The sequence below is a fragment of the Sprattus sprattus genome, assembly GCF_963457725.1.
Source record: "Sprattus sprattus genome assembly, chromosome: 16".
Lineage (NCBI taxonomy): Eukaryota > Metazoa > Chordata > Actinopteri > Clupeiformes > Clupeidae > Sprattus > Sprattus sprattus.
Genome location: NC_137914.1, coordinates 27,182,201 through 27,243,148, shown reverse-complemented (window position 1 = coordinate 27,243,148; position 60,948 = coordinate 27,182,201). Strand labels below are relative to the sequence as shown.

The 60,948-nt window shown below is 40.8% G+C and overlaps 2 protein-coding genes across 2 annotated transcripts; one reads left to right on the top strand and one right to left on the bottom strand.

Annotated features, from left to right (window-relative positions):
• The first annotated feature begins 1,996 nt into the window (after positions 1 to 1,996).
• sart3 (spliceosome associated factor 3, U4/U6 recycling protein) lies at positions 1,997 to 44,877 on the top strand. Its single transcript, XM_080853438.1, has 19 exons — positions 1,997 to 2,207; positions 10,785 to 10,911; positions 14,425 to 14,529; positions 14,700 to 14,884; positions 15,155 to 15,260; positions 17,660 to 17,784; positions 18,259 to 18,414; positions 21,628 to 21,766; positions 23,921 to 24,028; positions 26,470 to 26,544; positions 31,160 to 31,218; positions 32,157 to 32,266; positions 33,346 to 33,458; positions 34,687 to 34,763; positions 36,434 to 36,578; positions 37,944 to 38,377; positions 42,190 to 42,342; positions 43,520 to 43,701; positions 44,146 to 44,877. The coding sequence occupies exons 1-19, from the start codon at positions 2,004 to 2,006 to the stop codon at positions 44,309 to 44,311; spliced, it is 2,769 nt and encodes a 922-aa protein (XP_080709564.1). The 5' UTR covers positions 1,997 to 2,003; the 3' UTR covers positions 44,312 to 44,877.
• Positions 44,878 to 47,244: 2,367 nt separating this feature from the next.
• ficd (FIC domain protein adenylyltransferase) lies at positions 47,245 to 50,489 on the bottom strand. The gene is made up of 3 exons (XM_080853406.1): positions 50,349 to 50,489; positions 49,757 to 50,120; positions 47,245 to 48,783 (listed from the first exon to the last, which is right to left on the bottom strand). The coding sequence occupies exons 2-3, from the start codon at positions 50,022 to 50,024 to the stop codon at positions 47,696 to 47,698; spliced, it is 1,356 nt and encodes a 451-aa protein (XP_080709532.1). The 5' UTR covers positions 50,025 to 50,120; positions 50,349 to 50,489; the 3' UTR covers positions 47,245 to 47,695.
• Between the last annotated feature and the right edge of the window lie 10,459 nt (positions 50,490 to 60,948).

Here is a 60,948-nt window from a genome sequence, read left to right as displayed (position 1 = left end):
CATTTTAAAAGAAATATCATTTCAAACCTATTGCCAACAGCTAAGTTAACATTGGCTATTTCTGACACTAAAGACAGGTGCACCCATTGCGTTTTTGTACCTCTTCTTATTTAAAATGTTGTTCTAGGGAGAAACTTCATAAGTAACTTATCGACTGAAAAGGAACCCAATATGGACCCAATAAGTCCTACAGGGCATGTTACCAGCCTATATGACTGCAAATGGGTGTAATGTTCTGTTTGGGTACCATGCGACCAACATGTAACCATATGGGAACGTTCTCTTAACATCCCAGATGTCCTTTTTGTAATGTTGCAATGTGACCATAAAATGACCACCTTTGCAAGGAACATACCCTTTATGTGCTAGCAGCTAGCGGCTAACAGCTTTGCTAGCTGGTTAGCTTGCATAGCTTTTGTTAGCTTATCAGTGTGACTTTGTGTTATTTGCCGCTACACAAACTTGGACATCACTTGACAACAACTGTGTTTCAGGTATTATTACAACGGTTTACCACTATAGTTGACGTGTTTAACGTGATAAGGTCCTCTTTACATTATTAAATTTACCTCAGGCATAACTACAATAGCTACATCCCTGAACTCCGCGAGCAGCGATTTCAGAGTTTAACAAAGGTGGAGTTGACACGTCGTATGGATATGACGTATACATTTTATAGTCTAGTATAGGGTGACCAGACGTCCCGGTTTTACCGGGACCGTCCCGATTTTGAGTTGCGAGTCCCGCGTCCCGACAAAAACCTGTCGGGACGCTAAAATGTCCCGGTTTACACAAACCACTATGAAATTGTCCCGTTTGTCAGCGATTACATATCCGATGTGGTCTTATTATAGCCTGATCATTAACTAAACCCATGTAGAAATACTAAAAAAAGCGTCCAGCGTATGATTTGAACAATGTGTGCGTGTGTCAGTCAATCATAGTAGTCTGCATAACCTGTGCAACCAGCGTTACAATGTATTTGTTTCTGCCTAGTAACGTCTCTTCAACGACAGCCAGGATTATAGCCATGGAGTTTAGCTCAAAGTAAACGGTGCAAGGAGTGAAATTGTAAGTACAGGTAGTGACAGGGAAAAAAATTGCCGCGCTCTATGCGCGCAAACATGACTCTCCTCTTGGGGATAAGCCCCCCATATCTGTCATACCTAGAAACGCTCCTGTTGTTGGCAAAATGTATGTTCCCAGCACATGTTCAGGATAAAAAGCGTGTGCGTGCACGAGCATTATGGGCACACGCAAAGTGTCCCGGTTTTAGGTCCGGCAAATCTGGTCACCCTAGTCTAGTAAGTTGTATACCCACACTAGCCTTAACTTTAGCTCAGTAGGCTAGCACATACTGGTTTGCAGTGAGTGATGTCACCAGCACCACTGAATCTTTTAATTCTTTAAACCTAACCAACAGCCTTACATTTGTTGAAAACAGTGTGTTTGTTATTTGTATATTTGTATTTGCTGTATCTCAAACAGAATTACAAGGGAAAACATGTATACTCTATTCAAATTGTAGAATTCATTACGTCATATACCCCCATTCTCACGAGCGCCCCCTTGGAGAAATTGCTCAGCTCTAGAAAGTCTCTGGTGATACCAGTGTTTTGAGACATATTCACCACCTAGGCAGTAGAGGCGCTAGTGGACCAGGACACTATAATAAACTCCGTAGAACAAAATGGCCTTCCTGCCACAAGAGCCCGTCAACTACAGTCTCGGTAATAGCGTTGCCGTAGACTATGTACTATGTTAGACAATTAAATAAATAAATAAAAAACGTAAGTTTGAAAAAGATTCAATTTATTTATTGTTGCCACCCAATTCGACCAGCTCATTGAAATATCAATTTCGAACAGTTCGCCATCACTAACGGGTGGACATTGATTACTTTTATTTAGATACATTTATTGTCTAAATTTGGCCGGAAGTTCAGGAAAGCTGCAAAGGTTCTCTGGGTACTCTGTATATCTATCGACAACACCGGATTTGCAATGGAGGTTAGAAGTAAAGAAGAAACCACATCAATACAATTAGGAATTGAGGAGGAAGTTGAGGTAAAGGAAAATGAGTTCTTGTCTGATGAAGAAAGCATGACACTCGATAAACCAGATGACGACGAAGACGAAGATGAAGACGAGGACACATCTGAAGACGAACGAGAGAGTGAAGCTGAAATTCAGCGTCTGGAAGAGCAGGTAACGTCAAATGATTATCTAAGAGCTTGATTTGATAGGCACAACACTGAACTATTTAAGTTTAAATAGATTATAGGGATGCTGATAGGCACACATGCATTGGTATGCAACGTTAGCAAAGATTTGTGTGCATGCCATAACGTAGGTAGTACGCCACTGAACACGCTCAGCGGTATCCATATTGGATGGGTATGAACTGCAAGCTTTAGAAAAACAGTGGCCAGTTGCGGTTCAAGTTTGTATTTCTCCCACAGCACGCTTTTGATGTGAAGCTGGCATGAATATTTTGGGCTGTATAGAGATTGCTAATGTGACGTCATGAACGCAACGCATTTTGGGAATCCGCGGCACAAACAAGTCGGCGCGAGCATAGACATGTACACTCAGGTTGATGTCCCCGGACCAGTCGCTGTGCTCATAGGGATTGACTCTTTTGAGTTTTTCGATATACCTTGTCTTTGCGTCTTTATTTAATTTTAGTCTGTATGGCCCGACAATGTTTAATTTCTCTCGCTGCATTTGGTGGGATTTTGAAGTGCTTGAAGCCGCTAACTGACCGCTTACAGCTACTGTATGTTCAATACGTACTAGACCAGTTCGCTACTTGCTGCTTGGACTTCAATTGTTTTTAAGCAGCAAGCAGCGACCTGGCCAAACTTACCCACAGTTCTATGCGTTTCATGACGTATATTAGCAATCCTTAATCACAAAGCCCCCAAATGTCGCAGTTGTTCTCACTCACATTCATTATAAAACAAGCCTGTTAATGTCTTTGGTTAATTAGCTGTGGTTTCTGTAATCATGGGGCTAAACATGCCATTTATTTTGTTGTTTTGAGCCCTCTTTCCAGTTATTTTACATTTGGCCTACTTTATGAAGTTAAAGTGTTTACTGTTGTTGCACATCAGGGATGGAAATGCAAGCAGCAAGCAAAAGCAGCAAGCAAAAGTTGCTGGTTTTATTATTATAATAAATGCTATTGTTATCCTAGTAGAAGTAGACAAATAAAGACTATTGCCCAGTATATTGCATAATACATACAGGATACTGCAGCCTTGAGTAGTCATTCAGAATTCAACAGAGAAATGGTTCTGGGGAAGCAGTGGATCTGGGACCTGGTAGCTGGAGCTTTGAAACACCTGGGGTGGTTATCATTTTTGTAGTAGTCAGTAGGGTTGTCACAGTATGGATTTTTCAGTAGCAGTCTCTTTAAAGACTACACAAAACTAGCAGGTTAGTTACATTTTGATTTCAGCACTCTCTTGATATTTCTTGCTAGTTCTAACTGTGTTGTTGACTAATCAAAACCAATATAGGCTAATGGTGGTGCAATTGAAGAAGAGTACATTGTATTCAAATATGTAATATGGAGTTTGTCACTCTTTTTTGCAACTAAAACAGCTTCCACTCTTCTTGGAATTTCAACAAGATTTTGGAGTTCATCTGTGGGAATTCATTCATTCTGTAGAGCAGTGTTTCCCAAACTTGTTACAGTCCCGTACCGCATCAGTCATTCAATCTCCATCTACGTACCCCCTCATATATATTTTTTATTATTATTATTATTATTTTGAAAGCACACAGACTCACCACACTTTAATGAGAAGGGTGTGCGTGAGAGGATGCACATAACTCTGCAATGTCTGGCTGAATTTGAGAAAGTCTTAAATCGTTTTCCACACTGTCTGTGCCTGGATTTTGTTTTCATGCTTGGCAGAGCTGAGAACCCACTCTCACATTAATATAGTGGCAAAGGGCATCAAAGTATTTTCACTGAGGTGTGTTGTTATGGCAAGAGGTGTGTCGCGAATGGCAATGTCTGTCACACAAAGCTAGTAGCTTGGCTAGCAACAACTGTACTGCTGCTAACATCCTGATCTGAGGAAGACTTGGAAGAGCAACCTGGGTTGCTGTCACCGGCAGAAGCATCCTCAATTGTAGGACTTCTACTAGTAGTAGCGGTCTAACTTCACCTGTGCAGAGGTGGAGGTACTGTTGCAGGATGTAGATGTGTTTATTCTATTCCACAATGGCTATATCAACACGATTGAGTGCTTATTTATTAACTTACATTTGCAGTGTTCGTGTAGTCCTTTTATTTATTATGCCTCATAGAATCATGACTATAAATGTTAAACGTAATTGTTAATGATACAAATATTCTCACATTTATTATTATAATTATTTAAATCCGAGGATGTCTATAGAGTTCATGTGAACGCAATCACCAATGATTTTTCACAAATTCAGCCCTTAACAGGGAGCTGCCCCATTGGGCATCTTGTGATTTTTTGAGGAATCGCATTTAAGAAAACTCTGGATGAATTATGACTGCTATTTCGCGTTCTGAAATTCTTCTGAAGTTCAGAACAAATCCCAGATGAGAGAACTTTCATGAATTCCAAATGTCTTCCTAAATCCACTGGAAGTGGAGTTCAGAAGAAATTCCTTCTTAAAGGCACCCAGTGCAACTTTCGAGGCAAAAGTAAACATTCAATTTCTAGACTTGTGTACAGGTAGTAAGTTTCAATAACTCCATACCATTACATATCGACATTCAAGGAGCAAAGATGAGACGTCGTTGTGTGGTGAGAACTGATAGAAAATCGTAAACAACAACAATCTTTATTTATTGGTGCCACCAATAAATAAAGCAGGATTCCCGTCGGCAATTCTCTGAGTTTTCCGATGAGTCCCGAACGCTTCCGGAGATTCTAACACGCAAGGCAGTGCTGTCTGTTCTAAGGTATTTGCTGAATGTTACACAATGATATTCCGCAAATGTGGCCCATGCATTAAATACAGTTGTTGGTACTTTCATGCCTCTAATTGAATACAGTTGTTAGTAGTAGTAAGTTCGCTGTCCCTATGCTGCCCGAGTTTCTCGCTTAGCTTCCTCCATTCGTCAAATGTGTCGGCCAAGAGCACACGACACCCATATGCTTCTTATGAAACTTCTGTTTTTTCTGTGGTGTCGTGAAAACACGAGGTCGACCACGCTTTCTCTTCGTCTTCGTCTCGGAACAATTCCGAGAATTGCCGACGCGAATCCTGCTTTATTTATTGGTGGCACCAATAAATAAAGATTGTTGTTGTTTACGATTTTCTATCAGTTCTCACCACACAACGACGTCTCATCTTTGCTCCTTGAATGTCGATATTAGGGGTGTAAAAAAATAACCGATACGTATCGATATCCGTTTTTAGCGTGTAAGATACGACTACATCGATGCGTGAAGTCCCGTATCCGTTTTAAAATTTCATGAACCGGTCTTTGCCCAATTTAAAAGTTATGAATCGGTTCACAAGCGTTTGTCCCTCCGTTTTTTTTAAACACAAAGCACTCGCTGGCCTGTTGCATTTCTATCTCAGTCAGAACAATGACAGCCTCTCATTGGCCAAAGCCCGCATAGCATAAACCAATCAGGCTGTATTCCCAGTATTAACGCCTGAGAGAACCTGGAGAGAATGACAGATTACAACTCTCAACAATGCTATGCTAGCTAGGTCCAGTAGTTTTCCGCGTAAAAAAAAAAGCAAATTCCGTGTCACGTTTTTGGTGATTCCGTGTTTTCCGCGTCACACAAAAAAATAGCCGTAAAATGGCTTTCTGCACGTAAACTGTATGAAAAACTCTGTTGATGGTGATGTTGCCTAGCAACGCTGTCTGCATGTGTGCAGTTCCCTCAGTTAAGTTAGTGACGAGTTCAGTTTGTCACCAAGTAGTTGACCATACTGTGCCTTATACATTTCCAATGCTTAAATCATCATTGTTCGACCTGTATGTGATGTAAGGTAAGGAAGGGTTTTCATGAAGTTGCTACTGTGATAGATCGTGTATTAAATACCAAATTTTGGGCTACCTGCTAGTGCTATTAGTAGTGATTAGCATGCTAAGCGGAGATTTAGCTATGTTCTGTTCTTATGTTGATACGCTGTAATAAAGATGGGTTCAATCCTGTTAAGATTTCGACTGGATGAGATATGAATGAGATCCATGTTGCCTAGTGTAATGTCCACTATTATATGTATCTAGTAATATTAGTTGTGAAATTGTTATTGTGTAGCAATAGGCCTAACTCATGTTAATGTAATTCAGTGCAGTGCTAATTAGTCTTCATAAAGAAGACTGCTTTGGTAACTCAGTAAATAATACGTGCCCTTCTTAGATTGTTGTTTGCCAGCCATCAACAGAACAGAAGACTTAACATTTTTTGTTTTTAATGCGATTGGGAAGATGAGCAAATGAAGGTGACTACCGTTTAAAAGGGGGGCGTGGCCGGAGCAGAGTTCAGCGCAGAAGTGACATTTTCTGACTGCTTTTGTTCATTGTTGCGATCGTTGTTGTATTTATTTGAAAGAAATGCAGTCTTACTGGGTAAAATACAGGGGGTTTTAGGCGATTTTGATGCACGAAATTATGTTTCCGTTTGAAAAGTTGCAATTCTGTTTCAATGGTCCATTCCGTGTCAGATGGTCCATTCCGCAGATTCCGTCCGTTTTCCGTTTTCGCAGAAAACTATTGGAAAACTATTGGCCCTAGCTAGCTACACTATTCATTTCCAATGGCCGATGCTATGCTAGCTACTTCAGCCAAGGAAGGTACATCGTTGTTGATTGCGTGTTTCTACACACATCCTTGGATTGAAATAATTATAAAATAATAAATAGGAGAATATTTGTATCATTAACAATTACGTTTAACATTTATAGTCATGATTCCGAGACCGAGCCATCATGATGTCCTAACATTTAATATAAGCTCTGTATGAACAGTGCAAATGGAGGTACAGACATCCCAAGTCTCCCGGAAGTTCCGGGAGTCTCCCACATATTGATAACGACTCCCTGATGCCCGCAAATTACTTAAAATCTCTCGGAATCAAGAGCTAGCGAGCAAGCCCGCGCACACGTGACAGACGTTCTCCAAACCGCATCAGCATCTGTGTAGCACGCGCGTGACAGAGAGGGAGAGGGACCTAGAGACTGTGCGTGTGTGAGGCAGTGTGCGTGTGTGCCTCAGGAGTATCCTGATTGGCCTGTTTCGGTAAGTCAACCAATCAATTTTCAGTGAGGGCGGGCTTTTATCTCCTCTCCCGAACCGAATTAATCAGTTCAGTGTATCTAGGAACAGGGGCACCATGGCACAGGTGCCCCCCAAAAAGAAAATATAAAGGCTTTTGCATGGTTATCCAATTCACCTCGTACGACTTCACGAGAGACACGCCCTTTCTAATCGGATGATCATACGACTCACCTTTACCTGCATGGTTCTATGAGGGGCTGTGGAGATTACCATCAGTTTATTATGATGTTACAAGGCCATTACATCATCATCAACAACAGTAGAACTGAAATACTAAAATAAGAAATCGTTTGTTTTTATCCCGTGTATTTTCCGTTAATGATCAGAGGCTGTTGTTGTGAAATGAATTACTAACGACAATGACCAAGCTGGCGGTTATTGCCGAATATTTTCTATTATTATACCACACAAACCGTTCTGCTTTTTTACGTCTACAATTCAGGTTCTTTTACAATTTAATCATTTACACTGCATGCTCTGCTAGCTCAAACACAAAGAGGCTGTTCGAAAACCAAGAAATGTTTTTATTATTGCTGTAATTAGACGACGTCTCCCTATGCTTTATATGCGGCGAGAGCCACGATAGAGCAAGTTAGAAGGGAGATGTTGGTATGCTGGTGCCCTTCATAGTTTTTTTCATTTTTACAAACTTGTCCCTGATCTTCCTCCAACTCCTAATGCACTCCTGGACCTCCAGCCCCAGGTTCCCAGCGATCTTTCAGCGATTTTTTTTAAAAACGGCGGTGCTGTCATATAGGGAACGAAACAGTAAACGTGATTTTAGCCAGGGGTGTCGGACAGCTCGGATCGGATAGTGAGAAAATTCAAGCGGTGCTCCAGAGATGGCTGTCCGAGGTGCTCAAAGGTGTGGTCCCACTTCAAGGAGGGCGTTTTAGGGCGTGCCTCGTGAGATCGGAGAGCACGGTCGGATAAGCATGCCGACCGCTTAAGACATTTTACAACAGGCTATACAAAGGTGTACCCCTGTCTTATAAAAGTAAATCACAATGACCGTCTTGTACACTGTACTATCTGTTACAGTGATTTCAGCATTGCCCATGGTGGGTTAAATAACTGTAATAGACATGTTGAGGTGAGTTCAACAAGTTTCATTTCATGTGCATATTATTCATGCCAGCTAGTTGCCAGGGCTTCATGAAAACAACAAGCCCCTTAGACTTGTTTAAAGTTGCAATGGAATACAAATAAAAGCAGTTAACATAAATAGAATAGTATTAGCAGCATATAATAAATAGTAAAATGAATCTACATATTTAAACATAATTAACAAAGAATTGCGTAGGACTATAGCCTATAGAATGATATTATGCTTTTATAACTTTTAGGGACCACAACAGAAATATGTAGGTCTAGGGGGGGAATACCTCCCTGAAATGATTTTTTTTGCAGGTTGGGATGTCTGACTTAGTGTTTTCAATAATTGAACGGCATCGAATCGAATCGCATTATATCGAATCGTATCGTATCGTATCGTATCGTATCGTATCGTATCGTATCGTATCGTATCGTATCGTATCGTATCGTATCGTATCGTATCGTATCGTATCGTACTGAATCGTTTTTTTATCAACATGCATCTTTTCTTGTATCGTATCGTGCCAATGTATCGAGATGCGAATCGAATCGTTTTTGTCATAAGAGATTTAGTCGATATGTAATGGTATGGAGTTATTGAAACTTACTACGTGTATAAAAGACTAGAAATTGAATGTTTATTTTTGCCTCGAAAGTTGCACTGGATGCCTTTTTAAATTTTTCCTTACTACATTTGAGAATGAGGCCCATTGTTTTTAAACATTTTAATAATTTGCCCACGTACTTGTTGGCAAACTGCCGATCCTCGGCCCATTTTTGCTTCTTAAGGACTAGGCCTTTCCTGGATGCTGCTTATGTACCAAATAGGGATGCAAATTATCGATTAATTCATTAATCATTAGTTGATAATCTTATCGATCGACTTTCGATTAATTGATAAGCGGCGTTTTTCACCTGAGTTTCAGTGCTTCAATAGGGCCTTTAAAAATATCAGCTAAATAGTTGAGTTATTATATTACATTACATTATGATAATTATAATTATATTCTATTATACATTCTTCAAGTAATTATGCATTAGGAAAAGAAAGAAGAAAAGTTTTTTATGGTATAACAAAATACATTCTTTAATTTAAAAAAAAAGAAATAAATTATGGACTGGCTCAGTTCTTGCATTTGCATCTTGACATAAAAAAAAAAGAATAGAAGAAATTAAATAGAGAGCCACACAGAATATTATTGAGCCTATAGATTATGAAGAAACTGCATCTAGGCTATTAATTGGGAAATCCTCAACAATCCTCAACTGAATACTCCACAACATTTTTCTGCCTAAAAAAAAAAAGCAAAAAAAAAAAAAACCATTTTCTGCCTCAATAGCGCCCTCTAGCGATTAATCGTGATTAATACATTTTGATCGAGCAACCTCTTAATCGACAATTAATCTAAAGTCGATTAATCATTTGCATCCCTAGTACCAAATCAAGATTACAATAACCTGATGATCATTTATTTAATTAATCTAACTCATTACTACACCTACATTGCCCCATTCTAACTTTTTTTGGAATGTGTTGCAGGCCTGAATGTATATTTACAAATCAAATTGACCAGACTAAACATGAAATGTCATGTATTCATACTGTCTGCAATACAAGTCAGGGTAAATGTATAAATCACTGCTTTCTTTTTTTACTTACATTTTCCATACCGTTTCAACTTTTGGGTTGTATAACAGACCTCTGCTTTAGCCCTGACGTTAGTTGCGTTTGCATTATTTTAGTACAGAAGTCGATGGAATGCCAGTCTGATGGGTAAGGGGGTCGGTATATTCTCTGTAACAGTCTTTAAGCACAAACAACATGATGTCTTCTCAATGCTCCTTGCTCCGTTCTCTCACCACACATAGCGGGTCGGTGTCTCTACGATGTTCTTTCTCCAACACATCACCCTCAGCATACAAGTTACATTTTAGTTTTAGTAAGGTAAAATACACAACTTAGCATAATGGGTGTGTCTGTGGTCTGGGTCACGGTGTAAGTTGGGTGCATGATAGGCATGGGGTCTACCTTTATAAGAAAAAGTGTGAATGTCAGCAAAAACCTGTGGTCTGGGTCACGGTGTAAGTTGGGTGCATGATAGGCATGGGGTCTACCTTTATAAGAAAAAGTGTGAATGTCAGCAAAAACGGAGGGTCTTGCTTACCATTTGTGTGTTAATGAAGGTGGCGTGAATGTGATACATTCTTGTGGGGGAGGAATTCATATGAGTTGAAAGTATATACAAACCACGAATATTCTTCACAGACAAACTGCAACAAAAACATAACCTCCTTGGAGGAAGTAATTAAACACAGTGGGGTTTGGTTGCAGTATTACCAAGGAGGCATTCTTCGAGTATGGACATTTCTAATCTCAAATTTTCTTGAAATTGTAGCTCTCCATCAATGCATTTGACTACAACTGCCATGTGGACCTCATCAAGCTTTTGGGTCAGGAGGGGAAACTGCATCGCCTGCGAAAAGCCCGACTGAAGATGAGCGAGCTCTTCCCACTCACTGAAGGTAAAGCAATGTTTGTGTTCCATATGTCTTTGAAAGTTAATGGATATGGAAAGTCTCAGGTCTTCATGGGGGATAATTGCCTATGTTAATATAAAACTGATGGAAAGGAAGATGGCTAGGGTAGGCATGGCTAACAAACAATGGCTTAGTACAGCGATTAAACGTAAATGCAATATTAAATACAAGAGTAAAACCAAAATCTACATTCAATTGTGAATATGGTAAAAAATCTAACAAAAACCATACCATCCTTATGTTATGGCCCATCTGTTGAAGACAATGGCTTGTGAACATGGTTGGCGTTCTTTACAGGAGCTTAATTACTTCACTAATCTCTGCGCAGACAACAAACTCCAAACGTCGACTTGCATAGCCTAATAAAATGAACGCAACTCTGAGCATGATATTCTTTGTGTTTTACTGTATAATAGTCTTAGCGACATGAAGTATTTTATATGATTCAAAACGCTGTGCATAGTTTACGGTAGTAGCTTAAACTCAGAATTCTGAGCATACTGTGACATGCGTTTTACTCCCTACAAGTAAATCAACAGCATTCATTACAAGAGCTAGTCAATCAAATAGAATTTACTCATCATCAGTGGTGGAATGTAACAACGTATTTTTACTTCGTTACTGTACTTCGTTACATTTTTACGTATCTGTACTTTACTTAAGTAAAAATAATAGTGCATACTTTTTACTTTTACTTCGTTACATTTTTCAGCTATTATCTATACTTTTACTCCGCTACATTTCTACAATATGTGTCGTTATTCGTTACATTTTATGAACACAGTTTCGCCAAAATGTTGCCTACACAAAAATATGGATTGCGTTGCTTTAGGACGTTTCAGCCAATCAGGTTGCTCTATCAGCTCCAACGACAGCAGAGTGTGTATTTGGCAGCAGCAGCACTACGGTAGCCTTGCCTGTTTTGCTTAAACATTCGACAAACAGCCTGACTAACAAACAACTTTTCAGCATGGATTCAGAGTCAGCCTCATCTGAGGACATGTTTAAGTTCAGAGGCCCCAAGAATAACCCGTGGAGGTTTCAGTGCGTTTCCTATCTAAAATCGCCTTCAAATTTGGAGAAACAGGTCAAATTATGCGGAGTTCTTGCTATGCTGAGTTAATGTCTATGACTTTTGCATATCGTATGCGGTTACTGACATGATTTTATACTGTTATCTAGCAAAAATACATGTTGACATACAGCAATAGCATCAAAATAACACGATTGTACCTTGATTATTTATTTAACGTAGTGGTAAGATAAAGCTGGTAGTTTAGCAATGTCAAGCTAACGTGAAGATTTGCCTTTTGTATTGACTGGTTATTGCCTGGCATGCAAACCTAATGCCTAGTCTTGGGTTACTCAATAGGTTTTTTTTTTTCCTTTTCTGCAATCAATAGAGCATAAAACTCTGCATTGACCAGTTTAACAACTCCATTTGTTTTTCATGTTTCATATTTCCATTTTTTACACGTTTACAATTAAATAAAAGATTACAAGATATAAAATTGTGTCTTTATTGGTTTGGCTTAATGGTATTAACTTTGCAAATAATCCCTGGTAGATAACTTGTCATCTGCAGAATTGTAAGATAGAGTGTAAACAGTATTACAGACAATAGGCCCAATAAGTACACCAACCTTTCCAATTAACAAATGTTGTTGCTTATAATTATTACTAGTAGTGACATCTGTAGAGGCATTTATTACCAGTCGCTATTTCTTTATCAAAATGGCACAGCCTAGACATTGAGACAACCCATTGCGTGAGTACTTTTACTTTTAAAGTAAATTTAAAAGTGAGTACTTTTTACTTTTTACTTAAGTAGGATTGTTGATGTAGTACTTTTACTTTTACTTTTACTTTCATTTGCCTGTTTACTTGTACTTTTACTTAAGTAATAAACTTCAGTACTTCTTCCACCACTGCTCATCATACATATCCTCAGCGGGGTCAAGGCGAAGCTCAAAGTGGATACGTTTGACCTCACCCTTCAGCAATTTCATCTGAGGAGCGGTTGTACTCTCTGCGATCTCCAGACATTTTATGAATGTATGTAATAAGTATGAAAACAACCCAACATGTGGACTTGTTTATTGGTGAAAGGGGGTGTTTTTCTCAGGATTTCCCATGCCCTTATCATATGAATCGCCCTCCTTTGCTAATGTGAAGGTCATTAGCAGCTGCTTTCCCAATCAGAGACTGTAATGTGCAAGATTTTAGTTATATTCTCCTTACAAAGTGCTAACCTTTTTTTTTTGTTTCGAGTACTTCAAGGATTCTGGGGGTGTTATTTTTATATCTCTAGGACAAAATGTCTTGGAGCTTTAAAGGCATATTGACAACAAGACCAAAAACTTCCTCCAGAGGAATACCGTTTCCCACGGGTTAAACATCATCCGCCTAATTAAATTATCGAGGCGTACTCTATACATATAATCATAGTTTTATTATTTTTAATAATTTAATTTTGTTTCCCTTTGAATTGGTGAATATTGTTTCTTGAATGATTTTCATTATGCTTTTCTCATTGTTTTAAAGTTGATGTTTTTTTTTTATTTGAAAATGGCTTTGGACAAAAGTGTCTGCTAAATACTATAACTATAACTTCAAAGGGTTAAAGCAATCATTCAACACTGAAAAATTACAGAATTTTGACTTTATTAAGATTTTATAACCATGAAGAGTCATCAATGTGTAATTTATTTTGTGAGTCACACAGTGCGGACACATGTGTCCAGTTTCCGATTGTAGTCCGATTTAAATCGAAGATCCGATTCATATGTCTCCCCAAATCTAGATTTCCTGTGTCCGACTTGAGTCCAACTGGACTCCGATGTAGACCCCCGGATAAACGATCGTATTACGCTGGAAATCGGACTACGCGCGCATGTGTCTCTCGAATCTAGATTTCAACTGGACAACAACAACTTTTGCACGTGCTTGAGATCCTGCCCATAGACATATACATGCATCATATATGTCTATGATATGATAATCGCTGCTAGACGCTCAGTTCTTGTGCTCCCTCTCATTCACATTGAAATACTGAAACCGAAACTGAAACTTTGAAACTGAAACGCAACTGTTTTGGACAGAACGCGCTAATTCAGTGAACAAATATTTTCATATTACTTTTCCACCACTTGTTAGTCATGTAATCCATTCATATCTATGTGAATCAATCAATCAATTCTAATACAACTTTAACTGTGGTGTGTTTTTGTTTCATTTCACAACTTATTTACTGTATAATCAACGGTGGCAGATGCCCGCTTGTAAACATTCCACATTTGATTTGAACTGACGCGGCCAATCTGGATTTGTCACTGCCATGTGCGGTGAGATAACGCAGTTAACCCCCCATGGAGACCCCATGGAGAGAGAAATCTGGGATTTGGCCGAAATCGGAGTACTGCCATCATGTGCACGCACTGACTGTATTTGTATGTTTAATCTGATTAATCAGACAATTATTTCCATTGATTTTTGTAGATATGTGGCTGGACTGGCTGAAAGATGAGATTAGGCTTGCAGAAGACGATGCTGATCGAGAGCGGGTGTATGAGCTTTTTGAGAAGGCAGTGAAAGACTACATCTGTGAGTTGTGACATTTACATTTTGGGCATTAGCTTTTTAAGTTGGAATTTACTTAGAGTATTTACCACAAGAAGTTCTAAAATTGTGTATATTATTTAGAGAGCTCATCAGTACTGCTGGTCACGAGTTATTCCAGTAGTTAACATAAAGATTTAACTGTTGGATTGCAGGTCCAGATCTCTGGCTTGAGTATGCCCAGTACTCCATTGGGGGAATGGGAGCACCTGGAGGGATTGAGAAGGTCAGGACCTTTTTTGAACGAGGCCTGACAGCAGCGGGTTTGCACATGTTAAAAGGTGCTGCCTTATGGGAAGCCTACAGAGAGTTTGAGCTCGCTATAATGTCCACATTGCAGGTATGTGTTTTTTTTTTTCATATTGTACATCAATATGTTTTATATTTTAGATTCAAACTGATTGAGAGAATGCCAAGTGTGTCCAAAGTTGTCATCAAAGCAAAAAGTGGCGACTTTGAAGACTCTAAAATATAAAACATATTCTGGTTTGTTTAACACTTTTAAGTTAACTACATAATTCCATATGTGTTCTTTCATACTTTTGATGTCTTCAGTATTAATCTACAATGTATAAAATTGTCTCCTCTTCTCCACCTGTTCTCTGTATAGCCGGTCCCTGGAGGTGTTTCTACCCCACAGCAGCAGGATCTGCTAAACGCCCAGATTGAACGGATCCATTCACTATTCCGTCGCCAGCTGTCTGTGCCTCTTCTGGGTAATGTAGTCACTCTTTTGAACCATCTTCTTCATGGTCGCCTTTATGCCATCTTTTGGAGATTTCAGAATCTATACCTCCTACACAGGGCCGGAGTGGGGTCACTTTTCAGCCCGGGAATTTCAGGCCCAAGACCGGCCCACTTTTTCCATGGTAGTGGAAATTGGATAAATGAAGCAGTAGTTCAGCTCTTACTATCCTGTAGTTTTTTTTTTTAATTAATACCATGGTTCAACAAATAAGGTAAAGGTTAAATAATAATCCACTTAAGCTAAGAAGTTAACGGAAAATATTTCACAATTCCACAAGGATAGGTAGATAAATTAACAAAAGCAGAAATAAATAAATAAAGCATTTGAAACATATCCCACTCTTCAACAAGAAGGCATATTGAACTAATGTTTACAGTTCAACTCACAGAAGAGTATAGTTACATTGTGAATAGCACCAACAGCATCTACTATTATACTACTACTATCTAAAATTATTTTGCACTACAGCATCAGTAACCACCTAAGGAGTGCACTGGTTTCAGCCACTTTATCTACTGTATAACAGTGTCGTTGCTTATAGACATGAGGATTTCCTTCTCTGCACATTAGCATGAAAGCCTCCAAGTTGTCCTGACTCAATGAGCTTCGTAGCCTATTCTTCACAAATGTTAAGGTTGAGAAGCTTCTCTCACTTGCAATCTGTGTGATGGACAAAGTCAACAGAAACTTTGTCCAAAGCTAACCCAATGACATGATAAGCATCTGTGAGGAGGTTGTACTGTGAGATTATTAAGTGGACATAAATGGCACAGTTTTGCAGGAGGAACAGGTCCTACTTTCAAGCTCCATCTCTGATTCTTCCATATATGGTAGTCTGCCACTATCCTCCTGACCTTCCTGTGCCACCTCACTACATGCCCTGACAGTATAACCTTCAAGAAAGGACTTTTTCAGTCTCTCCCAATTGTATGCCAAGCTAGACAGCTCAGTTTTTAATGTGCTAACAGGAGCTCTGTCAGCTAACGTAAGCAGACATTTGCTGATTTCCTGGAGTGCTGAGTTAGGGAGCCCATTTATCTTTATTTTAGGAAAGTTTTTAGGGTCAAGACAAGCGAAATGAGGCAAGTTTTGCATTTGCTGAAATCCTCCTATCGATGCTACCTGCCACAGTGTCCAAAACAACATTATGGACATTCACCCTCAAAGGCAGCATCAGATGAGGCTACTGGTTCATCATCTAAAATCTCCCCTGGCATTATTTTCTTTCATCAAGTACTGTCACATACTGCTCTTTCTTACATTAAATAACTTGAATTCATATTGTTTACTCTGTTATCCTCTCTACCTGTACGTGTAGCCATGGCCTCCTCATTGCAAATTTCGGGCTCATCATTTTCAGCAGGAGTCATTTTACTGCATACACAGATCAAGTTTGAGTTTTTGCATAATATTTGCGAAGTCTATGGATCGCCATATATTGGGTATAAAAAAGCTAATTTAATATTTTGCTTGCGAATAGGTTGACAACGCTGCAACGATATTAACCAACGCTACAACGTTAGCCGAATAGTTATGTTGCTAATCATTAGGCCTATGTCTCTCTTTACCAGTTGCCACTTGTGTTTGTCCTCTTGAAAATAAATCGGTAAGGGCAGCATTTGGCAGCATCCTCCTCCAAAACCTTTCTTTTTTTCAACTTGGCTTTTTCAGCCCCTCCTGGCCTTTCCCTCCCATCCATCCTCCCTGCCTCGTATCGTTGCGGTAGGGCCGGCCCATCGGTAGCCTATCTGAGTAAACTTTTTGGGAAAAGACGGGCTATTGACCCAACCAACTATATTTGGGAGGGGAGAACTTCCTTGCATGGTTCAACCCATGCATAGGCTACTGTGTCATAATGCACAACGTGTGTAGCCTACTTTAAGAGATGATGGACGAACGTGACAAATAAAAAAAAATAAAAATTAAATTACAAATTACATTCTCAACCGGCCCAAAAGTGAAGCGGCCCACCGGGAATTCTCCTGATTAGCCACCCCGGGCCTGCTCCTACAAAAGGTCGCCAGCTTGTGACTGCTATAATGAGTTGTCTAACATTAGCTAGCTACACTTGTACACTAGCCTGGTATGTAAGCATAGTGTTGGCTAACATTCCAGTATATTAAGAATTATGGCAACCACAGTACGAGCGTTCTGATTGGCTAATGCATAACCATGCCAGCCGCATATTGTCCTCCTCACCGGTCAATACGGATCCGTATCACCCTCTGACGACATTTTCAAAATGAACTAAAGCGAACAGTCTTGAGTTTTACTATCCAGACGAAAATAAAAACATCAACATCCATGAAGAAATGAGCTTTGTAGGTAAGTTTTCCTGATAACATAATGATGTAACGTGCCCTACAGATATGGAGGCTACATATGCAGAGTACACGGAATGGGCAGATGAAGGGGTGCCCCAGATGGTCAGCCAGAACTACAAAAAGACTTTGAAGCAGATGGAGAGCATCAAACCTTACGAGGAGACTTTGGTATCTAGTCACATATTCATATTCACATATGCATTGTCACAATGTAAGGTTTAAATAGACACTTTATAAAGTGGTTCAAACAACAAACTATCAAATTGAATCGGACTATCCTGGAGGAATATTTGCGTTAGGCTGTGCTCACACATAGGATCTTTTTTTAAGATTTTAGCCTCTGTTTTTCATTATAATCGTATTAATTCAGCTGAAAAAGGTTCAACCCTTTAAAAAAAAAAAGGGCTGTCAAGTGCTTTTTTGACAGCTGACCAATCACAAGGGAAGTAGTGAGAGCTGTTGTGACAGTGGAGGTAGCGATTGGAGAAACATATTGTGTACAGTGAATTATATGACATGACCAGATCTCAATCACCAATAATCATTTGTGAAGTAAAACTGGACAGGTCATATAACAAACCTGTTATATTATTAAGTCTGTACTTAGTAAAGTTCTTAATTGCCCATATGCTTCTGTTGCAGCTGCTCGCGGAGGCTCCAAAGCTTACAGAATACCAGTTGTACATTGACTATGAACTGAAGGCGGGAGATCCGGCCCGCATTCAGATCATCTTTGAGCGAGCCCTGGTGGAAAATTGCTTGGTACCAGATCTGTGGGAGAAGTTTACCACCTACCTGGTGAGAATAACACTACTCCAGCTTGTTTTTAATCACATTCTCTTCATATCCCTGTAGGTGAAACCGGGGTTGTTACATTGGTTTAATTAAATCAGTCTCGTAAAATTTAATAATCATTAAATTTAGTATTTAATATTTTATAATTAAATTACTAAAATAATGGAAAGCTCTAGTTGTACAACTATGCTACAGTCTGAGTATGGTATCACAATACTATCATACTACAATATCACTACAAAGTCTATAACACTACATGGAACAACCAGAGAAATAAAGTCAATTGGAATTCTTGATTGGTGGAAAATGGCTTTCAGTGGAATATTGGAACAACAACAGACAAGACAATTGTTTAAGTCTAAATAAACAGTTTATTAAAGGTAACAGACAGTAATTAATGGCTAATACTAATCATATAAACAACTGAGTATCACAATGAAACAAGGCACAAAGTGGAGTTGGGATTACAGAGGAGGGGGCATGAGAGCAGGTATGCGCGGTTACGCGCTTAGTGGAGAGAGGGGGAGTGAGAGAGGAGCTAGGCTATGTGCAAGCGCACAGGTGATAAAGGCTGTGAGCGTGAAGTGAAGAGTGCGCTGAACTCGTTTGTTTCTTAGGCACCACCCTAGCAGAAACCAGGACTTTAGGAGAAGGCAGATATAAAAAGATGGGTTTTGAGGTGGGATTTAAAAGTAGTGGAGTCCAATGCCCTAATGTTCTCTGGGAGCTTGTTCCAGAGTCGTGGCCCCAGCGAGGAGAAGGCACAATCTCCCATTCTGGACATATTTGTCCGGGAAACTGCAAGAAGGTTTGCTTGTCCGGACCTAAGAGTCCTTGGTGTGAGATGAGGGGTGAGGAGATCCTGGAGATAGGCCAGACCGGTGGTGTTCATGGCCTTGTGAACTAGAAGTAGGACTTTGAAGTTTATTCTCTGGTTGATTGGAAGCCAGTGGAGGGTTAGGGTTAGTGGAGGACTGGGGTGATGTGTTCGGATCTCCATGTCTTGGTGAGAACCCGGGCAGCACTGTTTTGAACATACTGCAGCCTCTGGATGGTTTTTGCTGGAAGACCTGCCAGCAGAGAGTTGCAGTAGTCCAGACAGGAGCTGATGAATGCGTGGACCAACTTTTCTGCAGCATGTTTGGGAAGAGAGGGTCTCAGCCTTGAGATGTTTCTCAGGTGGTAGAATGAAGTTTGGCTGATGGATTTGATGTGTGCATCAAAGGACAATGAAGAGTCCAGCTTGACACCAAGGTTTGTGACGAGTGAGGAGAGAGGGGTGGGGTGGCCATTTATGGTGATTTGGGTGATACCGGCCTTTTTTATTTGGTGGGGCGTGCCAATAAGAATGGCTTCAGACTTGCCACCATTTAGCTGTAGTGAGTTGTTGCTCATCCAGTGCTGGATGTCATCCAGGCATTTGGTAGTCTGTGATGGTGCCTGTTGTTTGTCGGGTGAAGTTCGGATGTAGATTTGTGTGTCATCTGCATAGGAGTGAAATGGGATATTATGACCTCGAAGTATGTTTCCCAGGGGTAGCATGCAAATTAAGAAAAGCAGGGGCCCCAGGAATGACCCCTGGGGGACACCGGAGGTAACGCACCTAATGCTGGAGGTGATATTGCCAAGGGCAACATATTCCTGCCGTTCTGTGAGATAGGAATAAAAGAAGTCCAGGGCAGTGCCTGTAATTCCCACCTCCTGGAGGCGCCGAAACAGGATATTATGGTCCACTGTATCAAAAGCAGCGCTTAGATACAGCAGGACTAGTAGGCTGGGTGAGCCAGAGTCTGATGACATTAGGAGGTCATTTACCACTCTCACCAGAGCAGTTTCGGTGCTATGGGAAGGTCTGAAACCAGACTGGTAGGATTCATAAAGCTGGTGGGAGTGGAGATGGTTATGCAGCTGGAGGGAGACGACCTTTTCCAGGACCTTTGGTAGGAAGGGGAGGTTTGAGATGGGACGGTAGTTTGAGATGTCCTCAGGGTCCAGATTGTGCTTTGTGTTGATGGCTGCCAGTTTGAGGGAGTGGGCTACTTCACCAGTAGATAGGGACCTGTTTATTATGTGGGTTGCAGTGAGGACAATGGCTGTGAGGCAAGCTTTCAATAGAGATGTGGGGATGGGATCCAAAGAGCTGGTGGAGGAGTTCATTTTTAAAACACTTTTAGTTGATTACTCAATATACTTAACTTTTTTACAAAACATCCAGTGTTTCGGTAGTGCTGCACTGTTTCGGTAGTGACTGCACTGTTGGATGGATGTTCATTTCTCTCCCAAAATCTTCCAAAAGGTGTTCTGGGCCGCCCTTTAGTCCTCACAACATATTTATTTAAAAATGATGGGATTTAACTACTTACAATTTCATTTTGTCACTACCGAAATCATCAGGTCACTACCATATGTTTCGGTAGTGACTGTTTCGGTAGTGACAATTCTAGCTAACTTTAAGCATAAATAAAGAATTCTAGCAAGCACACTGCTTGCAAACAAATCTTTGAAGAGGTGTACACACATACAAACATAAGATTTTGCATGAAACCCCAAAAGGTTTACTTAATTAAAGAAAACATGGGTTTCGGTAGTGACAATTCTTAAGGTTACACGTCGATTTTAAGACTTTGGAACACATTTATATAAAAACTATGGGATTTAGCTACCTACCATTCAACCATGAGGGACAGGGATGCAGTGTCACTGCATGGTCAAAAATGCAGGGTCGTGGCTAAAACACAGGCTCAGCCAATGGACTAAAACTCTTGTGTTTCGGTAGTGACATGAAAACTGGGGACATGATTTTTTGAGTATAGTTTATTTATTTAAAAATTAAACCCACAATAAATCTAAATATTCCAAGTTCTGTTTAAACCCAATCATAAAGCTCTTTGAAATTAGATCATTGGAAAACATCTAAAAAAAATGTTAAGTGTTATTTACAGGCATTGAAATTTAGACGTCAGGGTTGGGGACAGCTACTTCCCAATAGAAAGTACCCTATAAATGATGATTTTGTATATATTTAGCTTATCACTATCTCATTTAATGCATTGGGTTTATATAGACCATAACATTTTCTTAGTAAATATCTATGCCTAAATACCTAATTGTTTTGAAAAATAGTTTTTATTGTTGAGGGACTGCATATTACACGAATTCGGTAGAATGGCCGATATACTAAAGGTACAGAGTATATGTATATGTTTGAATCTTCAGGACCGCCATCTCAAGATGAAAGAACTGATTCTATCCTCCCATGAGAGAGCAGTCAGGAATTGCCCTTGGACCATGAGCCTATGGAAGAACTACCTGCTCGCCCTGGAGAGACACACCATGGATCACTCCACTATAGCGGGTGAGTTAAGCACTTTTAGTCTGTCACAGACCTTTAGTTGATGGATGGAGTTTTAAGCTTGTTTTTTAACAGAGGTTTTTAAATGTAAAAAGAATTAAAGCTGCAAGCAGCGTTGAGCGGGCCCGAGCACGCACGCACGCACGGGGAAGGCGCTGGTCGACGGCCGACGTGCACCGCACAGCCGTCGGTCAAGCGTAGAGCAAGCCTTGAGAATGCCACGTACATCAAAACATCACAACAATACAGCACAAAGAATAAAGAAAGCAACGTTTCCAACCACCAACAGGTGGCGCTATAGGCGAGTGGCATTATGGGCATATGTCTGCGTTCAGGTTGGGTCCAGCGTCCACCCTATGACGTTTGGTCAGGATCGGACATTGCAGGCAGGAATTATTAGTGACTTTGTGGTTTCTGGCGAGTCGTAAAAGTTTGAGGGTCTGCCACGCCCACACCCTTCAGATTTTTGGAAAACCCTACATAGCTTTTGATCCCCCATGGCTGAAGAGTGTCCTGACCAAGTTTGAAGGCATTACCATTACCATATGTAGGAGAAGTACTATCAAACGCGGGTTGTTGAAACAGAGTGACGATTCCAACCACCAACAGGTGGCGCTATAGGCGTGTGGCATTATGGGCATATGTCCGCGTTCAGACCGGGTCCAGCTTCCACCCTATGAGGTTTGGTCAGGATCAGACAATGCAGGCAGGAATTATAAGTGACTTTGCGTTTTGTGGCGCGCACTGGCGAGTCGTAAAAGTTTGAGGGTCTGCCACGCCCACACCCTTCAGATTTTTGGAGAACCCTACATAACTTTTGATCCCCCATGGCTGAAGAGTATCCTGACCAAGTTTGAAGGTATTACCGTTAAATCTGTAGGAGGAGTTCGATCAGATGCGAGGAGTGGAAACGGGCAAAAACGCAGTCAAAACGCATATTCCACTCAAAATGGCTGACTTCCTGTTGACCTGCCACCATGGCGTCATTACACTTTTTGGTGCGTCTGGGCATGACAAAGAAGTGTACCGAATTTTTTTTGAGCTATGCCAGACTAACCCCAATGCATAGGGGTATTTGCAATGTTCTAGGGGGCGCTACTTAGCCATTTTGCCTCGCCCCATAAAATTTGTAACGCAAAAGATCTTAGATTTCCCGGCATAACGTCCCTTCCAAATTTGGTGAGTTTTCCAGCAAATTTCATTAAGAATAAAAATAATAAGAATAAACAGTAGGGCTTCGCTGCTTCAACAATATAATCCAATCGTCAACTTCAGCTGTGACTATATAACTATATTGAGTTTCAAACATACATATCTGGTTCTTCAGGTAAAACAGGACTGGGCATTCCTGTTAGAACCAGACATTCAAGATAATGAGTGTAAAAATGTTCGCCATGCGAGAAAATATGGTAGCAGTGCCAAGTTCTCGGCAGCTAATGAACATTTCCAACCCCACATCAGTCTCATAGCTGTGCAGTTCATGGATGACATTTACATATTGACCTAAGGTTCATTGTATATGACCCAGTAACCCAATGGAAGCTTAAAACTTATGATAGCAAAAATATTTGCGATGAAGCCGGGTGAAAAGGAACACAAACATTCCTTTTTGAAGATGACATGCTTTTCTAAATCTATTGTCTTCCATTCTTGTCTAATAGGAATACATCCAGCAGTTTTACCTTTTATAGGTACTGTTGTAGTCAGTGAAAATTGACATGAATCGTCTTATACCATATGAAATGAAATTGACAGTGAGATTTTATGGCCACAAAATGTTCTTAACTCTTTGGAGTCGTCAGGTACAGATGTGCATATCTACACTATTCGGGTGGATTACCTACTTTGAGATCAAAATTTGGAATTTCGTCAAAAGGTGACACGTCGCACCACTGAAGGCAGTGTTAGCCAGCGAAAACCAAAGTTAATGCCATGAAAGACAGCAACAACAACAATAGACACAAATGATCGAGACAGAAACACAAGGCATGCAAAGCAACAGGAAGCAGCAAAACATTTGTACAATAATACAGCAACAACAAACACCATTTTGGAGGCAGTAAATCACAACCATGCAATACTGACCACAATGATGATTGAATGAGATGAAAGACTTTGTGAAGGATTTTGATCATCTGAAATGTCCTCCTTCTACAGATACCTTTGAGAAAGCCCTGAATGCTGGTTTTATCCAGGCTACGGATTATGTTGAGATCTGGCAAACGTACCTTGACTACCTGAGGAGACGGGTGGATTTCAGTAAAGGTGAGCAGATTGCATGGCACAAGTAGACTGATCATTTGTTTAAGGTGTGATTTCCATTCATGCATGAGTCTTTCTGAACCCTGACACATGAAAATGAACCCAATACATACTCATAGCACCTAAGAGGGGAGTGGGCCTACCTGCATGTGCACTCACACCTCTCCAGATCTTCCAGGATGTTGTAGTCAACATGAACATCACTCTGGTCCTCATTAACCTCCTCTGGCTCCATGGGGCTGCTCATGTTACATTTAAATCAACTAAGTACATGTTGATGTTAGTGTTATGGAAAAAGAGGTGAATAGACGAGTCTGAGATATATGGACAGTTATTTTGCACAAGAATTAGTTTTCTTTCTACATTCAGGGTGCGGGAGAAAGACTGCATTGCTTTCCTTCTGTCGGACCAATTGCTTCAGCTGTATGCCGAACACGCATTTAAAATTGTATTTGGCTTTTGTTGTTTAAATAATGATGAAGCCATAGCTGGCTGGCATCTTGGCAGCAGCTATGCAAAAATAAGCAGTTGTACATGGATTTAAAGAGATGATTATTGTATGAACGTCTATACCAATTCATCAGAAACTAATGAAGTTACAAATATTTTCAGTAGTCAATAGAAATAATAGCTGACTAAGTCTTAGATTTAAACACATTTTGAGACGAGACTCTGTATGTATTTATCTGTATCTACTTACAGTGCCCTCCACAAATATTGGCACCCCTAGTGAATATGAGCTAAACAGGATATAAAAAAATATGTCTTTGCTGTTTATCCTCTCAGTCTTTCACTCGAAATAAACAAAAAAATCTTACCTTTTCATTGAAGTAAAATTATTAAAAGAAAAAAAAACATTGACATTAAATAAATATTTTTCCCCAAAACATGTGTGCCACAATTATTGGCACCCCTTAATGTAATTTCTTGTGCAGCCTCCATTTGCCAAGATAATAGCTCTGAGTCTTCTCCTATAATGCGTGATGAGGTTAGTGAACACATGGCACGGGATCTGAGACCATTACTACATGTAGTATCTCTTCAGATCCTTCAGAATCTGAGGTCAACGTTTGTAGACTTGGCTATAGCTCATCCCACAGATTTGCTATGGGGTTTAGGTCAGGGGACTGTGATGGCCATGGCAAAACCTTTATTCTGTGGTCGGTGAACCATTTTTGTGTTGATTTTCATTGTCCTGCTGGAAGGTCCAACCACGGCCTATTTTAGGGCTTACTGGAGGGGACTGTTAGGTTTTCATTTAATAACTGCTGGTATTTGATGAAGTCCATGATACCATGTATCCTAACAAGATGTCCAGGGCCTTTGGAAGAAAAACCGCCCCACAACATCAAAGATCCGCCACCATACTTCACATTAGGTATGGGGTGCTTTTCTATATGGCTACGCCAAACCCACCTTTGATGTTTGTTGCCAAAAATCTTTATTTTGGTCTCATCTGACCATATAACTCGGTACTATTGAAAGTCTGACTTGCATTTGGCAAACTGTAAGCGCTTTAGTTTGTTGTTGATTGACAGCAGTGGCTTTTTTCTGGCAACCCTGCAAAACAACTTGTGGTGATGTAGGTGGCGTCTGATGGTAGTTTTGGAGACTTTCTGACCCCAAGAGTCAACTAACCTCTACAATTCTCCAGCTGTGATCCTTGGAGATTATTTTGCCAGTAGAACCATCCCCCTCACGGTGCGTGGGGTCAATGTACAGACACGTCCTCTTCCAGGCTGATTCTTAACATCTCCTGTCACTTTAAACTTCTTAATTATTTCCATGATAGTGGAAATGGGTATTTTCAACTGTTTAGAGATTTTCTTGTGTCCATTTCTTGATTTGTGCAGCTCAACAACTTTTCGTCGCACATCGTCACTGTGCTATTTGGGTCTTTCCCATAGTGATTAATGACTAATGGAATTTGGCCTGTGTCACCTCAAATTTGTACGCCAGTGGAACTGGAAGTCATGGCTGACCTCATAAGAGTTCCTTATCAAGCAGGTGAACTGAAAAATGTAAATATACTTCAGCTAGATTTTAAATAAAGATTTTTCTAGGGGTGCCAATAATTGTGGCACACATGTTTTGGGGAAAAATATTTATTTAATGTCAACAGTTTTTTTTTTTTTTCAATAATTTTACTTCAATGAAAAGGTAAGATGTTTGTGAATATTTTTAGTGAAAAACCAAGAGAATTAACAGCAGACATATTTTTTTATAGCCTGTTTAGCTCATATTCACTAGGGGTGCCAATATTTGTGGAGGGCACTGTATGTTCCTCTTCCCATTGTCTGTTAACTGGTGTGCACAGAGTAACTTTTTGCTTATGTGTGTGTGAATTGAGGACACCTTTATGTGCAGACATGGTGGATGAGGGAACTTTTCCAATCTGGTTGGCTGTATAGTAATTAATGTTTAAATATATCTTTTGTTCACAGAATGTAGCAAAGAGCTGGAGGAACTGCGGGCAACCTTCACAAGATCTTTTGAGTACTTGAAGGACATAGAGGACAGTAAGTGGCCTTCAGACAACAGTACTCAATTACTGATTTATTTTCCGATAATGACAACCAGACTTTTTTCTTACATGATATGTAAACATAATATGCAATTGGGATAATACCGCTAATAATAAAGTAAAAACTATTCTATTAAATAAAAGCACTGAGGTTCCAGCGTCGCAGGCTCATGTCTGTGCACAACCACACTGCTGAAAGAAACCCTAGAGGAAACACACCTTAAACACAGTAAACGTGTTAAATAATCATGATCTCAATATTGATATCTCAAAATAATCGTAACTATGATTGTTCTCCCTAATCAAGCAGCCTTTTACTTTTATGACGCATTGATAAATGTTTTATAAAGCACTTATGTCAGGTTTTATGAATGTGCTATGCACTCACCCTTCTTATAAAATGTTACCACTAGTTGTACGCATTTGCGCACACACAGTGCTTTTGGAGCGTGGATGCTTATTTGAAATTGGGACATGGGTTAGTTGTGAAAAACACTTCAGGCAGCAGTTTTTTTATGCCAAAAATGCAGATACAATTACTTCTTGTGTCGATCAAAGGCATTTCGTTATGATAATGTACTTATTTTGAATCGATGCCTTGATCATTAATTTCCACAATTGGCCATCATTTTTCTTTTATTTCCGTTCAACTCAACACAAACTGTTTTAACCAATGCCCATTTTCAACAAGCAACATGAGGCCAATTGGAATATTGAATAAAGATTCAGAAGTCATAAATCTTAAATCCCTCTCTATTAGGGGTGTAAATCTCTCATGACAAAATCGATTCGATTCGTATCTCGATACATGGGCACGATACGATACAAGAAAAGATGCATGTTGATAAAAAACGATTCAGTACGATACGATACGATTTGATTCGATCCGATGCGATTCGATTCGATGCCGTTCAATTATTGAAAAGACATCCCACCTGCAAAAAAATCATTTCAGCGAGGTATTCCCCCCCTAGGCCTACATATTTCTGGTGTGGTCTCTAAAAGCATAATATCATTCTATAGGCTATAGTCCTATGCAATTCTTTGTTAATTATGTTTAAATATGTAGATTACTTTTACTATTTATTATATGCTGCTAATACTTTCCTATTTATGTGAACTGCTTTTATTTGTATTCCATTGCAACTTTAAACAAGTCTAAGGAGCTTGTTGTTTTCATGTAGCCCTGGCAACTAGCTGGCATGAATAATATGCACATGAAATGAAACTTCAACATGTCTATTACAGTTATTTAACCCACCATGGGCAATGCTGAAATCACAGATAGTTCAGCGTGCAAGACGGTCATTGTGATTTACTTTTATAAGACAGGGGTACACCTATGTATAGTCTGTTGTAAATTGTCTTATATTTTCTTTTTAGGGGGCACTCTCCCTGTGCCATGGTGCCCCTGTTCCTAGATACACTGAACTGATTAATTCGGTTCGGGAGAGGAGATAAAAGCCCGCCCTCACTGAAAATTGATTGGTTGACTTACCGAAACAGGCCAATCAGGATGCTCCTGAGGCACACACGAACACTGCCTCGTCACAGACACACACGCACAGTCTCTTAGGTCCCTCTCCCTCTCTGTCGTGCGCGTGCTACACAGATGCTAATGCGTTTTGGAGCACGTCTTTCTCGTGTGCGCGGCCTTGCTCGCTCGCTCGCTCGCTCTTGATTCCGAGAGATTTTAAGTAATTTGCGGGCATCAGGGAGTCGTTATCAATATGTGGAAGACTCCTGGAACTTCCGGGATACTTTGGATGTCTGCACTGCCATTTGCACTGTTCATACAGTGCTTATATTAAATGCTAGGACATCATGATGGCTCGGTCTCGGAATCATGACTATAAATGTTAAACATAATTGTTAATGATACAAATATTCTCCTATTTATTATTTTATAATTATTTAAATCCGAGGATGTCTGTAGAAACACGCAATCAACAACGATGTACCTTCCTTGGCTGAAGTAGCTAGCATAGCATCGACCATTGAAAATGAATAGTGTAGCTAGCATAGCATTGTTGAGAGTTGTAATCATTCTCTCCAGGTTCTCTCAGGCGTTAATAGTGAGAATACAGCCTGATTGGTTTATGCTATGCGTGCTTTGGCCAATGACAAGCTGCCATTGTTCTGACTGAGATAAAAATGCAACAGGCCAGCGAGTGTTTTGTGTTAAAAAAAAAAAACGGAGGGACAAACGCTTGTGAACCGATTCATAACTTTTAAATCGGGCAAAGACTGGTTGATGACATTTTAAAACCGATACGGGACTTCACGCATCGATTTAGTCGTATCTTACACGCTAAAAACGGATATCGATACGTATCGGTTATTTTTTACACCCATACTCACTATGCATTGAAATATTTAAAAGGATTATAATATATAGATACATCCATCTTGTCATAGGCCTGGTAGAACAGTGTAAATAATTACGATCTAGGATGCGTTCGAAACAAAACGTTGCTGCCTTGTTCGCCCATTGCTGAAATAGACCGGTGTCTCACAAGGCATGACTTTGAGTGAAGGCATCTTCTAAAAAAAACCTTGGTTTCAAATGACCTTTTAGGCCAGCATTTGCAGTGACGTGTGACGTTGGCACACTGCAAGAAAGTTAGGCTAGCTAATGTATGCTAGCGTGCTAATGTTAAATCGTTGACAGACAGACCCTTGCAAATCACATCAATCATTGTTGCTGGTTACAATAACGGTGTTATCAGATAGTACAGTGTCTATTTATCGGTAACTTTAACAAAAAATCTAAGTGAGAAAACGCCAAAAATGTACATTTACATACAGTGGCGGTTCTACAGGTTACTACGCCCCGGGAAATAAATGAAAGATAAAATTTGCACAAATCCTTTACAGAGAAGTTTAAATAATCAATAGGAATCAATGGGAATAAACATGCCCTTACTGCCTACATGCTAAATATCTGTCATTAAACGCTATATTAACTTCTTTCAGGGAGGAACAATTAGCTGCTTGGTTACTGCCTAGAATTCTATGCATGACACACTTCAACTTATTCCTGGAAAACTATACTTTGTCACGAAGGCAAATGGCAAATGTTCCGTCTTTGAAACTGCCTACAGAAGATATGAACATTCCGTTGGCTAATTACACGGCCCAACGTCAATGATGAACCTAAAACTGAACGTGTAACAGTTTTGTTGCAAAGCACAGTCTTATCGCGAAATTAGATCTCGTGTTTGTTGAGTTAAAACCGATTTATTGTTGTATTACATAGGCAGCAGAATGGCAGGCTAACAAATGTAAGAGTTATAGCCAACCACCAATTAACATTAGCCTTTCATCACTTCATGGATACCGTAATCAAACAGAGAGAGCGGCATACCTTTATGTTTTGCTAGTTTCTCCTCTTTTTTCGAAATTTGGCACCTGACGGATTTTCGCATTTTCCTATCCATCTATTATGCTTATTTTGCACTCGACAATCAACACATTCTCCATCCCCCAACACCGTCACTCGTACAGAAGTTAAGACTAAACCAATTCACCTCGACCTTGGTGACACATAATCGTTCAGTATTACCTATTTGTATAAGCCATTTCACACAATTCACAAAAACAAAAAACGTGCAGGAATTATAGGCCTGTAATTATACTATTATGAATGTGCGTTTTTTGCAAGAAAGTCAAGGTGTGACTGACTTGCGCCCACTAATTGTATTGGAGTATTGCTCTATAGCCTACAGTGGATCCCCCCGTCCCCCCACTTGTCTGTTCCACTTGGGAGTCCCAGATGTTAACTTTTCCCCCGTGCTCCCTCCCCTGCCCCGTTTTCACACATAAGGCACCTTCTTAGCAAGCAGGGGCGCAAGCAGGAGCGCCTGCAGCCGCAGGGGGCGCCAATTCGCCAATTCCCCACACAGTGATATGATAGATAATAGAAAACCACTTCGCGGCCCAGATTATTATTTATTTATTTACTTGGTCGTGCCGCCCTCCACGTGACTTGAAAAAGTGCCGCCCCGGGCCACCGCCCGGGTAGCCTGTGTCTAAAACCGCCACTGTTTACATACAAAACACGGCCGTCAGCAGTGTTTGGTTTGCCATTTTTGTCTACAATTTGCAGTTGCTTGAGGAAACTGCCACACAGATTTATTGGTAATAGGAAGCATTGAGGCAACATCAATGCTGCCTTAAAAAATGACTGTTACGGGGGAAGTTTGAAGACATCTTACAGGAAAAGAGTGAAATTGTTTCGAACGGCCTTGATGCCTCACTGTCCTGTTAGACACCCTGCTGAGACAGCATTTTAGTTTCGAACGCACTCCTATTCACATGTTAAGAACTCAATCATTTGTTTCAGTGTTTAAAGGAACTGCAAAGTTGGTAGTTGGAAATAGTGTGTGAGTTTGGTGAATATTCCGCAACACATGCCAGCATCACATGTGAGGCACATTCTTCAGCACACATACCAAACGGAATGGTAGAATAGTAACTGCTGCAATCTATGTGCGTTCTGGAATTACGTAGTCCACTATACGTTTTATTATTTTCCTGTCTGCCCGTGTAAGCCCTTATTGATGAGCCGTTCCTAGTTGAAGTCATTGTTCCTCTATTATGTCCTGTAGGGTTCAGTGGAAGTGGAGACCTGTCCTGCACACTGATGCAGATATGGGCCAGGGTAGAGGTGAGTAGAAAGCATTCATCTTTAGAGTACTGTGGTTGTTAAAAGAGATGTGCATTGATTAAGGAGAGCCACTTTCAGCTCAGTCTTCTAAAGCCTGTACTTGTGGTAGTCATGTCCAGTCCAATGATCCAGTCCAACTTTGGACACATTTCTCTACTCCCTACAATCACTTCAGCTAATTCTAGCCATATTTCAAAAAAATGTCAAGGTCCACTGCTATTATACACTTTTTACACAGTTATACAGTTATGCATCAGATAAAATATCGATGAAAGGTGATTGCAACATCGCCGTGGGTAGTGGACAGTGTTTGCCAGTAGCGCTTTTCCAAGGAATAAACCACGGTGCTTCTTCTGTTGTTCAAAGCAATTATATTAGTTGATGCGGAATTGAAGATTTTCAGACATATGCCTAAGCTACATTCCTTTCAACTTCTTTGTCCAAGTCTACTACATCTTAGTCCTTTAGCTTTCCATTTGGTGTGTGGGCATAAGATGTACCACTTAATAATGTTGCACTTTTCCAATTAAGGTGATGTAGTTATAGATAAACCAGAATTAGGCAGTGATGGTTTGTGATTGGTGCATGCAAATTCTCCCTGCCAGAGAAGAATACATTGTCACACCTATCGTCACCTACATTGTCATATTTCAAAATGATGCCTTGGTGACCTTTTTTTATTGCTGGAGTTTAACCTGCCCGGGCAAAATAGGCAGTTTCTCACCAAGGCCCTTCATTATCAACAACATCATCATCATCATCATCGTCGTCGTAGTCTTCTACTGCATTCAAGTCTTTATCCTAGAACCATATGGTTAAACATTGTTAAATTTGACACACTGATTAGGGTAGGTCACCTGAATGAGTTCTGCAATATGGCATATGCTCCTTAAATGTTATAGCCAGACTATGTCACTATTCTAATCTATTCCTCTCAGGCCTTCCATTGCAAGAACATGCATAAAGCCAGGGAACTTTGGGACAGCATCATGACAAAAGGGAATGCCAAATATGCCAACATGTGGTTGGAATACTACAACCTGGAGAGGTGAGTGTTGATGCCCAAGAGGGAGAGGAAGGTCATGTTTCTCAGTTTCTATGCATCTTGGCATTCTGTGAGCTTTTTTTTAAACTATTTTACAATAGTTTACAACTATTTCATAAAAGGAACTGCCTTTGTGCTATGTAAGATTCCAAACCCATATCTCTCATTATGAAATCACTTCAATAATTGTGTCCTATTATTGTCATACCCATACGTTTGAATGAAGCTTGTCCGGTTCAGTAATATAAATATAATTATTAACTTTAATAAAAAAAATCATGAAGTGCCACTACCATTGGTAGGTTAGGTTGCTATGCTTATGAACTCTTGCAGGGTAATGACTCGGGTAGAAGGGAGTTTTGCCTGTATTGCTTAAGGCTAAAAATCATTTGTAAATGAGCGTATCAGACCATATGTTTTTTTTTGTTGATTAATTGAGCTGTTACCCTTGTAACAACAATGAATATTCCTGAATAATGTTGTATAGCTTTAGTATTGTATTCCAAGTTCATGCCAAACAATACCAAATAGCCAGCTCTGTTTATGAACCTCATAGTCAGTTAAAGGTGTAATTTCACAACAATGCATGAGATGATACATGTTTCAACCTCAGGGTTGCATGATCAATTTATTATTGTAGGAAAGTGATTGCACAATAGTCATGTCTGATTATGCAGTGAAGAGAATTACATAATCCTGTTGCTAGCAGCAGAATCTGGGGACTTATAAATGTGCAACTCTTGGCGAAAATCACCAGATCACAGAAAGATGGAATGAAGAATATTAAATCACCTAAACATTTGGTGTAAACTTACGATGTGTAGAAGATCAGATTGGACTATATTTAGAAACTGAAATGCTAGTAAATCACACCTTAAAATCCACACTGAAATTTTTTCGTATCTTTTTTTTATACTTCACATTCCCCAACCAATACCCATATTGCAAGCCATTCATTGTCAGATGCAAGTAAAATATTGTTGACAATTTTAACGTGAGTTGTCTCAATGATCTGGTGAGCTCTGAAACCTGACTGCCTGTGTTTTGGTATTTAGAGTAACTCTTTCTGTTTGTGCTTCCAGATCCTATGGCGACTCATTTCACTGTAGGAAAGCCCTTCACAGAGCAGTGCAGTGCACCTCTGACTACCCAGAGCATGTGTGCGAGGTTCTACTGACCTTTGAAAGGGTGGAAGGTAAGTGCCCTGGAACCTGTTATTTATTTCAAAACACTGGGAAGCAATGAAGGAGAACAAAAGGTTGTTCATGTGTGGATGCTCTTAAGGTGGAGTCTGATGTCACCACACAGAATTGTTTAGGGATGCCCAGGAAAGCCGGGGGTATGGACCCCATGTGGGGAAAAACCTTTCAATGCAGGATAAAGGAGACTAAGGACTAAAATGTAACAGAGCTTTTGTCCACTCGGAACGCACATCATAAGGGACCAGAGAGATGATCTTGCAAAGCTTGTCGATTCTTCAGACATAATGGACCTTTGATCTACTATTTGATCCAGCTTAAGATAATTTGTGGAGGGAAATATTTGTTAGTGTTTTACGTTGGCAAACGCTATTCGAAATGTTCTTTTCAATGAAATGGGTGTTTGTTAGGTAGAACTTTTGTGAACACAAATTAGTATTTTCTTTTTTTTTTCTAGTGTGCACTTTTAGGCTACTTACACGGTGTATTAAAGTACTCTCCCTACTCTTCATGTAACGTTACCTGAATTCGAGTCCCTAGTAGAATCACCTAATTGGAAAATCGCCCACAGAGAGCTCTCATTGTCTGACATTATTCTGAGGCACATGCATCAAGAGGTAGGCCATGGTGGACATTATTGACTGTCTGACTGACAGAGAGTGGGGGGAAAGGTCAGGCTCATGGGCTGTGTTTGAATATCTGGCCCAGACTCCACTTGAATTCTTTGGACAGAAAAAAAAAACATAATTGTTTCTTATTTATGGATTGTAGTATTGCACTTTTGACGGTGTGATAATTACTTGGCATATTCAGTGTATAAAGGGCATTATCCTTCCAACTCTAACTTTCTGATATCACCTCCATGGGGAAATAAGTGATAGTGGTCATTTCATTATCCTAATGAAAGAAGCAACTGAAACTCTTTGAAAATGCCTGAACCTGGCCCCTACCTTCAGTAGGTTAGGTGTTTACATTACTGTGAAGCTTACAACTGCCCGTTATATTATGTTGACTAGAACAGTGATTACAGCTTTAAAGGAGAGCAAGTTGGGGAAAGATGGAACAAGGACCAAGGAAATAGATGGGCCGTTAATAAATAACCTAATGGACATTGTTGTTGGCGGCTTTACAAGCACATGTATGCTACCCTGAAGTTTGGATGTATTAATCAATTGATTGATTTCCAGGCCATACTTCTCACAGAGTGTTTCCACTTTGCCTCAGGTTCTTTGGAGGACTGGGATACTGCAGTGCAGAAGACCGAGGGCAAACTCTCCAGGGTCACTGAGCAGAGAGCCAGAGTAAGAAATTAGCCTTTTTCCGCTTCAAATCGTTAATCCATGCTCTGTAATCAATTTTTCATTTAAAACCAGTCAATTAAACTAAATTATAATCATCACTGACCATTTCACCCAAACATTTGGCAATTGATGTCATCTGTGCAGAGTTGTAGTGCTGAGATCAAAGTGCCTTGGACTGTATACATACCTAATTAGTCAGGAATCAGGGATGGCTATGCGCAGTAGCTTTGTTATTGCTGACCTCATTGAAACAGTCGATTACGGTCCCTACAGTTTAGGGAACATAATACAAATAATAATTAATTTAATTTGTAACGCACTCTTCATTCAGAAGAATCTCAGAGTGCCAACATAACATAACATGTGTTATACACACACATATTAGTTATGTGTTAATGGATCAGTTTAGGGAACGTGTGTTATACACACACACATTAGTTATGTGTTAATGGATCAGTTTAGGGAACGTGTGTTATACACACACATATAAGTTATGTGTTAATGGATCAGTTTAGGGAACGTGTGTTATACACACACATATAAGTTATGGGTTAATGGAGAAGTGCCCCATAAGGTCAGCATTAAACATCATTGATCATTTATTAGGCCTGTATTTGCCAATTTCTTCTCACTGAATGTCATTTATTCTTGGTACATACTTAATAATCAACAAGTTGGTCTCAACTGAAGCTTTGGATGTAAAATAAACAAAAAAATTGAAAGTTTGTAGCCTCATAATACACGGTCTGAATATGTTTCTTACAGAGATAGAATATTTTCCTTTAAGCAATTGTACTCACACATGCTGGTAGTGGTGACTGTATGGATTTAGATTGTTATTATATTAGGGGAATTCAACTTCATGACAATCCATAGAAGAGTTATGCTTAAAGCAATATTATGTAACCATTTTACTTTCAAATTAACAGCTTTGAAATCATTTTGTTGGTACACTGACTTGTAATAGGGAGAATGGCGTCTATTCCACTGCCACAGCATGCTAGGTGCACCTGAAGTAGAGTATTGGAGTCCACCCGGAAGTTTGTAGTTCTTAGGGTTCCAAAGAAATATCCCTATGGAAAATGTAATGGGTTTTTGCAAAATCTGTGAAAATAAGGCGAAACAACAGCTGTTGAAAACCTACGCAAACAGATTGCTGAGTTAAAATGTAGTTATCAGTTGGTTGTCAGTATCAGCGATAGCCATTGTTACTTTTGATACCTCAATGGCCAGGCCATAAATGATGAGATGATATCCATGCTGGTATGCTTATAACATATCCAAGACCTTAGAGAATCACCTTAAGTGGCCAAAACATCCCTCTACTATTGTTTGTTCATATTTCAGCAGACGTAAAACAAACAAAAAAACATTTGCATTTGATGGTTATTTCAGAGAGCAGTACAGATATGGCATGCACACATGTAAATACTAACATAATATTGTACTCAAGGTTGTGCTGAAAAAATAAATGACTTTGGAACCATGGTTTAAATTTAAGTATCAGAGCACGTCAATATTAACAAAGTACCAAATCTAAAGTTAAAAAGTCACATTTTTAGCAACGTAAATTTGAGGGTTATCTCAGCCATTTTCTCTTTCTTGCCTCTGTTATTTTCTCGATATTTTTTTCTGTGTTGACAACTCCTCTTTTTGTTTTTGATATCCAGGCAGCAGAAAAAGAGGCCAAACAGGTGCAACATGAGGAGGGAAAAGCAGAAGACCGGAGAAGAGTCAAGGCCGACAAGAACACTCTGAAAAATAGTCAGAAAAGCAAGCACACTGCAAAGAGGAAAAATATCAATGAGGGATCAGGTGAGAGGCTGATCTTGGATCTCAATTGAAGCTGTGTGGCACTGTCATACAGATGTCATGATGACTTTGACAGAAACCTTCAAGCCTCCCTATTCCGATAATTGCACTGACTTTTTCCAAATGATCTCAAATGAAGGAGAAATCTGCACAACTAAGCGTGGACTACAGGGAGTGTTCACAGCTGGCTCAGGGGTACTACTAGACATTTGGGGCCTATGAAAGAATTTGATATTGAGCCTCCCCAAACCTAGACCAGGCTGCAGTTACTGTAAACACACTCCCAAAACCAATTTGATGACCCAAAGATTGATCTTTTGTAATAGCCCAATAACCTTTGTAGGCCGGTATCTCTTGTGTAGTCCAGTGTCCTGTGTCCAGTGGCTGTCCTGTCAAGTTTGTGAGATGCCAGGAATGCCCTTCTGGTTCTAAACACCTCTGGTTCTAAACATCTTTGTAAACCTCCCTTCTGGTTCTAAACACCTCTGGTTCTAAACACCTTTTGTAAACCTCCCTTCTGGTTCTAAACACCTCTGGTTTTAAACACCTTTGTAAACTTCCCTTCTCGTTCTAAACACCTCTGGGTCTAAACACCTCTGGGTAGGGGTGGGGGAAAAAAATCAATTATTCGATTTTTCTCGATTCTCTCTCGATTCAGAAAAATTCAGAATCGATTAATGTGATTTTGTAATTATTTTTTTTTTACACATCCATTTTATGTTGAAATGCAAGCTGCATCGATTATTGGATTGTTCATAGAAAGTCAAAATTGTGGCAAGGAAAAGCTTTTTCTCTAAAAAAAAAAATAGAGAAGGTAATTCATCTGTTGATTTTCTTTAATTATCAAACACAAAGTAGGAGTGTAGCAAAGACTCTGAGTAGCACACTCAAATGTTTTAGAATTGATAATCGTTTTTTTTACACATCCATTTTATGTTGAAATGCAATTATCATTTTTATCGATTATCAATTTGAATCCGATAAAACGATTATCGATGCATTTCGACTAGGGCTGGGACGACGCGTCGACGTCATCGATTACTTCGACGCAAAAAATACGTTGACGCAAAATATTTCACACCTCTGTCAAATGCTGTCACAGAACACCTCCTGTATACCCTGGTATTACTTTTCATCACTGGGTTTCAGTATTAAGTGACCTAGAGACCTAACCAAAGGTTATTCTGATGCCTTGCTGCCCTTGACGCCTGTGTGGTCAACATCATCTTACAATAGTATTCATCTTGTCTATTTCATTTTCCTTTGATTCTAAGTATTTCTCACAATTCAGTAGTAAACTGACGTGTTGTGCAGCACACTTGAAAATCTAACTATCTTATCATTCAATTAACTGGCGCTTCATTTCAGAGTTCCCCCCTAAGCGTCATCGTGGAGGTGGTGACACAGAGGGTGGAGACACTGAGGCTGGACACTTTGGACATGAAGAACCCCGTCATAAACACCCAGGTAAACCTGGAACAGGCAACAGGAACCAGCATGGGCAACCAGAGGCATCGCAGGAGAAGTGGGATGACGGGTGCTGTGTGTTTATCAGCAACCTGGCTTTCACCTTACAAGATCCAGAGGAACAACTCAGAACTGTCTTCCAGACCTGTGGCACTGTCAAGGAGGTTCGACCGATTTTCTCAAACCAGGGAACATTTCGAGGTTACTGCTATGTGCAGTTCCAGGACACACTCGCTGTCACTGAGGCCCTGAAGCTAGACCGGAAGGAGATTGATGGGAGGCCAATGTTTGTATCACCAAGCATAGACAAGAAGAAGAACCAAGACCAAGTCAAGGTATGTGCATGTATTGGATCGTATAAAAATGTATTTAGAAAATGGTGATTTCATGATAGGGTGATTTAACTGTCATTCACCTTTGTTTCACTGACACCTGCCACTATATGAAGGCTCCCTTTCTCTCTGTCCCTGTTAATAGAACTGGAAACAGTTATTTTAGTCAAAACTAACTGTATAACACTGTGCACTTCGTCTCTCTGTCACTCCATGTCCTCTACTACTTTCTATCTTTCCTCTCTTACTCTTCACCCTGATTCTTCTTCACTCTTCTTACCTTTTTTCTTTTTATTAATTGTCCATTAATTATCCCACTCTAGGGTTAGAGTTTATTATTTTTTAATTTTTTTCATGTCAGCCTTTTCTGGCTTTAAAGTCATCCATCCTCCCTTCCATCTTCTTTTCCTTCTTCCATGTCATATCTGTCTTCCACTCTATCCATCGATCATTCTACCCCTCTCCTCCCTCCCTCCCCCTTTTTCCTAAATTCACTCATTCTCTCTCTCCCCCCCTCCCATCACTGTTGTTTTCTATATATCTATCTATATCTCTGTCTACCCTCTCCAACTCCTCTTTTTCACACTGTCCATCTCTCAGTATCACTCTTCTTTTCTCTCCTTCTTGCCAACTCTACTCTTTTATCCCTCTTCTGTATCATCTCTTCTCTTTGTTACTCAAATATATGAAGTCAATCACTTCACTCTTCTCTCCAACATGCTCTCACCCTGTTTATCAGTCTATTTCGGGGGTCGGCAATAGGCGGACCGCGGTCAGGGGCGGAGATCCCATTTCATTGCAGGGGGGGACAATACATGGGAACATTTCAGAGAGTAATTCCGTGGGGGGGACATGAAAAAAATTGCTGTCACGAGAGCTAGCATAACTTATTCTCTAATAACATTCTCTAATAACAGTGACAAACAGAAATTCAACGTCAGTTTTTAATTCTCTAAACGGCAATACATGTCCTTACACACAACATCTACTCACAGACAAATAATGTTGAAAGTTCAAACGCATACCAAGGCTCTTCAAGGAGGAATTCAGCTGCATGCAAATTAAGGTCTTCTCTAGTGCCCTGCGCAGCCGTGTGGAGTCCATGAGCCGTCCATTGAGTTAAAACGAATATAATCAGGTCAAGTTCCCGTGATAATCTCCAAGAAGTCCTAGATATGAAACGAGGTGGTCCAACCAATATATATATAGCACTTGTTGTCTCACAACATCTCACTTATGGTGAGATAAACTCACTTTCATTAATCCAGCCTACTGATTTTTGCTAAGCCTCCTACCTTGATCTAATTCTTTTTATTCAGACTTTACATAACTTTCATGACCAAAAATATAAATTGGCCAGCGATTTAATTCGTTTTTTTGTTCATAAATTAATGTAGGATGGTCGGAGCAAAGCCTCATGGGAAATGCCTTTATCCAGTGAAAGTAGGGAAATGACTGACCGGCTGTCAGAGAGAGAGAGCAGGTGAGAGAGAGCAGGTGAGAGAGAGCAGGTGAAGCGGACCTGATGGAAACAATGAATGTAGACATATTCTCGTATTTATTATTGTTTTATTTGTTTAAATTAAGACTGTAGAATCAATAGCACACTGGGTTAAGTGTTGGTTGCTACGCCAGCGACCCGGGTTCGCATCCCGACTCCGGTGACCTGACAATATATTTTTTTAATTTTGTTGGGGGGGGGGGGGGGGCAACGGCGTCCCCCCCGGGATCTCCGCCCCTGACACGGTCCGGGTCCGGACCCAACTGACGGCCTCTCCGGACCGAAACACAACAATGAAATTAATAATGCGATTTTTTTTTTTTATATATAATTTTGACCCAGCGATTTTAACAACTGATGCTTGGGTGACTTTTATAAACCCGTTAAATACGTAAGGGATAATGTATTTTTGGAGAATGACCGACGGACAATACATTATCCCGCTTATTATACGGTTACTTGCCAAAAACGATAGAAGAAATTCCTCCAACATACCTCTTTTTAATGATTTAGTTGCCGTTTCATGAGTCCCGTTTAGAAATAAATAGTTCTTCAAGCAAATAGAACTTTGAAGTTTTAGGTGTTGCATAGCAACCCATTACTTGCTGACTTCAAATTACTGTCTACTGTTGCGTTAAAATGACTGGACTTCTGGCGGAATGATATGAAAGATGTGAATTAGAAGCACAAAACCCGTTGCCAATGACAGCGGTCATTATCTTTTCGCAGCGGTATGTTAGCAGGAATTAATGTGACCTATGACGTAGGGATGGCCCAGTCAAATCAATGGTACTTTTTGGAACATTCTGAAGAGCCGTATAATAAATTAAATTAACTATAACTTTATGGTAGGCTATGTTTTTGTTTAAACCTTATAATGCCAGTAGCCAATCAGATGATAGCCTATACGCAGCACGTGCTCGCTGTCAAAGCTGCGAGCTGTGGGACTGATGCACGGCACGCAAGCGCTGCAAAAGAGAGAGAAAGCTTCATTGCAGTTCAAGAGAAAGGTGGCGTGCTCTAAGAAGAGAAAGGTAGATAGTGAGAACAGAGCTTTTAAAGAGGAGTGGACAGACTTATTCATGTTTTTTCTGCCTGCGTGCAGCTCTAAGCCTGTGTGACTGATATGCTCCGAGACGGTGGCACTCGTCAAAAGCAGCAATGTAAAACGCCACTACGAAATGAAGCACAAATAAATACGATATAAATTGCCCTCTCAAATCCGAAGTGCGTGCACAAAAAATAAACAATCTTAAAGCCCAGTAGCCTATGCCCGATCTACAAACATGTTGACTGATTAATTCACTGCCCAACAACGAGCAAACGAGTGTTCATTCCGAGTAGCATGGATTTTGGGTCAGGATAAAAAAGCTTGAAATGAAGACCTTAATTTGATCTGATAGTCAGTTGTTGACCAAACAGACACTGATACTACTAGCGCTTATAAAGTACTTATATTGGCTAAATATGCCTCTGAATCATAATGCACACCTTGACTGTTGGTACATAAAACACATGCAGTCCTATATCAGTGAAAACAAAGGTCATAAAAAATGTGTGATAGACCCCCGGACCCAAGCTTGAGGATTTTTTTTTAAACTGGACCCATTAGGATTTGAATTGCCAACCCCTGGTCTATTTGATCTCCCTTTCCTCTTCACTGGCTTCAAGCTTTATTCTATTCTATTCTAATCGCTTTTTCTCTGTCTTGCCTTGTTTAAGCTCCAACCTATGAAGCAAAGAGTTTTACTCCCTCCCTCTCTCTCTGTCTCCCATTCCCCTCTTCCTCTTTGCCCTCCCTCCCTCTCTGTCTCCCATTCCCCTCTTCCTCTTTGCCCTCCCTCCCTCTCTGTCTCCCATTCCCCTCTTCCTCTTCCTTCTCCTCTGTGTCTCGTTGCATGCCTTGGATTGCAATACATGTCCTGATCTTTTACTTAATATTTAACATATAATATTTATTTTGCTTTGCGAGCTCTGGTATTTCCTTCAGGAAATACAAATTCAGTTACTTTTATACATTTTATATACCTAGTTTATACTACAAGAGAATGTAGATGATTTGACCCGGTTAAAAAAAAGGTTAATTTCAGCTCTTTGTAGCATGAGATTCATAGTTTAGATTCATATAAGGGCTCTGTAGTAGTTTATATACTTTATAGTTCTTAATGAATCATATTAGAGCTCTGTAGCTCTTTGTAGTTATTCTTTATATACTTTTTAGTTCTTAATGAATCATACCAGATTAATGTCATGTTGGCTAGAAACACACATGTGATCTTTGCTGATTAACAATCACGTCTTTTGGTGCTGCAAGGTGTTCAAATACAACACATCACTGGAGAAGCACAAGATCTTCATCTCCGGCCTGGCCTACACCTGCACCCAGGGGCAGCTGGAGGAGTTGAGCAAACCACACGGCACAATAAAGGCCATTCGACTGGTCACCAACCGTTCTGGCAAACCCAAGGTATGGACAGGCTGAATGCAACTCTGTACATGTATTCTGTATACTAAGGGTTTCACATAGTGGACTCTCAAACCAAGCCTTAACCTTTGTGGTGGGGGTGGGTATGTGTTGGCTGTGTGGTGGGGGTGAGTAGGTGTAGGCATTGTGGTGGGGGTAGGTATGTGTTGGCCAAGTGTTTCTACAAGTAGATCAGGAGGAGAGACTACAGCTAACCTTTGCATGGCTGGATGGTACATTATGGACATGTACAAACCATCAATGGTCAGAGAAGTAAGACTGAAGCCAGGCGGGTACATGACACTTGCTGCCTACATGGTATGGTACTCAAGTCTCTGTAGGAGCATATAGCCGTCTATAGTGTTGAAAGCAGCGCTAAGATCCAGAGGGATAAATACATTTTGGGCACGTGGCTTTGTGTGGGCAGGACAGTATTTCTGTCTCCTAGACTTAACTCACATGTTTTTGTACTGTATGAGAAGATAAGCAAGGTTCTGAGGACCAAGCCATACACTATTGCAGCCAATCAACTGTTTGATTCTGGAGCACGGAAAGCAATGAATGGAGGGGTGTCATTTGTCTGGCTGTTGAGCTCAAATATCAACAACCTTTAACCAGAATAAAACTAGTTAAACGTCTGCTTTAAGTAGTACTGTACTAAAGTGCAGCTAAGCTAACCAAATGCTAACTGACTGTGCAATTACCCATTTATGCCTGGACGAGATGCATGCAGTTTTTGAAGAATTGGTCGTGGTTGAGATCAGTGGCTCTATCTTACTGTGAGATGATGGTTTACCTGCAGGGATGGTTGAGATCACTGGCTCTATCTGACTGTGAGATGATGGTTTACCTGCAGGGATGGTTGAGATCACTGGCTCTATCTGACTGTGAGATGATGGTTTACCTGCAGGGATGGTTGAGATCACTGGCTCTATCTGACTGTGAGATGATGGTTTACCTGCAGGGATGGTTGAGATCACTGGCTCTATCTGACTGTGAGATGATGGTTTAACTGCAGGGATGGTTGAGATCACTGGCTCTATCTGACTGTGAGATGATGGTTTACCTGCAGGGATGGTTGAGATCACTGGCTCTATCTGACTGTGAGATGATGGTTTAACTGCAGGGATGGTTGAGATCACTGGCTCTATCTGACTGTGAGATGATGGTTTACCTGCAGGGATTGGCGTATGTGGAGTTTGCCAATGAGGCAGAGGCGTCACAGGCTGTTCTCAAGATGGATGGAACTGTCTTTCAGGACTATACCATCTCCGTAGCCATCAGTAATCCACCTGGAAGAAACACTGAGGCTCCCTCGGGGAAACCAGCCAGAAATATGCCACCACAGCAGCCATTTGGAGCGTAAGTCTCAATTCAGTTCATTTGAATATACAACATCTTGATGATTCACATTCCAATTGGCAAACAGCTTTTTCTTTCCTCAGGTGATTGTGTCATGTTTGTGTGTGCAGCCCACAGCAGCACACATTGTGTCAATTAAGCATTTGACAAATCATGTGTTTAAGTTGTATATAGTCTTAGATGAAATGAGTTTACAGTATCATTTCAACAAGCGGGGGAAAATCTATACATACAGAATAAATTCAGTTTTAAAATATATAACAAAAATGAGATTTGAGACAGGCTTTACATAAACATGAGTTATTGTAGGCAGCCATTGGTAGCTACATACTCGCTAGCTCATTCATTCGTTGTGCTTCAGCTCACTCATTCATTTGTGCTTCAGACTTGAGTCAGAATCACTGTTAACCTGAACCAATGAGTGACATGTTGCTTGTCCAACAGGAGGGGGAGAGGACGCACACAGCTCTCCCTTGTGCCCCGCTCTCTGCTCCGACAGGCAGCGTCAGGGTCTAAAGCAGCCAATGGAACCGCCCCCGGCCCGCCGGCAGTCACACAGATCAAGCCCATGTCCAACGCTGACTTTGCCCAGATGCTTCGAAAGAAGTGAAACTGTCCTCCAAGGACACTTTGTTTTGTATCAGGAAATGGGGGAATTTCATAGGTTTAGGTGAGGTTTTTTTTTTTACTGAAAGGTACATGTGAGTAAGTTGTTAAAAGTAAATGCCCATTTTCCATGCTAACGCCTATGTTATAGTCTGCCTTGTTTAAATTGAAAATTGTTTCATGGTATTGAATCCATTTCTTCATGAGAACACTTGCAGACCCCACAAGTAAAATGTTGTGAAATTCCATCATTTGTCCTAAGATTTTCTTAGTGTTAAGTAGTGCAGCTCCAGTTTGAAAGGGTTGATCCTAAAAAGGGTAAGAGCCGAGTGGAAGACCGGAGACAACACTGTACCTTTCTCAATAACTTTGTTATTTCAATATGATTTCCCAATCTGTGATTGCCATCCTTTCTTCAGATCTGAGTAACAGTACTGGGTGGATTTCTGTGATTGCCAGTGGCCTAAGAAGCATAATGAGCCTATAGGGAGCATCTGTGCTTGGATTATAACGTACTTAGCTGGGTGGTTCTATTCATGCATTGTCATTTTAGTTTTTTTTTTACATTTTTACTTGTCAGTGTAAGGTAACATCAGATTTGCATCAATATGTTATTGAATCAATTACATCAGATTTGTTTTTCATATAAAATTGGTTTTAAAAAAGCCACGATGTGGTATTATTTATATGCATCTGCTGTTATTCTTTACTCCTCTTTATTTCTCTAGGTGGTGAGATGAGATTTAGAGAGGGAAAAAACTGAATGATCAGGGGAAATCTGCACTAAGACATTGATTTAAGCAGAGCTGATGTTAAAATGAAATACAATAATATTTGCTTAATTTATGCACACCCCTGTTCCAACAAGTTAAAAATAGTGTAAAAAAAAACATTTTGAATCATTGAAATACGTTTTATTTGAAGGTAAAGGGACAATAACCATTGCCAAACCACTGAAACCAAGTAGCGATCCATTAAAATAACATGTCAACGAGCCATTAAAATACCATGGCAAGTATGCAACCCCCTGAAAGTCATCACCATTTTTGTAATTTTAGGATACACATATTTTTCCAAAGGCAATATATTTGATTTTTCTGCTTAAACAATTAAATGAAAACTAAAATATTCTACTTGCGCAAGTATTCAACCCCCTGTGCTTTTGAGTTTCAGATTAAGGCAGATGACATTGTGTGCAAATGGTGCAGAGAAGACACTTATTTGACCAGAACTAATGAATGGTGCCGAGAAGAGACACTTATTTGACCAGAACTAATGAATGGTTCAGAGTCACTTATTTGACCAGAACTAATGAATGGTTGATGGTTGAAAGCAGAGATCTCCTGGATATTAGAATCACTGTCTAAGAGTCATGAGTCATGTCAAAGATTAAATTAGGCTGTGTCCACACTCATGCAGATGTTTAGCGAAACACACCCTTCCCTCTCTGTTTGGGCCACACGCAAAAGTGAAGAATTTTTTTAACGTGTCGAGCTGCTTACATTTTTGCCACAACAGTAGTATACAGTCGCCCAACGGCAATGTAAAAGACTGGTGGAGAGCATGCCAAGACACATGAAAGCTGTGATTATGAATCAAGGTTATTCCACCAAATATTGATTTCTGAACTCTCCCTAAGGTAAAACATTAGTATTGTGTTGTTTAAAAATGAATATGAACTTGTTTTCTTGTCATTATTCGAGATCTGAAAACACTGCATCTTTTTTGCTATTTAGACCAATTGTCATTTTTCGGCAAATAAATGCTCTAAATGACAATATTTGTATTTGAAATTTGGTAGAAATGTTGTCAGTAGTCTATAGAATAAAACAAAAATTTTAATTTTACTTTAACTCATACCAATAAATAGTAAAACCAGAGAAACGGATCATTTTGAAGTGGTCTCCGCAGCTGTATATCAGTATCAGCTTCTAAACAGGAGACAGTCATGGCACTAGAAGGCTCTTGAGGTTAAGAATGACTTGGTCAATTAAAGACTTTGCACTGGTAACATCTGTACAAATGTTAAAGGTTGGTGAATATTAATGAAGTATAAATTAATAAAGAAAAACTAAGTTTTTAAAGCAAGTGGCAAAATAGTGGGTTCTTTGTCTGTTATTCACATGTGGACAGCCCCAACACCTGAGCTTGAGGTAAGCAGTCAGCCAACTCTGCCCCCAGTGGGCCTACCCTGGTCCAACAGCTTTTTGCCTTCTGGGACCAGAGCAAGTGACAAATGGAGTGGATTATTTTGAAATAATTCCAGGCTGGCTGTAGATTTACACTTAATAGGTGGGTTACCAACAAACATCTTACTAGTGTATGCTGTAACTGCACTGCTGTACTGTAACTCCACAGACAACCACTGTTTATCATGAGAATTGGGTTATTTTCCAGTGAAGTTGTGAACAGGAAAAGCCAGGTTTGTTTATCCGTCACATCTAAAGTCCTTGTAGAGGAGTCTCGCCACTCAGCAGCCGTCTTGGCTACGCTTCTAACCCATTCATTTTTTCTTTATTTGCTTTGGTGAGGTATCCCTCATACTTAAAATCAGATTTGTGGGGATACATTTCATTCCTTCATTCTTTTAGAAAGGTTTGAGTCCTGAAATGGAATGTAGATGTGTTATTCATGAAAGAACACAATGTCAAACATGTTTGTAAAGCTTCAATACTGCCTGTTGCTCAGGACAGAGACCAGTGTTCTGTGACCAAATTAGTGTCTCCTACAACAGTATAATAAATAATATATAAGCTCCATGCTATAACTACAATAAATGGCATGATCATTTTATAAACCTTTTTTTAAATAGTAAAATAATTTAATTTGACAATACACAAGCCAGCCGAGAGTCAGCATTCGCCAACACAATGGCACACTACAAACCCAAAGAATTGCACTGTGTTGAGAAATCACATCAGGAATCGGGCATCAGGATAATTCTGCTTTTAACTGCATATCTGTCTACTGGAACTAAAACATGACCTTCCGCTTCTTCTGACCCAAGAGATTCATGTGGTGTTGGGTGAATAGTCAGAATGGATATCTGGGCCATCCTTTGAGGAAATGACAGCTCATTTTAAGAATGAACAAATAAAGCAATATAACTTGATTATTTACAGTGAGTGAACAAACAAGGAAATGTCAAATTCAAAATTGCAACAAAGGAATGCGCAGCATAATCAGAATTGAGTAAGATGGATAACATTTTGGGAGGGATACCAGAGCTGAAGAAAGTTACTAACTGATAGAACCAAAACCCATGCCCGAAGTTATTGTCACAACCATTAGTTCCAACGTCCTGTTGAAAGAGTTCTTTCCAATCATTATACCACCACCAAATATAAAGGCCTGAAGAGAACGTCCCTCAGCTACTTGATGTATCCGCTCAGTTGTGAAAGGGAATGGTCTGTCTGCAGTCCTGACAGCCGTGGGTCTGGCCGGCACTGGCGGCAGGGAGGCCGACTGCATGCTCCGTGGTGGCGATCAGCAGAGTGTCAAGGGTCATCTCAGTGCACTTGGCAATGAAGCGGATGAACGGGCGGATGTCCCCCTCATTAGCCGTCTCCAGTGCTAAGTAGTACTCAGACCGCTGCTCCTTCCGGATGGTGATGGGCGGATAGTTAGCTTGCATTAACACCAGGTTCATTAGGAGCCGGGAGGTACGGCCGTTGCCGTCCACAAAGGGGTGCACATACACCAGCTTGTAATGAGCGAGTGCAGCCAGCTCCACAGGATGGAGGTTGAGCGCCTCGTCGGAGTTGAGCCACTGCACCAGCTCCTGCATGTGCCGCTGCAGGTCCTGTGGGTGAGGGGGAATATGGTGGCCCACGAACACCTGGCCGGTGCGGAGCCGGCCCCCCTCCACAGGGTCGGCGTGGCCCAGCACACGGCGATGGATCTCCAGGATGTCGTTGACCGTGATGGCACCAGAATGAGACAGCAGGGTGGTGTTCATGTACTTCATGGCCGCGTCTACACCGATGGCCTCGTTCTGCTCCTGCAGACTCTTCCCTGGAACAGCGTAGCGTGTCTCGATGATGTGGCGAATCTCAGACAGTGTGAGCGTGTTCCCCTCGATGGCCACGGTGTGGTAAATGTGGTGATAGTAAGTCTCCTGCATCACACGGCGTAACACAGAATTTCCTTTGGAAATGGACATGAGTTGCCGCACTTTTTTGTCAATGATGTCAAAATGACGTTGGTCTATCTCTTCCACCAGAGGCAGGGTGCGGTCACGGCTCACTAAAGCCCGCTGGTCACATGGAGAGAGGGCCAGCGCTTTGGTGTACAGGTGATCTGCCTGGACCACATCTTTCTCCTCCTCCAGGATGGTTCCTAGTTCTGTCAGAGCATCCACATAATCAGGGTTCATGTTGAGCGCGTGCACCAGGAGCTTGTGTGCCTTCTCCCGCTTGCCCTCATGTTTCATCACCTTGGCCTGCTGGAGGGCAGCGCGCGCTTCCAACTTAGATTCTGGAAGAGCACATGACAAAATGTCAGGTTCTGATCATATAGAGATAGTAGAGACATCACAAAAACTAGAACTTTAATCCAATACCAGGAACAAAAAAACAGCTGTCAGATCAGTAGCCTACTATGGATAGGCACAGAGATTACAAATATCTCATTCCTGCAACCTTTTCAAAACAATATATAAGATAAGATATATAATATACAAGATAAGATGTATGATTTAGCATGCATTTACAGCAGTTCAATGTTTTAGCATATACTTCAACATAAAAACATTACCCCTCATATTTTTATATGTTGATAATATGTCATCACATGTCCGAAAAGATCAACTTCAGTGTTAAAACATGGGTAAAAAAATCAACACTAAGTAACCTAAAAGTCGAATTTAATGGTAGGTTCCTTGACTTCCCTTTTCTAATGATATTTGAGATTTTGCAAAAGATAAGGAAGAGAAAGCAGTTTCCTTATCTTTTGCAAAATCTCAAATATCATTTATTTTTTAAACCATTTGATCAGTGACGATAAAACTTGAAATTTGAGTTTCTGACTAACGCGAAGCTAAGTACCAAATTTAATTGAAATCATGATCATGAGGTTTACATTTCCATTGTTTGGGGTGATCTGACATGGAATAACCTGCGGGAAAGGCATAGTTCTGCGAATGCCAAAAGTGTGCAAAGCTGTGCAAAAAGGTGGTAACTTTAAAGAATCTAAAACATTTAGCTTTGTTAACACTTTTTAATTGCATAATTCCTTATGTGTTTATCACTAATAATGTGTTTCATAGCTGTGATGTCTTACAAAGTAGAAAATAATGGAAACAAAGACAAACCACTGAATGCGAAAGTGAGTCCAAACTTTTGACTGGTCCAGCAGCCTACATCGCATTTATTATGCCTGTAATAGTCTGCCCAGACAAAGATCATTTATTCAATCAAAAAAAATCTGTATTGAATGCTTATATATTTACCTTTACTTGGCTTTTCTCTCAAAGGCAGAAGGTCCAAGGAAGCAAAAGTAACAGTGAGGCTTGATGAGTGGGAGGTGGTGTGCTTTGGGCTCCCCCACAACTGGCAACGCCAGCGGGCGAAGCCTTTCAGAGTACCACAGCATTGCTCCTGCAGCCCAATGGAGGGCAACAGCAACAACAGCATAGAGCCCAAGAGAAGAAAAAGAAGGGGGCTCCAGCTAACCGGGATGGCAGCATTAGCTTGACGCCAAAGAACTACTGCAGCCATCAAACAACTCTTCTATGACGATCCACTAGGACATGTCGTGGGGTCATTCCAGATACACGCAGGTGATCTCTATAACCTCTTCGTGATCGTGGTGATCTGGAGGGAACAATATCTTAACGTTAGCTAAATAGATGCATCCCAAACACCTTGTTAGACAACGCGGAAATACTATGAATCTTTAGTTGTATTCTTAATAATTAGAAAAATATACTCAGAGCTATTTTGCAGGTGGGGCTGGGCAATGTACCCGCAGGCGTAGACAAACAGCTGTTAGTGTCAAAACTATTAAGTAGGATTGTAAGACAATATGAAAGTTGACATTACCTTGAGCAGTGTGTACCATTTGATCATGACTGTAGACAGCTGGTGAAAATGACCTCTTTCTAGCAAAAGAAATACCTCAAAAACAAATAGTTTGACGTGAATTCTGTATCGTTGTTGACGTTAACACCATTATCTACAGACTGTTGGTAAACGATCGATGTAGTTATGGAATTCTCATTGGCCGTAAGTAGATGTGTCAAACTAACACATCAGTGTTTCGTGATAGGCTACTTCTCTTTCTTCTTCCCCTTCTTTGAGTTTAGCTGACGGTCTTGTTGCTCATGCCGCCACCTGCTGTATGGGAGTGTACAGAGCGGAATGATATGGCTATGAGAAAAAAATAATCTTTTTTCAAGAACCATCATGACTAAAGGCTGCTGCTTGCTTCTGCGTTGGGGTTAATTGTTGCGCAAAATTTACTCATAGCAGTTCATGCTCCCAAAGGTTGCGCGTGTTGTCATGAGCCTGCCCTTTGCTTGGCAGATAGAAAGCTGTTTCCCTAACAGAAAGTCTGAAGCTTGAAGTTCTTTTCAAACCTTTGCTTGGGTAGCACTGTTAAACTGAGCAGACATGCAGACTACATTTTAGTAATCTCATCACGTAACATTCGTTTTCTAAAAACAATCACATAGTATTGCATGTTTTACTGTGGTAGAAAATACATTAGCTTAATGCTAACGTATATGGGAAATCCTATAGACACCGCGCTAGGTATTAGCATCAATTAATTCACGTTAATGTTTTTGTATGAGCCTGACATTTGCTCTGCAGATAGATAACAGGTTCCCTAACAGAAAGTCTGAAGCTTGAAGTTCTTTTCAAACCTTTACTTGGGAAGCACTGTAAAACTGAGTAGACATGCAGAATATTTTAGTAACCTCATCTCGTAACATTCGTTGATAGAATGCAGGCTGCGAGGCTCGCGTAAGAGCTTTCGTAGAAAATTACGCAAGTCTAGAAAAAGGGGCCGGCGCACGCAAGACGTGAAAAGGCCTCTTGCGCTTACGCTTACGTCTCTGAGCATAAATCAGCCTTTTAAGGGTTCGAATACACATAAGCGTCTTTTTACAGGCGCAGACGCTTCAGTAACGCCTTGCCAAAGTGCAGCGGCCAAAACAGCCTGGTGTATAGACTTTTTACAGCTAATAATAAATCACTCCGCGATGAAAGCGCATTCAAAATTCTTATAATTCCAAACCAAGAGAAAGGGCGCACACGCAAAGCGCACAGTACCATAGGAATCAATGCATTGTCTCGCGTCCCATTTTTAAAAAACGCGTATGTGTATTCGAACCCAGTATCATTTGGTCTACCATGTAGCGCGAGTATTTTATACAAATTAACATCAAGCTTAGTCTAGACTACAGTATAAGAAAATAAAACAAACCCTCCAGGATTTTGCGCTACAAATACATAAATATATATACATACATAAATAAGTATATTGTGATTTTTTTTTGCGATCAAAATGCAAGATTTTAAAAATGTGTGAAATGTTTTGACTTAAACTCCACATACGGTATACTACATAACAAATTCATGAGAAATAAAAAAAAAAACATCACAGATATCATACAGAATATTTATGTAATTGAAATTTAAGTTTATATGCCTTTAACTTAATGCTTTGGTTGGAACCTGTATTCCAAAATTACAAGTTCTTGTTAATATACACAACAGCAATGATATGAAATCCTGTACTGTAGTTTAAAGACAACTGAGCAAGAAACATGGTTATTCCAAATGTGTTGACTCCCTGGCCTTACTTAGCTGGTACTCTACTCACCCAATTGACCCTTCAATAAGACTAAACATTCATTTAGGAACAGGCTTTTATTTAAAATGCCATTGACAGCTGAAATAACAGTTGGATGCAACAATATATCATAACATAATGCGTAAGAAGTTCATTTAACTTTTAATGAGATAACAGTTGTACAGTAAATCATAACATAATGTGTAAGTAGTTCATTTAACTTTTAATGAGATAAGAGTTATACTGTAAATCATAACATAATGTGTAAGTATTTTATTTCATTTTTGATGAGATAACAGTTATAATTCATAACATAATGTGTAAGTATTTTATTTAACTTTTAATGAGATAACGGTTATAAATCCAACTATAAAGCCAACTTCACAGTGGTCGTCAATCCATCACACACCTGACACCAAACGAGTGGGACATTAAGCAGTGGCAGTGGTTGAGACAGACTGTGCCTGCCTAACCTTACGCAACCATCAGGAGGTCAGAAGACGCAGAAGCAATTTAATTTCAAGGTTGATTTTCTGCCATTTTCTGCATAATATATGCGATCGAAAGAATCTGGACGGACTGAATAGAGTAATAAGAGGTGTAATTATATAAGATCTATAACATAGGTCCACTTTAGAAATCACATTTAAGATCCAGGTTTTTCTTAACAATTCACGCATTCTAGCATTAGATTGAAATTGAAAGAAGTGAAATACAGTACAAAGCTCTTAAGGTGCTGAAATAATGGAATAGAATTGAGCAGCCTATTGCTTCAAGCAACAAACAAAAACCTAACCCCAACTGTTCTCGACCACTACTCTCACTACTGCCAACTCACTGTACTGCGCAAGCCCCTTCCTCCCAGCTCCCATGTCAGGATCTTCTTTTTCAGAATTGTTACCATTGTTAAACACATTCTTTTTACTTAATACTTCCATTTACATTCAGACAGAATATTTATTATTTAGAATAGCTCGACCACTTGAATGCCTCTTTAGAGTTTATGGTTTCAGGTTTTTTTAGGCAACCCATGTTCTTTGCATTTCAGACTGTAATAAATATGACAAACATTGTCTGAAAGAAAAGGCAAGTTTTTGATGAATTAATGTGTGAACCAAAATGTTGAAGACAAATTATTATCTGAAAACAAAATTGAACATGAGAGCCATGTTATGTTATGAAGATCCACTTTCATGTCTCTGAAGAAGAGCTTCAGGTCCACATGGCAGCACCTCTGGGCCAGGCCCTCCTTTGCCCCCAGAGCCCCCCAACTACCAGCTCCACTCCCCCGCCTACAATGAGCCTGATGCACAGGCCCAGCCCGCTCACCCTCAGACAATTGGTGTGGCCCAGGGTTCGAGTTCTCATCTGTCCCCTGAAAAATATGTTTAGCTCTTCTACCAGACAGTCACTCGCCAGGTTGTAAGCATCCCGTCAGTTTTGTTTGCTCCCAGGAAAAAAATCAAGCACTCACACAATGTCTCCATGTCCAGTGTATGCACTAAGCCCAGTGTGTTTGGACACAGTGGCCAGCTCTTCCTCACAGCGCTAAAGAGTGCCATTTCACCACAGACAAATCAGGCCAACAGCTTAAGCGTCCCCTGCCCCCCTGTGGCCTTCATGTGCAACTACATTCTGGGTATTGGAAACTATACAACCAGGTGAAGTCTCTGCTGTGGTGGAGTAGCGAACACCTTCTGTCCCTGAGAGCCACATGCCAGGGTATGCCAGGGTGTCGGAACCAGAGGGTGGAGCTGTGGAATTGGTGGTCTTCTCCCCTGAAGCAGATAAACTAAGGTCCAACTGTTCTTACCACTATTCAGCGTCTTCCACTGCAAGTTCATACATACTTCAATGGAATATACAGTATGTAGTCTTGAATCTTTCTTGCAAAAAACACTATTTTCTTTGTTCTTCTTGTTTCTTGAGGTTGTCTTGCCATTTAGTTTTGTTCTTATGTGTTCTTCTCATGTATCATGATTATTTGACCGGCCCGGCCTTTAACAGTAGCTTCCTCCAGTTGCTTATTTTTGACACCTAGATTTAATAAAGCATGCTTTAATATCAAGAACAGTGGTACAGAACAGTGTCCATATTATACATGTTATATATACAGTATAAAGTGGTCATAGATAGTCTTTATTATTGACATAATATACAGCAAATGGGATTTTAAGCTGTGAGGATGCCAATGCCAGCCAGAACCCTTATTCCAACAAATCCATTTTGAAATATTATAAATCCATTTCTCAATGGTAGCAGAAAGGTTAGTCCTTCCATCTGATTGATCACTTTATTCATTTTGAGCCAGTTCCCCCCGGGCGGGTCAGTCTGTAACCATTGCCTTTTTGTTGCTGCAGTAAATATTTTCAGAAGGTATATCTGTACATTTCTGTTATTAGATCACCCAAATAAAGCGATACACATGTCAATGGGATCTGCAGGCCCATCATTTGCTGTGTTGATTTCCAAGATATTCTCCCAAAATATTTGAATCTTTTGTGGAAATATGTGTTTTTAATTTAGGAGTAATACAAAAAAATGAACGACAAATTCATGGCAATAAGCAGAATAACTTGTAGTCTCACACAAGTTTTATCATTTTAGTCTTTTTCCCATCTCTCTTTAATATCATCTGTGGAAGTTCCTCTGCCCTTTGTAATTCCTTGATACAGTTTTGAAATGATTGATTTAAAACTGCCAGTGTATGCCTGTGTCAATTGTATTATTCCATTAGATTCTGTATTTGTCTAATTTTTGCCTATTTCTTTAAAGAAGTATTGGCATATTATTTTCCAAGTTATATTTTTATGTTAGTGTCCCACTTTTTGAAAAATTCAAAAATCTGCCCCTCGGACCGTGATGCCGGATATGCAAAAAAAACTGTTTTAGCAGCTGGCATTGGCAGAAAAACGAAATCATTTTAAAATACTTTTTTTGCATCGTGCTTTTTTCCATTATTCAACAGTAAGCAGTGATTCCTCTTCTCATTCAGTACTGAAACGTATAACATTTGTTTTAAATTCTGTGCTGTAAGCAACCCATCTACATTTTGTTTTAAATTGGGTAAACAAGTGTAATTGTTTTATAACTTCAAATCAGGTAGAAATGGTAAATGGGACACAGGGATTCAAGTCTTCCTGACAAGTTGCTGGTAACTTCTGATCTCCAACCAGTGCTTGTACTGGGATGCCCTTACATACACTCTCTATCTCCATCCACTTGGCCTCATATCCGCTATCACACCAGAGAATTCGAGTTTTTCATCTAGCAGAGGGGTGATTATCTCTGAGATTAGGAAGTGACATTCCACCTCTTTTCTTATCAATGGTTCATGTACTATATTTAATCCTTTGTTTCTTCCTTTTCCAAATAGATTGTGAGATTTGTGTGTACTATTCATGAAATGGAATGGTTGGGATTAAAACTAGTAGGCTAAGTACATGAAAAAGAACAAAGTATCAGGAATTAGAAGTTAGTTTATTAAACGTATTCCATAGTGCCTATAGGTAAAACAAACATTTTAATAGTCTCCATTCTTGCACTAAAATTCAATGGGAATGTTGACGAACGATTAAGATCTTCTTTCATTTTCTTGTTTACGTTATAGTTTAAAAAAATCATGTATAAAAATGACTAGGCAATGAGTTTACCAACAAACAGCCACGGACTGTTATCGAGGACTGTATATCCACAGCCTATCTGAAGTTTAAAGCCTATGGTCTGCATGTGTTAATGAAATTTAGTTTAAAACAATACTATCCACTGAACACAATGTAGCCTAACCCATGAGCATTCACGTGATTAAAATAACTTACTCTAAGCTGCATTTTCCCGTACCTTGTCGCTTTAAATACTGTAAGCAGCAGGCCACAGCCAGTCTGTGTGGGGAGAATTGCGCTTCGTCGATGTGTGACGGCTGGCTTGTGTAATACTCTGGATACTGAGGGGAAAGGCTTGTGCCCCTAACGACGTACAATAACGAAATGAATCATAGGCTGACCTAATCAGTCAACGAACTAGCGTGTGCTCAGAAACGTCTCTCGTCAGATCTGGAGGAAAACCATGCTTTGTGGTGGCATCTGTTTGAGTTTTGTGTTCGAATAGCCTTTTCCGGACGGCAACCAGTAGACACACTGATCCAAAAGAGATTAAGAGCTAACGAGATTTGGTAACTTGGTGGAAATAGTCAATGTCTCTTACAAATCTGGTGGATGTCTGTGAAATGGACAAACAGAGAACAACACGATCGAAGTGGATTCAGACGTGATCTTAATTCGACATGACTGATGACCGCAATCGCCGGGACCAAGTCGTGTGTGAAGGTGCACATCTGAGGTAGGCTTCATTCCTCTAGCTATTCAATATTATAAATGTCAAAAAAAATAATAATATATATATATATATGTAGTCCTTTTAAAAATAAGCGTTTGACACCGTTGCATCAAGGTTCAAACTACGGAGCACATAATTTTAATGAAATAAAACGTCAGTTATGACGGAACTCTGGCTATAATAACGAATCATTTTTATTATGATTCACTATAGTAAAACTCTCATTACGAGGCATCATTTCAGGGGTGTTTTGAGGCTAGTAATTCAACTCTCACAACCTCAATCCTGGTCAAGGCAAACCCCAAGTCATAATACGACTGAGCATTTCAGGTAAACCGGCCTTCAGCAGTTGGAGAGTTCCTGACTGAGTTTGGGCCTCTTGCTTGCCCAGCAAAACACTAATTCGATGAAGTAGACTGTAGTCTTGTATGGTGCAGAGCTATTTCTTTATTTGGCTGTTTACAAGGTGCATGGAGTCCATTTCACAGCTAGGGTTAGCTTCTGGATTAACAACAATCTCATTTATTGGGTGTTTCGGGAATGGCACCATGTTACACATATTACACATTTAAAGTAACAAGGTGCAGTCATTTCAATTGTATTGGTAGGGAACCTGTTTTGGTATCATCTTTAAATTCACTTTCATGGTCTATGGCCATGTGCATGACAGATAAATACAACTTTCATTCCCAGAGCCTGCTTAGAAAGACTTTCACAGATTGACATCACTCTAGCGCCAAAGGACACCAGTTTGCATACTAGCTTTTATCCGTGCCAATTGTGCTGTTCTTGGTCTTTCAAGATTTCTGCACGACTTTTTGGTAGTTAGCTGGCTAGTTTAAGAAAATTCCTACCATTAATGTTTTGGCGCATCATTCAAGGCATGTACTGAACAATTATCATTTTAAAGAATGTATACATCTAGGCCAGCCATCAGCAAAAGGCGGACCCCGGTCCGGATCCGGACCAAGTGATGGTTCTGTCCGGACCCGTGACCGGAGGTAAATTCACGAGATATCGTCATTTTCATGGAGCATTTCTTTTTTGTACGGCCGTGGCTATATTGACACGGCGACTGTACTTCAATAAATACGACAATAGCTTCACTAGGTTGAGCCAATCAAATCGTTTACAGCGCACCACAGCAGAGTAACAAGCAGTAGAGAGGAAGATAGTTAAGTGAGGAGAAAACATGGCTTGCTCCCAAAGACAGAGGAAAGTAGACGAGGAAAATCGTTCTTTTAAAGATGAATGGACGGAGTAATATATGTTCATTCTTCCGGAGAGCAGTACGAGACCAGTGTGCCTCATATGTTCCAAAAACGTGGCATTCATTAAAAGTGGCAACGTGAAGCGCCACTTCGAAACCAAGCACAGCTCTTTCGAGCAAAGTTATCCCCTCAGGTCTGACCTGAGGGCAAGAAAAATAATTTAACTGAAAGCACAGTATGTCAGGTCTACTCGACTCATCACACATACATTTACAGCCCAGCAACGTGCACACGAATGTTCCTTAAAGGTAGCGTGGATTTTGGGGCAACATAAAAAAGCATTTAGTGATATGCCACCTCCTTATTTTAAGAACAAAGATGAGAGTGTGAAAATTGCATTAAAACAGCAAACGCAACTTCTCACTTTGAGTACACAAGTGTGTAACTCGTTTAATTTTACAGACATGTAAAACCGATAAACAAGATGACGTTGAGCCGTGACAAGACAAACAACGTCATCGTCAACATTACATATTCAAAGGGAACACGATCCCGTAACAGTAAGTCATACTTAATAACGGTATGACAACTGTGTGTAGAACCACACTACAACAAAGGTGAATTACGTTTGTCACATTCACTAAACACTTCCCCCCAGAATTCACCATATAATAAAACATTTAAAAAAATCATCTGCGAGGAGGTCGTATCAATCGGCCAGAACGGCTTTTAACAGGGGTTCGAGGAGACACCACCATGGCAGGTGGCCCGCCATGACACGGGTGTGGGGCATGGAGTGTGGGAGTTTTGGGAGGGAGGGGAGCAGCAGGGGGTGGGTGCAGAGCTGGAGGACGCCCACGTCGATGGGGCTGGGCCAACTCAATAGGCTTAGCCACGTCCAAATGAGTTGGTTTGAGGCGGTCAATGGAGAGTTTCTCCGGTTTACCGCCCATGTCCACCATAAAATGTTTGTCTCCCGTCTCCAAAACACGGAATGGGCTCTCGTAGGGTGGGCGTAGCGGTCCTCTGTGAGCGTCTTGTTGAATAAAAAGGTATTCAGCCGTCTTAAGCCCAGCAGGGATGTGCGACTGAGGGAGGCTGTGATGGGAAGTAGGGACTGGTGCGAAAAGTCTCGCATTGTCCAGTAGCGTGGTCTGCTGGAGGGCCGCTGACCAAAGAACGGTGGAGGCAGGAACAAAATCCCCTGGAACCCGCAGTGGCTGGCCATAGACCAGCTCCGCAGATGAGGATTGTAGGTCTTCCTTTGGTGCAGTCCTGATGCCAAGCATCACCCACGGTAGCTTGTCAACCCAGTTGCAGTCTTTGAGGCCGGCACGAAGAGAAGCCTTCATCGAGTTTCACTCCAAGGCTCTGGGCAACCGCGTTCCACAGCTCAGACGTGAACTGTGCGCCCCGGTCAGAGGATATGTCTGAAGGGGTGCCGAAACGGGCAACCCAGGTACCAATGAATGCCTGTGTCATCTCGACAGATGCCAATGATGTCAGTGGCACCGCCTTGGGCCAAGGGGCGGTCCTGTCAACCATGGTCAACAGGTATGTGAAACCATGAGAGGAGGGTAGAGGGCCAACCAGATCCACGTTGACATGGTCAAACCGCCTCTCTGGCACCGGGTACAACTCTAACAGGGCTTTAGTGTGGCGGTGTACTTTGGCCCGTTGGCAATCAAGGCAAGTGGTGGCCCAGTCTCTGACGTCCTTTTTGAGGCCGTGCCAAACAAACTTTGCCGCCACCAGCCTCTGTGATGCTTTCGAACCAGGGTAGGAGAGACCATGGATGGCATCAAAGACGCGTCGTCTCCACCCTGTGGGAACGATCGGCCGAGGGCTGCCTGTGGAGACGTCACACAGGAGCGTGGTGTCGGCCTCACCAAACACCACATCCTCAATTCTCAAACCTGTAGTCGAGGTCGTCAGGGTGTGCACATCTGGGTCTGTGGTCTGGTCCGCTGCCATGCGGCTGTAGTCCAGGCCAAGATGGACTGCCCCTGCCACAGCCCGTGACAGGCAGTCCGCCACCTGGTTGTCCTTACCGGCCACGTGCTGTAAATCCGTGGTGAACTCGGAGATGTAGGACAGATGACGTTGCTGGCGGGCGGATCACGGCTCGGCCACCTTGGCCATGGCAAAAACCAGCGGCTTGTGGTCGACAAAGGCGGTGCAGTGTCGTCCTTCTAGCAGGAAGCGAAAGTCCCTGATGGCGAGGTAGAGACCCAGCAGCTCTCGGTCGAAGGTGCTGTACTTCCGCTCGTTGGCACGCAGTTGGCAGCTGAAACAGGCAAGCGGGCCCCGCCTACCCACTGTTCGTAGACGGCACCGACAGCGTAGTCCGAGGCGTCCGAGGTGATGGCGACTGAGGCTTTGGCTGAAGGATGAGCCAGCATGGTGGCGTGCTCTAGGGCTGCCTTAGTGTCGTCAAAAGCCTTGGTCATGCCCTCAGTCCAGTCCACAGCGTGCGCAAGCTTACCTCGTGCAAGGGCTGCATGAGCAGAGCGGCTCGAGGGATGAAACGGTGGTAAAAGTTCACCATGCCGAGGAACTCCTGAAGGGCTTTTGCGGTGAGTGGGCGGGGAAACTGCGTGACTGCCTCCACCTTTGATGGGAGAGGGACTGCACCGTCTTTGGTGACTGCGTCCCAGGAAATCAATGGTGGAGAGACCAAACTGGCACTTGGCAGGGTTGACAATCAGGCCATGTTGGTTGAGACGCTCAAAAAGTGTCCGTAGGTGCGACAGGTGCTGAGATTTGGACGTGCTCGCTACCAGAATGTCGTCCAGATACACAAAAAGAAAAGTCAGGTCCCGTTAAACAGAGTCAATGAGGCGTTGGCAAGATTGGGCTGAGTTTTTAAGGCCAAACGGCATCCTAAAAAATTCAGAAAGGCCAAACGGCGTAATCACAGCTGTTTTTTGAATGTCCAGTGAGTGCATAGGCACCTGATGATAGCCCCGGACGAGGTCTACCTTTGAAAAAATCACCATACCTGCCAGATGCGCTGAAAAATCTTGAATGTTCGGGACTGGGTATCGGTCAGGTGTCGTTGCCTCATTAAGCTGCCGGTAGTCGCCGCATGGGCGCCAGCCACCACCAGGTTTGGGGACGATGTGGAGGGGTGACGCCCACGGGCTGTTGGATCAGCGGACTATGCCAAAGCGTTCCATGCTGGAAAACTCAGCCTTAGCAACGGCAAGCTTGGTCGGGTTGAGGCGCCGAGCGTGGGCGTAGACGGGTGGACCTGTAGTGGCGACATGGTGCTCCACACCATGCTTCACAGCAGACG

What these genes read in the sequence shown, in the direction of transcription:
- ficd (XM_080853406.1), bottom strand. Translation starts at nt 50,024, where the DNA reads ATGGCTGCAGTAGTTCTTTGGCGTCAAGCTAATGCTGCCATCCCGGTT. An exon ending in GAGAGAAAAGCCAAGTAAAG is followed by an intron (nt 48,784 to 49,756) that starts GTAAATATATAA and finishes GTGCTCTTCCAG; the next exon opens with AATCTAAGTTGGAAGCGCGC.
- sart3 (XM_080853438.1), top strand. Translation starts at nt 2,004, where the DNA reads ATGGAGGTTAGAAGTAAAGAAGAAACCACATCAATACAATTAGGAATT. An exon ending in GCTCTTCCCACTCACTGAAG is followed by an intron (nt 10,912 to 14,424) that starts GTAAAGCAATGT and finishes TGATTTTTGTAG; the next exon opens with ATATGTGGCTGGACTGGCTG. An exon ending in AACCTTACGAGGAGACTTTG is followed by an intron (nt 17,785 to 18,258) that starts GTATCTAGTCAC and finishes CTTCTGTTGCAG; the next exon opens with CTGCTCGCGGAGGCTCCAAA.